At 42.4% G+C, this 54,327-nt stretch overlaps 2 protein-coding genes across 3 annotated transcripts in view; one reads left to right on the top strand and one right to left on the bottom strand.

Annotated features, from left to right (window-relative positions):
• Positions 1 to 2,264: 2,264 nt before the first annotated feature.
• mmaa (metabolism of cobalamin associated A) lies at positions 2,265 to 13,059 on the top strand. Of its 2 annotated transcripts, none has more exons than XM_030736024.1 (7): positions 2,265 to 2,398; positions 2,602 to 3,022; positions 4,051 to 4,173; positions 4,849 to 5,019; positions 5,520 to 5,605; positions 7,924 to 8,073; positions 12,074 to 13,059. In XM_030736024.1, the coding sequence occupies exons 2-7, from the start codon at positions 2,623 to 2,625 to the stop codon at positions 12,365 to 12,367; spliced, it is 1,224 nt and encodes a 407-aa protein (XP_030591884.1). In that variant the 5' UTR covers positions 2,265 to 2,398; positions 2,602 to 2,622; the 3' UTR covers positions 12,368 to 13,059. The 2 variants fall into 2 exon arrangements, with proteins under 2 accessions (XP_030591884.1, XP_030591892.1); XM_030736032.1 differs by lacking the exon at positions 2,265 to 2,398 and adding an exon at positions 2,426 to 2,477.
• A 20,716-nt stretch (positions 13,060 to 33,775) lies between these two features.
• znf827 (zinc finger protein 827) overlaps positions 33,776 to 54,327 on the bottom strand; it is a 75,045-nt gene continuing 54,493 nt past the window's right edge. Inside the window, 6 exon segments of the mRNA XM_030743280.1 lie at positions 33,776 to 36,118; positions 39,436 to 39,613; positions 40,789 to 40,998; positions 46,021 to 46,187; positions 48,354 to 48,525; positions 49,719 to 49,856. Coding sequence (XP_030599140.1) covers positions 35,101 to 36,118; positions 39,436 to 39,613; positions 40,789 to 40,998; positions 46,021 to 46,187; positions 48,354 to 48,525; positions 49,719 to 49,856 — 1,883 coding nt within the window. The 3' untranslated portion in view covers positions 33,776 to 35,100.

The following is a 54,327-nucleotide window of genomic DNA, read 5'->3' as shown; positions in this document are numbered from 1 at the left end:
TCTTTATTATACAATATATTTTTATATAGGAGGTTATTTTCTCTTTAATTCTTGTTTTATTGTTTTAATTCTCACTGGTACTCAATCTCCAGTCCAACTGTGTCCAAGTACTTAACAAATTTTAGTTGTAAACCTTTTGGACCAGCCTCTTCAGTCCTCTGTTTTAAGATTTAAGATTATTTTAGATTATTACCAGTGAAATGGTAATGAATTGATGTTTGCAATCATGAAATCACGCTGTAATGAATTGACTATTTTCACGTACGGTCCACTATTCTAGCTCCAGCAGCACAGTGCAGAATTTTAATGAGGTTCATTATGAATTCAGCTGTCCTCATAAAGCCCGAAGTTCTTTCCAGGTTACAACAATAAGCACAATCTTTGAAAAACTTTGAAAACAGTGAGAAACTGGAGTGTTTAACACTGTTAATCAAGACTTGTATGGAACAAGGCAATAAAAAGTTGAAAACAGAGGGACAAAATATGAAAATTAAGATTTTATTTAAGAGGCTCCATGGTGTAGTGGTTTACATATTTGCCTAACACATTCAAGATCCCTGGTTTGATCATGGGAGGAGACACATTCATTTAGGGTTGCATCAAGAAGGACTTTCTCTTCCTCCTTTCTGCTGTTCCCTTTAGGGGGTGCAGCAGTTGATCTGCCTCCATCTCACCCTATCTCTAGCATCCTCCTCTGTCACACCAACCTTCTGCATGTCCTCTTCACTACATCCATGAACCTTCTCTGTGGTCTTCCTCTTTCCTCCTGCCTGGCAGCTCAAACATCCTCTGTCAAATTAATCCACTATTTCTTCACTGCACATGTCCAAACCATCTCAGCCTTGCCTCCTAAATCAAACACACAGAGCTACGTGCTGTGGTGAACCCTTGTGAATAAGGAGGTAGCTATTAAGATTTTAATTTGAGACATAAATGACTGGACAATCTAAGTTAAGGCCAAGCTCCCCTGCAAACATCCACAGAGGTGGAGTCCCTTCGATCCTGAAGCAAACTGCTCCTGACCCTGGGGCCACAGTACCTAAAAGCTAGATCCATACTGGCCATACTGGCTAATTTAAAAATTGCACTTGTGAAATCTAAAAACAAGCAACAACTACACAATACTGACAAAAGTATTTGTTCGTCTGCCTTCACATGCATATGAACTTAAATGACATCCCATTCTTAATCCAAAGATGTTGGCCCACCCTTTGCAGCTATAACAGTTTCAACTCTCCTGAGAAGGTTTTCCACAAAGTTTAGGAGTGTGTCTATGGGAATTTTTGACCCTTCTTCCAGAAGTGCATTCGTGAGGTCAGACACTGATGTTGGATGAGAAGGCTTGGCTCACAGACTCTGCTCTAATTCATGCCAAAGGTGTTCTCCCAGGTTGAGGTCAGGACAGGCCAGTCAAGATCTTCCACGCCAAACTCGCTCATCCATGTCTTTAAGGACCTGCTTTGTGCACTGGTGCACAGTCATGTAGGAACAGGAAGGGGTCATCCCCAAACTTTTCGCAAAAAGTTCTGAGCATGAAATTCTTCAAAATGTCTTGGTAAGCTGAAACATTTCAGTGGAACTAAGTGTCTGAGCCCAACTCCTGAAAAACAACCCCACACCATAATCCCCCCTCCGCCAAACTTTACGCTTGGCACAGTGCAGTCAGTACCATTCTCCTGGCAACACCAAACCCAGACCTCTGCATACTAGGCACCTCAGCATCTGCCTAACCCACTCTGTCATTTTATGTGGCCTACTTCATGGCTGGGCTGCTGTTGTTCCCAATTACTTCCACTTTGTTATAATACCACTAACAGCTGACTGTGGAATATTTAGTAGGGAAGAAATGTCACGACTGGACGTGTTAAACAGGTTGGATCATATCACGGTAAAACACTGGAATTTACTGAGCTCCTGAGAGTGACCCATTCTTTCATAAATGTTTCACAAATGTAGAAGCAGTCTTCATGCCTAGGTGCTTAGTTTTATACAACTGTGATTGGAACACCTGAGTATAATGATTTGGATGGGTGAGTGACTATTTTTGGTAATGTAGTGTTATCTGGTAATCACAACATACAGATTATTTGGGGGGAATTACTCACGGAGGTGATGAGATATAAAAGTTAACGTCTGTTGCCACCTGCTGGCTAAAGCTTTTAACTGCATATTTGAAATTTAATTTAACGAATTACAGTTTTTATTCATTTTATTATTTTTGTAAAAACGACTCGCATATTTAAACTTCCTTGATACAATTTATAGGGCTTTAGAAATTTTTTATTCTGTAAATAAGCCGACGGAACTACTGTGGTGGGCGGTGTCAGACGTCAACGGAAACGGAAGTGAATGAATGAAACGACGCTGACATGTAACCTCTCCATGCAGCTGGTACGAGGTCAGTGACTCGAGCGTACACACTTGATGGATGATTTATCTAAACTGTTAACTATGTCTTTAACAATTGCATTCAAAGAGTACGTTACGTGCTGACGTTAGATAAATAAACGTTAGCCTGACCGGCTGTAACTTTAACAGTGATTTTTGTAAGCACGGCGGGATAAATTACCTTTAACGCTGAATGTTTGTGTGTCCTTTTAGACGCCTCACATTTGCCCCACAATGAGACGGTTTAGCTTCTCTGTTCTCCGCCACATCTCCTCATACGGCGTGCCCGCGCTCACCGGGACGTGCCACCTTCACAGAGGGCTCTGCTTCATTGCTTCACGCCCTGCTTACCGGAGCATCATCCCGGCTCTCAGCTGCCAGCACAGGCGGAGTGAGAGCACAGCAGCCAGCCAGCACATACAGGACCTGAGTGGGCCTGAGCAGAGACTGCTGAATAAACTTTATGATGGGCTGATCGGAGGACAGAGGGCATCTCTGGCAGAGTGCATCACTCTGGTGGAGACCCAGCATCCCAGAAAGAAGGAGCTTGCTCAGGTGCTGCTGCAGAGGGTTCTGGCTTACAGGAGGGAGCAGGAGAGCCGTAATGGAGGGAAGCCAGTGGCATTCAGAATAGGTGTGTAGGCTTAAGACTGTGTTGGTTGTCTAACCGAGAATGTTCTTGTCTTTAATCCCACACCTGAACTGGACTGTTGCAAACACCTAAACACATTCCTACACACTTGCTTTCTTTGTGTGAGTCTACACATTACTCCATCTACTTTTACTTATATGCTTTCATTTGTGGTGCAACCAGTTTGGTCTGCCAGTACTTTACTTCATTTCCTGCTCTCCACGGATGGTTTCCGCTTACCTTGTGGGAAGCTTTCAAATGTCCAAGACAAACACCTGTTTTTGTGTGTGTGTGTGTGTGTGTGTGTGTGTTGAGGTTTTTTCAGTTCCACAAAGCACATATTTTCTGTAAGTTTACACAGTATATAAGGCAGGGGTGCCAAACCCATTTTAGTTCATGGGCCGCATACAGTCCAATTTGATCACACGTGGGCTAGACCAGTAAATAATGCATCGTTTGCAAATACCATTAAAAATCATAACTCTCCCTTTCTTTTACAGTACCTTGTGGAAACATTTATAGTGAATGAACCATCAAAATTGATGTTAACAAGCCTTATGTTTAACACACCTGGAATGTAGCATGTCACCTGTGCCCAGTCCCTGCCACCACCTCCTTTCCTATGAATCCTTCATCAGACAGTTTCTGTATAGCAGTGGCCGTCGCACTGTACGTGTGGAAAGTTGTTCATTTCCCCTCTTTATTTTTTCTAGAAAAAGTAAAGAAATTCAGTCACACAAATATGCTTATGAATTTCTTTGAACTTGACTTAAAAATCCCAAAATGAAGTGTGTGTACAAAACAGAATTTTAAGCTTTGCATTATGTTTTTAAAAACAGAAATGCACCTTGTTGGTAGCAATTTATTTCCTCCCTTAAATTATCAGATTTGTATATTTGGCCTTTTACCAAAAAAACAACTATATTCGGATTGTACAGCTCATTTAAATTCACACATTAAGGTAAATTGAGTCAGAAATCAGTTGTTTGTGCCTTTTGTTGCAAACCGATGCAGCCTGTTGGATTTCTCAGGTCTGTCCGGCCCCCCTGGAGCAGGGAAGTCCTCCTTCATCGAGGTGGTGGGGAAGATGTTGACAGGACGTGGACATAAAGTTGCAGTGCTGGCTGTTGACCCGTCCTCCTGCACTACAGGAGGTAACATATGAACCACACACATCATTTGCTTTAACTGTGATACAGATGAACATTTGCTATATTGTGCTTCACAGTGAGCTTTTTATATAATGTTTAAAGGTGTTATTGAATATTGTGCTGTTTATTTCTTGATGTATTAAAAGTGGACGTATGCTCCCCTAATTGTCGCTCTTATATAAATATATGGTGAGAGTGTTGGATGCTCATATCGATTTTGGCCAAAGTTTCAAATTACAAGCTATGTGCAGGTAACCCCTGTGAGCTAAAAGCTCAGGTTTCAGACTAAACACTCTGTTTCAGACTGTTTCTTTCTACTCTTGGCTCTGTATAAAGTCATTAAGTAGGGATCTCTTTAAAATGGCCATTTCAGGCGCACACCCCCACCCACCTGCTGTTCCAACCTTCTGTTTGCAAGGGGCTGCAGAAAGTTGGCTAACACTGAGGTTGGCATTAAAGCCAGAGAAGCTAAAACTGCTTGTTTCAGACTATTTTTTTTTGATAAATAAGGATTATGTTGAATTGCGAATCAGGCCATTTTTATTTGAGAGAATAAAAATATAGAGCAGGAAACAAGCATAATAGGTCCCCTTTGAATAGGCTGAAATCATCGTGCAATTACGAGCAGCACTGTACACTAAAATCCTGCTGCCGAGTGACTCATCCCTCTTGCACCAGGGTCTCTGATGGGCGATAAGACTCGAATGACTGAGCTCTCAAGAGACATGAACGCTTTCATCAGGCCATCGCCGACCTCGGGAACACTCGGAGGTGTCACCAGAACAACCAATGAAGCCATTGTTCTCTGCGAGGGAGCAGGTTACGACATCATCCTCGTAGAGACTGTAGGTAAGGTGCTGTGATGTGAACCTCAAAGCAAATGTGTTAAAGCCATAATCTTGGTGTTACTGTTGCTGAATTTTACTGGTTTTACTGTGTCAGCAAGGATTTGTTGTTATGTTTGTACTTGGTTTTTTTGGATGCAAACGTAATTTGTTCTGATACCAGTGCTAGTCATCAGGCACCTGCTCTGCATCTCCAGGCTCAAATTTATTCACTGTGAGTGAGCTAAACTTCGTGAACACTCATGATTATTCAAAGGCATTTCTGAATAACTGAGCAAGTCCTCAGCAGGACCACTTTTCCTCTTCTTTTTTTTCCCTTTTTTTTGTTGACAAAGCAAACAGACAAATTTTTAGTGCAACTGTGAGATGCATCATTTGAAAAACATGGGCCCTTCTAAAACTATGTGGATTTAATTTTAGATAATAGGATACTCTGCCATATCGCAATTTGTCGTATTGTTGGCCAGCAGTGATCGATAAAATAGTCTTCTGTCCCCTCCCCAGGTGTCGGCCAGTCAGAGTTTGCAGTGGCAGACATGGTTGATATGTTTGTGTTGCTGATCCCACCAGCAGGGGGCGATGAACTCCAGGTCAGTGAAAACATGAGCTGCAAAAAGCCCATCTACTTCAGCTCTCATTTCATCTGTGACCAGCTAGACCAAAGTTTAGTCAGCTGGAATACAGAGTTCACAGATTATTCCTTGTTAGTTTAGTGCTTTTCGTTACAGAGTGCGTAATAATTAGTGTTTCTCTTAGTGAGAGCAATACACCACACAGATCTCTGTACAGTTTCCTCCTGCAAACTAGTCCTCTAAAAATGAAGAAAAAAAAAAAAGGTTAACATGTAAGGAGTAAAAACAGGTTTTGGTTTAACTTTTGTTATTTATATGCCACTGATTATCTGGTATTAAAAATATTTAAATAATTACAAAACTTAGAGAAACTGACCTAATGAATATATTTATGCATGCTGTTTTATAAGCAAAAACAGTTTGTAAAGACAAACATGCTGACAAGAACTATATGCTCTTCACTTTATTAATTAACAAAATTATTCACTTCATTAGCCTTACTCATTCTGATTAATATTACAGTGATTATTACAGTGATTACGGTGGGACAGCAGGTAGCTGAAGTGGCATTTGTTTTCATTATAATGACTGTTTGTAATCTGGAAACACTCAGTGATAAACACATAAGGAGACCTGCAGACTTGTGAATTCATCCCAGTAAATTATTGCATAATAATCAACTTGTTAGTCATAGTCAAGAAAAAATGTGCAGTTAGCTCATGCTGTAAACATGCTACAGTATTTATTTTTATATAGGTGTGACATTATTTGACCTAATAACAGAAAAACAACCGGTCACAGAGGTCCCTCATTTCATTATACATTGCTTCCAATGAGCCAGACTGTCACGCCATTTTTTTAAGTGGTCTCGAGCAATAGTTCTTCAGGCTTTCTGAAGTTGAGGTTTTTCTTTGCTTTTTCAGTCCAGTCCTTGTACCCAGGCATTTCCAGAGGAATGTTTATGTTAAGCCACTTAACACTGATCTATGAATCATTCAAGCATTAAAAAAAGCTCAAGGGATGAGCCAGTGTCTATACATAACAATTTTCCAACAAACCCTTATATCTTTAGGCACTTTGTTATTATCAGCCTGTTGCCCAAACACATATAATTTGTTACCATTTCTTTAGTTGAATCTATTAAAAAAATGCCAAAGATAACACAGTTTGACAGGCATAAAGTGGCATTTTTGCACCAACAAGGTGATTCCCAAAGAACCGAGAACTTGGCATGTCTCTGCGTGGTGTTATAAAAGAAGCAGCATCAGGCCTAAAAATGATCTGCAGCAGATGAACAGTATCTGAAAAACATGTCCTTATGAAACAGGAAAATGTCCAGCAAAGACCTGACACAGGACTTGAGAGATGGATGAACTGAAGGGTCAGTTCACTGTAATCTCATCAGAAATGGTCTCAGTGGAAAGGTGGCTGTCAGGAAGCCATTCTTAAGGACGGGAAACAGGGAGAAAAGGCTGAGGTATACCACATCACACAAGTCAGTGGCAATAAGTCTTATACAGCAATAAATCCAAATTTGACGTTTTTGGTTCAAATCATCATTTATATGTATGGAGGAGGTCAGGAGAGAGGTACAACAGTCATCTGTAAAACACAGTGGAGGCTCTGTCATGGTTTGGAGCTGTATTTTAGCCAGTGGTGTTGGAGAGCTTGTCAAAATTGATGGAAAAATGAACACAGAAAAGTGCCATCAGAGTTTGATCCACCATGCAATACCACCTGAAAAGCATCTAAGTGGCAGCAGTTTCATTTTTCAGCATGACAGTGATCCCACACACACTGTCAATGCAGTAAAAGCATACCTGGGTAGAAAAACACACAATATAACACTATCGGTCATGGATTGGCCTCCCCAGAGCCTGGACCTCAACATTGTTGAAGCAGTGCAGGATCATCTTTACAGAGAACAGAACAAAAGGCAGAAACATCCAAAGAAGAGCTTTGAATGTCCTTCAGGAAGCCTGGAAAACTATTCCTGAAGACTACTTAAAGAAACTAGAAGAAAGCTGCCTCAGAGAGTTCAGGCTGTGCAGGAAGAATAAAGGTGGTCTACTGCCTTTATTTCCCTTTGTGACTTTTGCATGGTACCAGATTGGCTGTTCAAATGTTGCTTGTCCTTTACTTTTAAAATAACTTTTTTTTGAGGTGACAGCCATGATGAGTGGAAAGAAAGTTTGAAGACTGTAAAGTCTCAGCCTTGAAAACTCTTGACCACAGCTCCATGCAGGACCCATCCGGAGATGTCAGAATGTCAGATTTATTTACAGTGTTCTGATCCTTTAATCACCCTCCTCTCTAATGCCAATATCTCTGTTCAGGGTATCAAGAGGGGCATCATTGAAAGGGCCGACTTGGTGGTGGTGACAAAGTCAGATGGAGACCTGATGGTGCCGGCCAGGAGGATCCAGGCTGAATACACCAGTGCACTCAAACTACTCAGGAGACAGTCCAAATCCTGGAACCCTAAGGTAGGTGTGTGTGTGCGTGTGTGTGTGTGTGTGTGTGTGTGTAGGTGCGTGCGTGTGTGTGTGCGTGCGCATTTAGGCAACGCAGTGACGTGTGGAGCCAATAAAATGATTTGGTGGTGTTTGGTGTTTGCCCTGCTGGGCAGCTGTAGCACAAGTATTACTGCTTCATGAACCCAACAAGACATCCCACTGAGAGGTCAGCTGACCCAGGAGGAGGAGGAGAAGTGTGGGGTGGGGTGGTGGTGATGGTGTCGTCATAACATCACGGGATGAGTACTGCAGTGTTTCACCTCACCCTGCATGTCCCACCTCACCCGCTTGCCTGCCTAGCCTTGTCCTTTTGTTTTCCCAGCCCAGTGCAGCATCTGCCCACTGGGCATGCTGCCAGAAAACACCCCCACCTACCACCCCTCGTCACCCTACCTCCCACTCCCACTGCTCTGGATACTCGGCTGCAGTCTCGTGCATTTCGCTGATTAGAAAACGGCTCATTCTCATAAAATCTGATATGCTTGTCTTGCAGCTCTTTTCTCTTTATGGTTCATGCTCTGCTTTATTGTGCATATTTGTGTCTGTTTTCCGGACAGCATCAATCATTGATTTTAGTCTTTTGCTCTGCTCTGCTTTGCACGGCACTGTGACATGACATAAATAATATTTTGATTTGATTATTAAATTCATGGTGACATTTGAGACCACTTTTACAGTTCAACAATTCAAAATCCCCCAAAGGTTAATTTTATACTGATGTAATTAGAAAAATGGAGCAAAATCTGAACTATTTTCCCCTCTCTGATATATTTTTTTTGTTTTACATATTTGTTGCATTTACATGTTTCAGGTCACCAGACAAATTGTAATATTAGACCAAGATAACCTGAGTAAATACAAAATGCATTTTATAACTGATGATTTCCTAGCTTTCCAAACATACCTAGGCCTGTGTGAAAAGGTAACTGTCACCTTTTGTTAAATCATGAATTAACTGTGATTTATCACATTTTTTTAAAAGTAGAGTTCAATTTCACTAGCCACACCCAGGCCTGATTACTGCCAGTCCTGCTGACTCAAGAAATCATTTCAATAGAACCTACCTGACAAAGTGAAGGCGGCTAAAAGATCTCATGATGCCACGATCTAAAGAAACAGCTGAGAAACAAAGTCAGTGACATCTATGAGCCTGATAAGGGTTACAAAGCCATTTCTAAGGCTTTGGGACTCCAGTGAACCACAGTGAGAGCCACAAATGGAGAAAACATGGAACAGTGGTGAACCTTCCCAGGAGTGGCCGGTCTACCTAACCCCACTAACTGCATGTCTTTGGACTGTGGGAGGAAACCGGAGTACCCGGAGAAAACCCACGCAGACACGGTGAGAACATGCAAACTCCACACAGAAAGGCCCTGGCCAAGGTGGAATCAAACCCAGGACCTTCTTGCTAACCACCACACCACCGTGCTGCCCTGCAACAAATATGCAAAAACAAAAAAGAAATCAGGAAGGAGGCAAATACTTTTTTCGCAGCACTGTAAGTTGATTGATGAATCTTATTCATGACAAACTGAAAGTAGCTGCCACTTATAATCAAGTTAATCTTAAGTAACCTTAAAGTTTCTCTGCTAATTTTAAAAGGGTCCCTCAATAAAATTACATCACATTGAGCATGACTTTGCTTTTGAAAACGCTGAATTTATGAAACTGATCTACATCTCCACTGGTTCTTTCTGTATTTCTAAGCTTATTTTGGTACTTTTGGATTGAAATATAATTTTAGATGATTTTTAGGTCTTTTCTTGTAACCTCACAGCACTTTCTAATATTTGGTTTTGTAAGTTTAGTGAGTTAGTTTATCCCAATTTCAGTTTGAGCTTCAAGGCTACTTTATTGTAAAACAGAAATACTCCACGGAGACAGACAGACATCTGAATGGCATTTGCAAGCCATGTAGGTTCAACACAAATCTATCTTAGATACAGTGAAAGCTGTGGGGTTGTTGAAGCTTCTTTGTTCCCCGGTGTTTTAGAAATGCAGTGCAAAATTCCACAAGTGCCTCTTTAAGACCTGATTCATCCAGAGAACAAGAAACCTATTTTCTATCTCGGCTTTAGAGGCATCTTGATGATTTCTCAAGGAGGAACAGCAACAGTGGCTTTAAAGCTCTCAATGCTGTGACCACCAGAAACAAAACCAATGTCATGTTGGAGAGAGAGATATTAGAAATATGTGTAACACTTGAAAACCTGGAGAAATACAATCGTCTGCATAACTAGATACCAGCAGAGGTAAATAAAGTACTATATGAATGTATTAAGTAGCTCTTTAAAAAGATAACTTATTTGAGAATATGCTGTAAGTACAGTAAGTTACATGATCTTTCTTCTTGTAAAATTAATGTTGTAATTGGGACAGTTAGAAGTGGCTTTTGATCATAAAGCTGGCGTGTTCACCTCGAGTTGTTAAACGATCTCGCGTTGGATTATTTGAAATGCACACTTTAGGTTTGTCTTTCCTCCTGCCACATGTTCTGGTTTTATCACTTCTTTTAACTGAAGAGAGTAAAGACGAGAGGTGCGCCTTCATTGGACTTAAATGCACATCTGAATGAAACTTTGTGTCTTCCTGTAAACCTGAAGCCCGCTTTTAAAAATTGAATGTTACTCTGAATTTCATCATGCGCTCTTGGATCTGTATTAAGCTCTGAAGAGAGACGTGCAGTTGAAGTACTAAACACATAAGTGGCATTTATCCCCAGATTGCCTGCGTGAACAAGGTGTTAAGGACAGACGAACGCTTGATATTTGCGTAGTGACTTGACAGCTTGTTGTAGGCTGGAGGTGCATTGGAAAAAATAAAAAAACACCCTTAAATGCAGCAACTTCCATATTCAGGTGCATTTAACCACATCTGAAATGCTCTTTTAATGATCTGGTGGAAATGCTTAATACAATTTTAAATCCTGTATTTGGTTAAATTGTTTTTTGGCAAAAAAATTCATTGTGCATTGTGAGAACTTCAGATTGTCTTCTCCTAACAGGTGTATTCAGCAGCATGTTGGTAGACCTCTAAGTTATTCAGGATTTAATCATCACTGGCATTTTAAAAACATCAATGTAAATGTGCCAGTGTTGGTTTACACTTGTAAAAATACATTGAAAGAAAAAACAGATAAAAGCACATAATCTGCTTATCACTTTAAAAAATTTTAAAGTATTTTCTCACCTACAGTTTGTAGTGATGCATTTTGAGTTTTCTCAGTGACAATAAACCAAACTGTGGGAAAAAAGGTCTAAGTTTACAACTAATCAACTGACTCGGCCCAGAATGAATGAACCATAGGTGTGAAAACACCCTGAATCTTACCAGTATCCAGATAGCTGAGTTGTCAGAAAATGAAAATCCCCCACTGTTCAGTTGTCATGAAGGGGGAAACTATGTGTAGAGGCCTAATTAGTGTTCATATCAGGCTCCAAATGGGCTTTTTTTTAATGCTGGTAAACATGGGATTCAGTGGGGGTTGATCCGGTTTGGGGGCCAGCCTCAAGTGGCCATTAAAGGAACTGCAGTTTTTGGCACTTGTACCTAACCTTTTGGCCCTGAGTGTTTCTGCTTGTGTACAGCATGCTCATCCTCAGTTATAACCAAACTGGGGATTGTCTTAGACATACTCTTCCAGAGATTTGCTGAAGGCTGATTGTCTAATTTTGCTGCATCTGAATTGGACAGAGCTTATCTCTGGCAGCTGCCATTGTTTTCTAAGTTCTGACATGACCTTGAAAGGAGGGTGGATGTGCTATTCTTTATGACTATGCCTTTTGTGTATTATAAAGCATAAAGGCTATTTAACATGTAAAACTTTCTAGATTGTGTAATGTATGGGAAGTATTTTGCTGTGAATTTTACATGCTCGGGTTGAACATCCTGAGTACCACCCGGCTGCTATAAAATAGGTGCCTTAAATTCACATATCCATCTTCCCACCCCACCCCTTCTCCAACCATAGGTGGTGCGTGCCTCCTCGCAAACCTTCGAGGGCATCCCAGAGGTCTGGGCCAAGATGGAAGGGTACCGGGAGGCCATGTTGGCCAGCAGTGAGCTGCAGGGCCGGCGGAGGGCCCAGCAGAAGGTTTGGATGTGGAGTCTGATCCAGGAGAGTGTCCTCTGCCATTTCCAAAATCACCCCAGTGTCAGAGAGGCTCTGCCCCACCTTGAGGAGAGGGTCACCAAAGGAGCCATCTCTCCAGGACTGGCTGCTGACCTGCTTCTCAGAGCCTTCTCTTCATCCTCTTCATCATAGTAATCACTGGAACTGCACTTTTTTTGATAAGGACAAAGGCCTCATAGCTGATCAGGGTCACTCATTGAAAAGGAACGCAGGGGAGAGTGAGAATATGACCTTGACTCTGTGGTTTGCACAAAAAGACAGAGGCTTTGCTCTTTTAACATTTGATTTTAAAATTTAAAAACGTGAGAGTCGCCCCCTCTACAGACTTGATTTTCTGATTGCTTTCATCCAAATCACAAGAGCAGGAGAGTGCTGACAGTTGTCACTTCTCATCCGCGGCTTCAAGACACACTCACATTTGGCAAAAATGAAGCATTTCATTTGAGCTGTGAGAAAAGGAATGCTGAGACTGTCTTTTTAGACACTACAGACACTCGAACAGTTTTAATGAGATTAGTGAAGGAGGATTTTAAAGGTCATGTTGTTACAGTTGAAGAATAGTTTGAGCAATGCCTTTCACTTTCATGAACAGTGTGTTACAGTAAAGCTGTGACTCGTTGAGGCCATTAAATAACGGCATTACAAATGCCGTGAGCCATTTTTGCTGGCACTTTTCCTCACGATCAATAATAACATCCTATTTGTGAACCAAAAAGTGTTAATGAAAGGATCGGGCTTGGGGAGATTTGATTTGTTAGGGCCACTTGTTTCTGTTGCTGAATTATTGAAGATGTTGCTGTAATAACAAATTTTCCTTGAAAGCAGCGTGGCTTTGAATTTATTTTCTTTTTTTTTTTTTTTTTTTAATCCACTGTTTGGTTTCTATTAAAGGACAATTTGAATCTTAAATGGACAAGTGATTTACACCAAATCTGCCAGCGCAGTTGGCCAAGCTCTTCTCCCGCCACGTTTGCTCATGATATGAAAAAGGGCCGAGTGATTAATGTTACCTCTACGAATATTAGCCCTGAGATTTGTCAAAGATTTAATGACATTTCTTTTCAGCTCTCCGGAGCCAGAAATGTCAGCGCCGGGCATCGTCTGACTGACTCAGCTGTACAGTTGCTCTGAATTCGGGCAAAACACACTTTAATATTTCCAGAATTAAGTTCATAATGCACTGCACTCCCGGACACCACCAGAGAACTGAAGACAAAGAGAAGTCACACACTCATAACGGCGGTGCAGCTACTTTATTACTTTATTATTTAAAGAGGCTGCTGCTGCTTTATTCAGGACACAGCAGCAGCAGCCTCCAGTGTCAGTGGCATACTCTCATACAGTATAATCTATACAAAGGGTATTTCCCAATCATACATTATGCATTATGCTAAGGCTCCACCTGTTATTTTTAGTGTCTATCAATCTGTCAGCTGTTTTTTTTTTTTAAATATATAAACTTACATTAACATGCACATCATAATATCCAGACTCTAAGCTGGCATCTGAAGACTGCTTCTTTATCTCTGGCAAGTCCAGTAACCCAAAAACAGGAAAGCCTCACTGTGACCACCAGTTTTAGTCCAGGAGTCAAGTGTTCTTCAAACCAGAACAATGGCCACAAAATCTGTGAGATTATATGAACCACACAAAGCGCAATTTTGTTTTAATTCTTGTCTCAGCTTGCCCTGTCTCCCTACACACACTCTTTTTCTCCTTCTCTTTCCCCTCAACCCCACCAAATCGGTCATGGCAGATTTCTGCCCCTCCCTGAGCCTGGCTCTGCTGGAGGTTTCTGCCCCTCCCTGAGCCTGGCTCTGCTGGAGGTTTCTTCCTGTTAAAAGGGAGTTTTTCCTTCCCACCATTGCCAAGTGCTTGCTAATAAGCAGTTGCTTGATTGTTGAGGTTTTTCTCTAATAGTAGTCTTTACCTTTCAGTGTAACACACCTTGAGGCGACTGCTGTTGTGAATTGGCGCTATATACTGTAAATGAATCTGAATTGAATATAAAAACTACCGGAAATGACAGTTGAGATTGCTGCTGGGATAGGCTCCAGCCCCCCTGCAGCCCTGGATCGGATAAGCGGAAGAAAATGGATTGAGGGATGGATGTATATAAAAACAAAGTAGATCATAAATATAACAAGACGTGTTGGCCTATAGAGCTCCACTGTCAAATGTTTTACTTGTACAGTATATGATATTGGAATCAGTGTTACTTTTGACAGCAAATTTTGATTTAGTTTTAGTCAGTCTTTTGATGAAAATGTAATTTAATTTTAGTCATAATTTAGTCATCTGAATAGTTTTAGTCTAGTTTTAGTCGACTAATTAGCGGAAGAATACAGTCGACTAAATCTACAGTTGATTCAATTGACTAAAATATAAAGAGTGTAAAATGTAAATGCTTTTTCTTCAGTTCCCTTGAATTAGTCATTATACACACTTACACGAAATTAAACATTTATTAAAAGTTATGGAATATTATTAATGCTTGAAAGACCAATACACACACAAACATATTGAACAAACAACATCTTTAGCAGCAGGACACGCTCTGAAAGGTACAGGACAGTGTGCCTTCAGGACTAAGATTAGGAAAGGCTGATCCACTGGGAACAACACTTTACCCATCATGACATTGAAATGCTTACCTTTGCATGGAGATCTGGGTGACTGGCTTGCAGATGTCGTTTAAGATTTGTCGTGTTTTTACCCGAGATAGTCGCCCCACATGTTTACACATCGTTTTGTTTTTCACGACGTCAAAGGAGAAATGTGTCCATACATCGGCTCTTCTCTGCCTCCCTGCTGACATTGTTTACATAATTTAGTTCTATCAGAAGTAAAGACAATTCACAGGCTAGTTTGGCCTTCCTGGGTTTAGATCAAATTTGTGCAACTGTGCGTTTGATTGGATGTTTTCCTAACTTGTCCCGCCCTGTCACAAAATTAAATCAGTTCTGATTGGATGTCGTGCCGGCAAAGCATTTTCGTCTAGTTTTCATTCGTTGACCAAAGTGTCAATTTCATCATCGTTTTTATCCTTTTAGGTAGTTTTTATTTAGTTATCGTCTAGTTTTTGTCATGAAAAAAAGGGTCGTTGATGAAAACTATGACGAAAATAGTTTGTCAACAAAATTAACACTGATTGGAATGAATTTGAGAAGAGGGAAGAGGCCCCGTGGTAGACCCAGGACACGCTGGAGAGATTATGTATCTCGGCTGGCCTGGGAACGCCTTGGGGTCCCTCCGGATGAGCTGGAGGAGGTGGCTGGGGAGAGGGAAGCTTGGGCTTCTCTGCTTAGGCTTCTGCCCCCGCGACCCGGCCCCGGATAAGCGGAAGAAAATGGATGGATGGATGGATGGATGGATGGATGGATGGATGGAATGAATTTGGCTGCAGGTCAATCATCATTGAGCTAATAGTTTTCTATTGTTTACAAATTTCAAAAATTTGTAAAAAATAAAGGCAAAACCCAGAAATTCATCTGCAGCATTTTGTATAGATTTGCCGGATGGATACTTGTAGCAAGTCTCAAAAGATTCAGCCAGTAAATAAGGGAGAAGTAGTGATTGAAGTTAAACATGAAGGTACTGTTTATCTTCAAAATTTCAAACATTTGTTTACAATTTTTTTAAACTGAAAATAATAAATTCAGCAAATGCTAAAATGTTTTTTATAAAAAAGTAATAAAGCAGTAAATCCATAAGATGTAAATTAAAACGTAAGAGGTCAGCAGCCGTGTTTAAAAGACTGTTTGGTTTCTTTTTCCAGCAGCGAAGACTGTAAACAACTGTTGACACAATGGTGTCGAAGAACTGTTGGCAGAAGGGGGGGGGGGTGTTTTGTTTTTCCTGTTGGTCTAATGATGAGGTTGTGTGTATGTATATATTAAAGTTTTGGAGATATAAACTTGTTGGTCTTACAGTAAAGTCACTTTAAAAAAAAATGGTATTTAGAACTCAAGGGGGAGAAATTTTATTCTGAGACTTTTAGCAGTGGTTAGCACTGTTGCAAGAAGGTCCTGGGTTCAAATCCACCAGCCAGTTGAAGCCTTTCTGTGTGTGGAGTTTGCATGTTCCCCCTGTGCCTGCAGGAGTTCTTTTCAGGTACCCCCCGCCCCAAAACATGCATATGAAAGCTTGCTTCTGCCACTGGGAAAAAAAAAAAAGTAGTGCCATCCAGCCATCCATAAGTCAAAGTTTTGGCTTACCTCTGCCTGCCAAATTTAGAATTTTTTCTATTAATTAACCGACCGGTGGAAACAAGCTTCCATACTTGCATGTTTATGTTAACAGGTGATTCTAAATTGGCCATAGTTTAGTATGCGAGTGTGGTTGTCTGTCTCTCTCTTTGTTAGACATGAGATGGACTAGCCACCCTGTGGGTGTACCCCACCTCACTCCCTGTGACATCTCTGGTAGGCTCCAGCCTCCACGCAACCTTGAATTTGATAAGCAGTTAAGAAATTGGATGGATTACATTTTGGTTTGTTTTCTAATTTTAAACTTCAAGTTATGTCTTACTTACAGGAGCAACAGTGAGAGGAGAAAAGCTACAGGTGAATATGGTTAAAAATAAATAAATAGCGTCACCATGAAAATTCCATTTCTACTTGTATTAGGACAGCTATTTTTTTGTATTGCAAGTTTTATGAAAATGTATTTTTAAATATGTAAATGATGCATTATCTATCTAAATATGCACTGATTTGCATGCTTTTCCACAAGAGAAATCAAATTGGCCAGAAATTGGACATTTGTGTCTTTACAAATCTGTTTTTATCACTTTATAAGTCAAAAAAAAGCTTTCAGCAACCAGAAATTAAAAAAAAAAAAAAAAGAAAAAATTCCATAAATCAGACTGATTAGTACATAAACAAACCCATCTGTTAAAAAAAAAAACAAAAAGAAAAATAACAGCTTTAAAAATATGGACAAAGTTTGGTGTAAGAGCTACTGAGTTTGGCGCTTTCATGCTCGGAATAAATAAAATTACACAATGTTTCTTTAAAATTGTGTTGTAATATCACATGATTGAAAAACTATTTATGGTTTTCAAAAAACTTGGCACCATGGATATCGTATGCAGATGTAATGCCATTAAATATGCCCACATTTGCATAAATGCCCTATAACACACAATAAGCACCTAAATTTGATTTTTTTTTTTTTAAGACATTTTCTTCCTGCTAGTGCGAAAGAAGAGCTGTTATGTAACCAAAATGACACAAAATCTGACTTACTGATCCTTCTAATATCTCACCCTTAAAAGCCAGCAGCTGTGGTCTGAGGCAGTCACATGATCAGATAAGGGGCAATTCATTTTCTCCAGGTCAGTAAAGATTGGATTTGCTGTTATAAAGTAGGTAAATAATCTTTATCATGTACTCCCTCAAACCTCTGTAGTTGTAAGTTTGTACTTTTTTTTCCAACCACTAGAGGTCTCCCAAATCCCACTCAGCTCTGGGTTCATTATCCTAACGACTGAATCCTCAGTGCCAACCATCCTCTCTTTCTTAGCGCCCCCGCCTCCTGCCCTCCATCCATTCTTCATTGAGGTTGCCTAGGGTGCCGGGTCACTCAGAGGTGAGGACATCAACAGCTGCCACTCTCCTCGAGGTCGGGCTCGAGGTACTGTAGTCCCAGCTCTCTGTACACAACCCTCCTCGGCTTTTCTCAGTGCTCACTGAAAAGCAGAAAGGAGCCAAGCTTGGTACAGTACAGAGCAGGAGGACTGAGTGTGTGACTGTACAGCTTCCTCAACCTTTTCAAGGAAGGAAAAAAAAGGAGTGAATTCAGTCCTAATCTGTGCTTGTACTTTCTAGTCTGCTTTGGAAATACTGCGAGACCCCCAACTGCTGGACGGGCTCCCAGGTCGCTGCTCGTTTGCTCCTGCCTGCGTGTGAGAGGAAGAATGCCCCTTGAATGCAGATGGATTCATTAGGTCTGAGTAACACCCATCTCCTCCATCATGCTGACACAAACACATACACACTGTAACTGCTCTGGCTTTACAAAAGGGAACAGTGAGTTCTGCAGCTCTGGACTCTCTCCACACACACACACACACACACATGCATATACACACAGTTGTCTCCAGTGTAAACAACACCATGCGGTTTCACTAAGGAAGATTAACTCAAATGCTGCCGGATCGTGTTCAGCCATCTTAGCCCAAACAAAGGGCCCATCCACATGTGTTTAGCATTTTGCTGGATCTCTTGAATGTAAGCAGAGGACAGAGACAGGCTCTTTGATGAGTTTTTTTTTTTTTTTTTCATGTTTAAGGAGGGGGGGGCTTCACAATCTTTCATTGTGTCAGCAGTCTGAAGTCAAAATGCCTTCCTGGTTAAAGAAAACTAAATACTGTTGTAATTGTTGCCTAAAAACTCAGCTTACCCCGGCACACAAAACCTCAAAGCCCGAATTCTGAAAAATGAGGCTACAACATGTGTCTGTAAACAAAGCGGGCGTACTGTAGCACAGAGGCACATATGGTTCTCCTCTTGCAGGATGCATCAGCATAGCAGTTTGTTTTCTGGTCAGATCAGAGCGTGAGGGAAGCCTGACAGAGGGAAATGTCAGCCCTGCTACCAGCCACATTTTAGGAGCTCTGTGTGTGTATGTGTGCGTTTCTGTGTAGTGTGACAACCGGTCATGGGCTGCTGATCCACAAAGCCTCAGCCATCTCTCTGTGTTTGCTCTCCTCCTTACACACAAGCACATAACATCACCCCCCCCCCTCTTTTTTTTTTTTTTTTTATAAAAACACACACATGAACACCCATCCAGCTCACTGCTTACACATCTTGTATATATACATACGAGCCATCCATCCATCCCCTGTCGCGCACACACTCGCTCTGACTCGCCTGGCTGCACTGCTGTCCCTCTGTAGTGACAGATGAGTGTGTGTATGTTAGAGAGAGAAGCATTTTCCTCCCGGCTTGGGACTCACTTTCGAGACAGTCACAAAAACAATGCGAGGAGCCTAATGGGGGGGGGGGGGGGGGGGGGGGGGGGGGGGGGGGCTGTGGGGCTGCAGCAAAGCCCCGAGTGCCCGCTTGCAGATGTAGCACCCCACTCATTATTGCTGCTCCGGTGGGTGCAGCCTCCTTTATAAGAAGACCCTTATGGCGACATGTCTTATTATATCAACCGCTGAGATGGATGTTAATACCAGTCCGCGCTGTGCGTGCTCTCCAGCCTGTGCAGTGATGAGACGTGGTTGGTATTCAAAGTGCATCTCATTGCATGGGCTAATTCTATTTAACCTGGTGAAGTCTGCTGGCTGGCACGGTCAGAATGCCCCAAGGGAGACCACTGTGTACCTCTGCTTTATTACGCACCTGAGGAGGCTCGCTCTCCCACACACGCGCACTCCACTGTTTGCTATGTGTAATTTACTGGGCAGCCTGTGGGCTAAGGCCTTCATCTGCAGGAAGGCGCGAATAGAGCCTTGGCGCCAGTAATTGGACTTTAGAACTGATTGGGGAACTTGATTGACCCCCGGTAATGGATTTGAGTGAATAATTATTTGTAGTTATGGTTGGAAGATGATATCTGGGAGAGAGAGACCAATCCCACCAGTGTGACTCACCCCTGCCGCCAGAGCAGAACGCTGCCAGCACTCAATTAATGAAATCCAGCTGCTCAGACTCCCCATGTGTAGTGGCTGATCAAAAAACCACACAGGGGTCTGGTCAGAAAAAAAGGGTTATCTTCATCCAACCTTTCCCTTTTGCACAACTGGCAGCCTGTGGCCCATCACAATAGTGATTATAAAATCTTCTCCACTCCAGGTACAAGACATTAAGGTTGATAATGTCTCCATTATTTTTTAACTGCCTGTGGCAGTGCTCAGCACAGCCTACGGCAGCCATGTTAATGAGACCTCTCAAGATGGCAGGCAGCGCCTCCTCAGGACACAAAATGCAATCACTCTTAATCCAGCACTTTAATTGCTGGCCAAGCCTGCCTAAGTGAATTCAGCTGTTCCATCTCTGCAGGCAAGTGGCTGCACCTCGAGAATATCATACTCGAGAAGATAAACTGGCTTCCAAAACAAATGAGAAGCGATGCGAAGTGGACTGTCTTGTTATAAGCGAGGCTTATTTTTCTTGTTTGGGGGGGCTGTCAATCCTCACCGCCTGCGTGCCTGATTTTTTTTTTTTTTATTCTCTACAGAGGAAATATGGAGGGAGAACAGTAGCCGCTTCCCTCACCTTCCTCTCTTTTGTCTTCTTACTCTATTTGATTGACCCGCATCATTATCCTCACCAATCTCCTCACTGTAGTCATTTTTTCTTTACTCCATTCTCCTCTCTCACTCTCCTGGCTTCATGCTTCTGCAAGTCCTCCTGTCATATGTCCCTGTCCTCCCCCCCTCACTCCTCCGCCTCCTCCCTCTCTGTGTGACCCCTCATTGCCCTCTTGCCAGTCTCTATTATTTCTGGCTGCCCAGTGGCCTGGTCAGGCTGGTGTTCCGGGGCTTGAGGCAGCCCATGTTATGACAGGTAACACTAGGCCACACACTCTCTCTGGTAACACGTGGAGGTCAGCCTGTCATACCTGTCCACAGCTTCACCACGCACACACGTGCACACGTGCGCACACACCAACGCCATGATTCACTGTGTATGGATAACTGCCAGACAGACCTGGCTTGTAACCTTAGATTCAGCAGAAGTGAGCGATGAGGCACAGCGCCGTAGAAATACACCTTTTCCTGCTCTGTTCCTTTGTGCTTTCCAAACAATGTCTTTTTTTTCTCTCTCTCTCTCTCTCTGAAGGTCTTACATGATGCGCTGCTTTTACAGCCTTGGCAGCCTGTAGGAAGGCTGTAGTTGTTCATGTTTAGCACGGAGAAAGAGGATTTAACTGGATAGTGGTTGTTAACTACTTCTAGCCTCCCCTCTCTCCTGGCATGGCCTGCTCCCCGTGTTAATGACCACTCACAGTTGCTGCCCTGAGGGGGCTGCAGGACAGAGTCAGCCAACATCAGACCCTCACAGCACCTCCAAGACCATCTGCTCAAACAGCAGAGAGCATGTTCTTTGTTATTTGTCTTCATCCTTTGTTTTTGGCTTGTAAAAAATAGACGCCAAATTATAAATGGTTTTATACGTAAAAGTTTTTAAAGAAATGGGATTGTTGTAGCAAAGGCCCCATATGTTCCCTGCTTTGGGTCTCCTTTCTCTCCTGCTGCCCGCTTTCAGCCGGTAAAACGCCAAGTTTTGTAAGGTTCAAGGCCTGTAATGAGAACAGCCATCCTCTACCTGACTGAACAAGCTCGATCCACGCTGGACAAGATGGTAGCGCCCCGGCAGTCGATCAGCAGTTGTTGTTACCTTGGCATGTTTCTGGCTCCCTGCTTGATCCAGGGCAGCGCCCCCCCATACTACCAGGCCTATGAGGGCCAACGGGGCGGCATGGGTTTGTCACGCCAGGTTGACATTTCAGGGAGCTTTGCCAGGACACCACGGCACATTTCGTCCTCCTGGACAAGTGGTGTGGGAGCGAACGTGTCAGCTCGGGCAGATGGGCAGGCATCAGTGCCAGCAGCACTGGACTGTACCGGACCACTGGCCTGGCAACTGTCAGCCAGCTAGCCACACAGAGCTTTTCCTGGCACATGGTGGAGGGGGAGGTGTCTCCCTCTAGCAGCAAACTCAGGAACATGTGTGTCTGTGTTTTGAAATTGTGAGTCAGACTGTAAGATCCGATCATAAACACACACACACACACACACACACAAATGAAATCAGTTCTGTCACAGTGTTGGGGTGCCAATACTGCAATGAAATCTAGTTAAAAAAAACAAAGAAACAGCTTACTGAAAAATATCTCACCTGAATGTGTGGCAGGTGTTTCGCAGGGCAGCACGGCTCATGCTGCCGACACATTCATTCACAGCATTTTGGCCTCCATCAGGTTTACGGACAAGCAAAGTTTCTTAAAAACTTGCGGATGCAGCCAACAGCAGTCACAGTTAGAAAGTTTACAGTGCTGTGAAAAAGCATTTGCTTCCTTCCACACTAACATGTTTCAAATCATCAAACTAATTTTAATATTAGACAAAGATGAACTGAGTAAATACAGTTTTTAAATTATGATTTCATTATCAAGGAAAAAAAGGTATCCAAACCTACCCGGCCCTGTGTGAAGAAGTAATTGCCCCATAAACCTAATAACTGGTTGTGCCACGCTTGGCAGCAAGAACTGCAATCAGGTGTTTGTGAGAACTGCCAGTGAGCCACTCCAAAACCTGAAATTTGTTTTTTGAGCCATGCAGAGGTGGACTCGCTGGATCATTATCCTGCTGTATAACCTGAGTGCTCTTGAGCTTCAGGGCACAAACTGATGGCTGGAGATTCTCCTTCAGGATTTTCTGGTAGAGAGCAGAATTCATGGCTCCACCAATTACAGCAAGTCGTCCAAGTCCTGAAGCAGCAAAGCAGCCCCAGGGCATCACACTACCACCACCATGTTTGACTGCTGCTCTGGTTTACACCAGATGTAACGGGGTTCAAACCTTCCAAAAAGTGCCGCTTTTGTCTCGTCAGTCCACAGAATATTTTCCCAAAAGTCTTGAAGATCATCAAGATGTTTTTTTTTTGGCAAATGTGAGACGAGCCTTTGTGCTCTTTTTTGGTCAGCAGTGGTTTTCTCCTTTGAGCTCTCCCATGGATGCCATTTTTGTCCAGTCTCTTTCTTAATGTTGAATCATGAACTCTGACCTTAACCGAGGCAAGTGAGGCCTGCAGGTCTTTAGATGTTGTTCTGGATTCTTCTGTGACCTCCTGGATGAGTCGCTGGTGCGCTCTTGGAGTAATTTTGGTAGGCCGGCCACTCCTGGGAAAGTTCACCACTGTTCCCAGTTTGCTCCAGGTGCTCTCAGTGTAGTTCACTGGAGTCCCAAAGCCTTAGAAATGGCTCTGTAACCCTTATCAGGCTCATAGATGTCACTGACTTTGTTTCTAAGCTGTTTCTTTAATTGGACATTTTTAGGGAAGGTTGCAAATACGTTCTCACTGCACTGTATACAGAGAACTACAAAAAGCACTGAAGCAGTTTGTTGGAGGTTTCCAAATGTTATTTAAATTAGGACATGATTATATTTCAAATCTTTGATTTTCAAGACGTGGCTTCAAGTTGATTGCAAAATATCAAAATAAAAAACAGGTTTTATTTTATATATATTATATATTTATATTTTGATATCACTATGTTATGCTTTCAAAGATATCAAAGTAAAATTTTAGTTTTGTAATTTCTTTGCAATATTTATAAAACTATGAAAGGTAAATATGACTACATATGAACTAAAATAAATTAATATATTTGATTATTTAAATAATTACATTTATTTGTCAGCTCTGGAGTTTATGGTGACTGTCTGCTGATGTCATTTTTAAAGGCAACATGGGTAAAAAACAAAAAAAAACAAAACAAGACTGATTAGATCGGAGTGGTTGTGGATTTGTGAGTTTACATGCATATATGTTCAAATACACATGTATGCATGGACATGCTTCCTGTATATCTACGCTGGCATACACCTGTGCATCTGCAGCAGTGAAGCCTGTGTTGTGCCGCACATCTCAGCCAGGCCTGCTTGGCGGGAGGACCATTAATCTTAGCTAAATCAAATAAATCAAGTGCACTTTAGAAAAGAGCTGTCAGTGTAATTGTTGAGATGGCCATTCCGCTGCTAATCCAGGGGGAGCTCTATTGAAAATCGTGCCAGGGAATGCGCGCTCACCGCCATCAAAAAAAAAAAAAAAAAAATGCAAAGGCTCTGAGAAAAGATGTAACCGAGGCTGCTCTCTGAATCAAGACATCTGAAGCTTCCCGGTACCGCGATGCTGCTGAGCAGGATGACACTGAAGTTTGCGGCCGTGTTTCTGCCGCAGAGTCCATCGTGGTGGGATGTTCGCGCAAGGCCGCTGCAGTCTAGTAGGCCTGCATCTGTGTTTGATCTTCCCCAATGTTAAATGTGACCAAAACACCCCCGATGCTCTGCTCTGCAGTTGGCACTGCTGTTAAACGATTTTGCTGAAGAGCGAGCCGCCGTGACGCTAAAACATCAAACCTAATCTGCAGCACCATCCTGTGCGTCTGCGCAGAAAGAGCACGGTTTGGTATTTTCATTTAAAAAGAATGCAAAAGCCTTTCAAGGAAACCATATTGGCGGTTGCGGGGATGAGACAGAGGAGATAATGGGGATGGAAAGAGCAGCATGTGAAAAGGCTGCGCTGCCCTTGGCTTCCCTCTCAACCAATGAGGGTTAAATGACTATCTGGGCACCTTGGCAACCATTTCTGTGCTTCTTCTCCCCCTTCTTCTTCCTCTAATTCAGCTGCAGGGAGGCTGCGTTCATCAATCAAACATACCTTTAGTTTTCTGACAAAAAGTAGTAGGTATGCAATTAGGATGTCACCAAAAAAAAGAAAAAAAGGGAACATGAAGAAATTCTCTCCTCCCCACCTCCACAGCAGCTCTTTTATTTTTACAGATAAGTATTTCTTCTCCATGTTTCTCAGGGTTCCAGCAGATGGTGCCAAACAGTGTGGGCTTGTGCACAAAAATGTGTCTTTGTGCGACAAGAACGTGCCTGAGAGGTGAAGAGGGCCGCTGTCACTCACCTTCACATCAGGTATCACAAGAACCGGCAGAGCGGAGCAGGACGGAGAGGTTCTCAGATGAAAGGCGATGGTGGATTTCTTCAAGGTTTCCGCAGAACGTGTTCTCAGTTGTTCGTGAGGATGAAGAGTTGAGTTGGCAGGAGACCCATGCTGGTGCCTATTTATAGTTAGTTACTTACAGTTAAGTTAAATGCACTTAACCAACTCAAAGTGGTGGTTAGAAGTGTGGGGGTGGAGGGAGATGAAAAAGACATGGATGGATGCAAACTGTTAATTTGTTTGACCCACTCTCTCCTCAAATGAGAATGGATGGAGGGATTCCTGGTGTCCTGATTGGAAGATGGATGAGCGCGCAGCTTTGGCTTTAATTGATTGAAGACAGGAATTCAGTTAGGGGTAATTGAATCATGGAAATCATTAAAAAGCTCAAGTGCAGCAGATAATTAGGAGAGCTAACCAGGTTGTAATCAACTCTGGTCTTCAGAGGGGAAAAAAGAAAAGGAAAAAGAAGAAGCGGCTTCTTACCCTGCAAGATTTAAGTTTCCCTGACAGTCTGTGTAAGACATCCACCCCTTCTTTGAGCTCTGAAGCTGTTTTATTCTGTGTGACTGTTTATTTAAAAATGAACGCCGTGCTTTAATATTTACTTTTACTTTTGGCTAATTGGTCTCCAGGCCAGTTTGCTGCTACAGATTCCCAGGGTCGCCCAGGGGTCAGCGTTCTACTTCATTACTCCATCCAGGGAAATGAGGAGCCTGATTAGTTTGGGCTTGACCTTGGACTATTCTGCTAAGCTCTCTCTTCACTTCAGATCTCAGCAGACCACCCCACGCCCCACCCCAAATCACTGAAATCATCACGGTTAAAAAACAAAAAACACACTACCGGAGTGCGTGTGGATGTTTGAATGAGGCAGCGTTTGAGCAGGGAGGTTTTTCTTGTGAGCTGCTGAGATTCGGTGGGCGATATCTGTAGGTTCAGTGTCACGGGGTGGATGTGAAGTGCAGCGCTGACTGTTACCCATAGAAACTAAGTAACCTATGGCTGGTGGCTGTCATAGAATGCCATGGTAACAGCAGAGCCTGGCTTGTTTCCTATCTATTTCAAACACATGATCATACTTAAGTAGAGCTGCTCTCCCTCTGCCCATTACCACCCTCCTCCTCCTCCTCCTTCCTTCTATAATGTATTTGTCATCCAGTTGGAGTGGCCAAGCATTAGCTTTATATTTGAGGCAGCAGCCAGCAGGGGGTTATGATCTGTCCCCCCTGCTGATTCAGGCTGCCCTAAGTCTGGATATGCCAAGCCCAGAGACTTGTGGGTAATCCCACCCCCACCCCTGCTCCCCCGTTTTCCTCCAACCCAACGCCCGCCCCTGCAGTGCTTCCTGAATCAGATTGCTGCTGACCCCCGCCGAGTGATGTCTCACCCTGGAGAATGGGGAGCGGGCGCAGCGGGGGAGCGGGCAGCCAGTGATGCTATGCCCCCTGGGCTGGGCACCAAACTTGCATGTAAATACACGTCCCACCATGCGTGTCCAAATCAAGAGCGGTGAGTGAAGTGACACTCCAGGCGAGCCTGCAAGATCATTTGCAGCGTGCATCAGGTGCGGATTGTCCTCGTTCTTGCTTTGTCAACATGACACCCCCCCCCCCCCCTCCCGCTTTGGCTCGGACTTTGCATAAAATCGCCCGCTTCTCCAGCAGCTGGCACCAACTTGTACAACTTCTACATACGATTAAAAGCTTGAATAAACACGGAGCTTCATATTTACCACTTTATTTCTGTGCCTAATTTTTGTCAGAGATGAATAGATTTACAAATCAACAAGCAGCCTCGGCGGAGCCTCACTGCGCACTGTTTTAGCCTCGGCTTCAACCCATGCCAAATCGATTCCAGAGGTCATTTTCCCTTTCCTTTTTCTCTCTTTCCCCTCCTGCACCACTGGTCCTGCTCTGTAGCCCCCTGTACTGAAGCCTGTCTAAGGCAAGACTGTGTGTGTGTGTGTGCGTGTGTGTTTATTTTCTCCTTTGGAACAAAAAAAGAGAGAAATCTGTCTGCATTTAGCAAAGCCTCGCCTCCTTCACAAGCTCGATGGTGGAAGGATGGGGAGGGAGGAGGAGAAAAGAGGGGAGCCTCATAAGTATTGATGTGGAGTGAGGAATGCATGAAGTTTGCTGCGAGATGAAATGAATGGTGAAGGTAGACAGGAGATGAGAGTGAGAGGTAAAAAAAAAAAAGAGATGGTGCTATAAAGAAAAAAGAAAGCTGGGAGTGAGGTGGATGCATTGAGGAAAAACAGAGAGATGGAGATGGAGAGAGAGGCCAGGCAGCTGGGAGCTCCCACAGACACGCACTTCTGTCTAAGCAGCTTTCCTCTCAGGGCAGGGTCGCGGCAGGTCACGGCGGGATTACACTTTTGGCAAACAAGAGGGAGCTCCTCTCTCACAAAGCCGCGCACGACTCCCCCATGACTCTCGGCAGCTGTAATAAAGCCAAGGCAGCCCTGAACCTACAAACAAAAAAGCTAACACGCTATCGATCGACAGCGGCCAACTTTCACGAGGTGGTGTCGAGAGGTCGACATTGTGCAGACAGCTCGGGCTGGGGGTGAAGGGCTATTATTGGGATGAGGGAAAACTCTGGCGTTTGGTCTCATCGCAGAAAATTCCTCACTTAGTTTGGCAATTTCACCAAACTGTCAGCACAGGCATGGAGTTATTGTTATTCAGAAGACAAGTTTAAAAAAAAAAAAAACAACAGTCTGATATTCCAATCACCACAATCCAAATGAGGGGTTTTTTTTTCTCTATCCTTTCAATCAATAGCCATCCCCTGCAGTGCCTCCGTGTCTCTTTACTTCCTAATCAACACTTCCACTCATAGGGAGGTCAGCCGAGCAGGCGCACAGTGCCCCGAGCGCTGCTTTGAACTTAATTAAGCAGCTTTAAACACAGCCGAAAAGATTCATTAATACACAGGCAAGATGAGCAGCTAAGATGAGAACATGACCCCCCCCAGCAGAAGAGATTCGGCTCCGGATGGCTGATGAACCCACATGGGTCAACATGGAGGGGGCGCGGCTATGGAGGTCCCCCCAAGGACCTGCCAAATCCTGTAGATTTGATAAAGGTTCCACTAAAACTCTTTATTTTTTTTGCTCTTAAAACCTCACTTTACTTCTATAAACCCGGCGCGTTTGTACAGAAGTAAAATATCTGTGTGGAGCACAAAGAATGAAGGAGAAAGAGAGGTAAAGATGGAGGCGTGCATGCGCCTGCTGGAAGGCTGCAGTGTGCCACCGGGGTGCTGTGAGGCAGGGCCTGTTAAAGGAGAGCTCCAGACCAAGGTGTTCTATAGCTCGGGGGCTAACGGTGATAAATGAGTCCCTTAATGTCGGCAAACACTTTATCTCTGCTTCATCTGTTTTCATTAGGCAGGGCCAACCTTTGGCTGGGAGAGAACGTGCTGTAACTTTCATTACTACAACACAGAAAGGAGAGGCACAGAGACCTCCCATCGGTCTAATAAAAACACCAGCTAGACACCATGACAGATCCTATTCCTTATTATTATGATGGCATGCCGCTGTTATAAATTAGAGAATGCCATGTCCCTCAAAGATGATCACTGCTTCTCCTTAACTCGCTGCTCATGATTTCTGCTCCTGCGGGTCTCTAACAAACTTCTGATCTTTCTCACTTCTTATATCATCTTCTTCTTATTTCTATTTTGCGGGATTTATTAAATAGGCGCCGAGGCCTTTGCAGTCCTTATCAAGATGGCGATGGAGGACTTAGTTGCTGAGAAAAACAACCTCACTGCATTCTTCATTTAGTTGATGTTGAGGAGCTTTCCATCATAACCATGAATCAGCTTTCAGTAGCAGATGGTGCTTGCCCAGTTACAAATGTAATCTTTATTTATTTATTTTTAGTTTTTTATTTATTTAATCACATTTAGAGTCACACTCTTTGCTGATATACTCTCACTGGCCACTTCATTAGGTACACCTGTTCAACTGCTTGTTAATGGAAATATCGAACCGGCCAATCACAGGGCAGAAACCCAATGCATTTAGGGATGCAGGCATGGTCGAGATGACCTCAAACTGAGCATCAGAATTGTTAAGAAAGGTGATTTAAGTGACTTAAATGTGACACGGTTGTTGGTGCCAGGCGGGCTGGTCTGAGTATTTCAGAAACTGATGATCTACTGGGATTTTCCCACACAGCGACCTCCAGGGCTTACAGAGAATGGGCTGAAAAAGAGAAAATATCCAGTGAGCAGCAGCTCTCTGGGTGAAAATACCTTGTTGGCGCCAGAGGTCAGAGAAGACTGGCCAGACTGCTTCTAGCCAATAGAAAAGCAACAGTGACTCAAACAACCACTCCTTACAACCAAAGTATGCAGAAGAGCATCTCTGAACACAGGCGTCAAACCTTGAAGCAGATGGGCTACAGCAACGGAAGAGCATACTGGGTGAGAACAGGAAAACTGAGGCTACAGTTCACACAGGCTCACCAAAATTGGACAACAGAAGACTGGAAAAACATTACCTGGTTTAATGAGTCTCAATTCTGATGGTAGAGTCAGAATTTGGCATAAACTACATGAAAGCATGGATATATTCTGCCTTGTATCTACAGTTCAGGCTGCTGCTGCTGGTGAAATGATTTCGATTGTATTTACCTGGCACACTTTGGGCCCCTTAGTACCAACTGAGCATTATTTAAACACCACAGCCTACCCGAGTGTTGCTGCTGGCCATGTCCGTCCCATTATGGCCACAGTGTACCCATCTTCTGATGACAGCTTCCATCATCTCGAACTGGTTTCTTGGAACATGACAATGAGTTCACTGTCATCAAATGGCCCCCACCATGGGCATAGTTATCTTTATTGACAAAAATCTTTATTTTTGCATGATTAATCTTTCTTTAATTGAAAATGGTACAAAGACAACATATCAAATGTTGAAATGGAGAAAATTTTGTCTGAAAAATGTGTTCTCATTTTGAATTCAATAACATTTCAAAAAAGTTGGGACAACAAAGAAGCATCCAGAGAGGCTGAGTAATTCACAAATAAAAAAAAAAAAGGCAGTGGTTCTCCACAAAAGTACTTTGCAGCATAAAATTGAAAAGAATTTGTGGATCTCATTATCTGTGATACATGATATCATTTAATAATTCAGAAAACTGGAAGAAAACAGGACAAGAATAGAAAGCAACACTGAATAGCCAAGAACTTCAGGCCCCACCGGGGGGGGGGCAGCATTGAAAACAGAAATGATTCTGTTGCGGGCTCGAGAACACTTCAGAAAGCCATTGTTGGTGAACACAGTGTGTCGCTGCATCCACAAATGCAAATTAAAACTAACATGCAAAGGAGATCCAGATCCTCCACTTCTCTGAGCCCGAATTCTCTCTGGAAACCACGGACCAGGCGAGAGAGCGCCGAGCTCGTCACGAACACAGTCCACACGCCAGCAGCAGCGAGGGTTCGGAGATGAACTAGTGGCCAAGACATGGGTAACGTCTGGCGACATGCTGGCATCCGGATGACGTCTTTTTCAGTGAAGGCATTGCTTATTTCAGCGAGATGATGCCAAGTCACATTAAGCACATATTACAGCAGCACGGCTCCGTGGTGCATGAAACCAAAAATACAACAAAGAAGGCCCCAAACTGCTGAGCAGCTCAATCCCTGTAACAGGCAAGAATGTGATAACGGCATTATTTTTGGACCAAATGTTCCACAAAGGCCACTTGAAAGCCATTCAGAATAATTTAGCTGTAAACCACACAGTGCCTTTTGAATGGACGCAAAGGATTTTTATAAATTAAATATACCATTGCCCCACCCCCCAAAAAGGAAGACTTTTTGAAGGACGTGTTGCAGCTTTGAGCAGTTTTCTGTTGGTTTGAATTTGATCATTTTTGTTCTTTATTATAGATCAGTTGTTTTAAAACAAAAAAAAGCACTGTCTCCTCACAGCAAGGAGGTCCTGGGTTTGAATCCACCAGCCGGCCGGGACCCTCTATACTCTCCCTGTGTCCAGGTACCTCAGCTTCCTCCCACAGTCCAAACCCACGCACCTTAGGTCCAGCGACTGTAGGTATGAATCAGTTTGAATGGTCTGCGTTACCCCTGCAATGGACCTGCAACCTGTCCAGGGTGTACCCTGCGTCTTGCCCCCAAGAAGCAGGGCTGAGGGTGGGGCCCCCAGCCCCCCAGCTGGGATAGGCTCCAGCCCCCCCTGTGACCTTGAATTGAATAAGTGGAAGAAAATTGATGGTTTAAATGATTTCAAATCACTGTATTCTGATTTTATTTTATTTTTTTATAGAAAGTTTCCAGACTATTTGAAACTAGTTTGTAATAGTCTTTTTTGTCCTGTCTCTCTCCCCTCAGCCCCAAACAGTCGCGGCTGATGGCTGCCCCTCCCTGAGCCTGGTTCTGCTGGAGGTTTCTTCCTTTTAAAAGGGAGTTTTTCCTTCCCACTGTCACGAAGTGCTTGCTCATAGGGGGTCATTTTGATTGTTGAGTTTTCTCTGTAATTATTTTAGGGTCTTTACCTTACAATATAAAACGCCTTGAGGCGACTGTTTGTGATTTGGCGCTATATAAATAAAACTGAACTTTATTGGCATTGGGGTGTAGTGGTTAACACATCTGCTCTGGTATGATTCTGGGAGGACACACAAACCTGGCCTCAGGGGGGGGGGTCATAACCAAGTCTACTTATAGTGCTGGATCCCAATCCCGGATAAATGGGAGGGCTGTGTCGGGAGGAGCATGCGGATCCATCAGCTGTGGTGACCTTTTGGGGGAAATAAGGGAGTTTGGAATAAAACCTACATCTGTGAAGAAGAAATTTTGTGTGGTGAAGTAAGTGTATGAATCCAATAATGTTGAGAGAAAAGACAAAGACAACTGACATAATATCTGATGTAAGCTTTACTTTCAAATCCTGTTACATTTAGATCTGGCAAGTTGGAACATAAAATAATGCCAAACAAAGAAAACAGATACAAAACCAAAAAAAGAAAAAAGAAAAAAAAAAAAAGAAATAAAAGTACAAATGATCTATTTACCAGTTATCATCACAACCCTGTACAGCCTTAACAATAGGAGTAATAAAAAAAAGCTTTGTACAGCACATACCAATCTTTACCGAGTGCCAAAAGTTAAGATAGTTGAGCCTTTTCTAATCATAAAATACAGCCAAACATAAAGCTAACTGATTGTAGACAGTGCAGTGTGATGCTAACTAAATGCAACTGAGGGAGTTAGTTTTAAACACAATTAAGTGCTAAAGAACTAGAGAGAGGACAATGTCATGCATACGCTGAAGTGCTGAAAAGGTAGTCGAGCTTCAAAAACAAAAAAAGGTCACTGTGCTGCTTACAGTTGGGCAAAATAAAGAGAATAAGTGCTTAAGAGTACTGGGTTTCAAAAGGATAGAGCCCTGTTGCCTTTTTAAACATTACACTCAAACTAAGGGGTAGGGGCGGACGTAAAGAAGTGCAGCCATTCAAGATTACGCTGTATTAAAAGGCAGACATTTTAAAAAGGTGTCAAGAGGAGACATTCTTTTTTCCCCCTAAATCGCTTCTTTTTTTTTTTTTTTTCTATTGGACCCTGACAATTAGTTTGACTCATTCTCAGAAGTCTCAGGTGGTTTCCTTCCACCAAGTGGCACTAGAGTATAAAATATATTGTAGATAGTACAAGGAAAGTGTGTGTGTTGGAGAGATGCTCCCTTTACTCCAGAGACAGCATGCCAGACGTTGACAGAACAAAAAGGAACAAACAAGAGTAAAAAAAAAAAAAAAAGGGAGGGAGGGGGGCAAGAGACAATCGAGGCATCACTCCAGAGCAGGACGTGACGGATTCCATCCTAACATCACGTCCTGCCACGAGTTACATTTTGGTCTTGATAATTCACGTTCTCTGTCCAATCAATGTTTTTCTCTCACATAATTGTAGACAAAAAAAAGCAATAATAGTTAATTTTTTAAGAAAATGCACAAGTAAAACAGACAAAATGAAAACAATAAGGAAAATAAAAACAATCCCTTTACAAATAAGGGATTTTGGCTTGAAGACCACTTAGGAAACACAAACGCGATCGATGACGGGTAAAGCTTTTTCAAATAAAACGCGTGCTGCTCCGTCTTGCAAAACAGACCTGTTTTCGAGCATTTTACGGATAAATACATAGTCTCATAATCAAAAGTGCAGCACTGTGCAAAATTGGCGATCACAATTTAGCCTGGGACCTTTAGTTCCCAGGGGGAGCTTGACCTCTACTGTCTAATTCATGCAATTTGTATTCATTTGCTTTCTCCGATTTCACAGAGGCAAACCCTTTTGCACCACCAGAAATGTCTAAATGTGAAACTAAGGGGTGTTGATTGAGTCATTTCCAGCAACTACTGCCTACTTCACATTATGGTAACTTGGTGGATCTAAGTTTGCACTTTAAAAAAAAAAAAGTGGGGGGAAAATAAAAGGTTTAAGTGCTTTTGGCTCGAAGTGTAACTACAGTAAGTGCAATTAAAACTCAAAAGGTTGACATGAGGGAAGGAGGCGGGGGGACTAAAAGCAGTACCATGTCTGCCGGCCTAACAGAAGCCCGTGCCATTGAACACAATGGCTTTGCTTCATCATGGCACCTACAGCTTTGCCTCATCATGGGTTCTCTATGAATGTTAGTAGAAAAGATTTATTATGATGTAAAAGGCTCAGTAAAAAAAACAAAAAAAAAAGACCTTAAAAATAAAAGACCAAAAAATAAAAAATAAACGAGACACAGAAAGGCCACCAAACACTAACTTTCCCCGTCTTTACCAGCACTGAAGACGTCTCTGACTGTTTACTCTTCTGTATCGCTTTTTTTTTTTCCAGGTACATAAACAAAAATACATTCATTCAAGTCATTTTGGAACAGTTTTTTTTTTTCTTCTTTTTTTTTGTACACAAAAAAATTACAAAAAGCTCCAAAAAGCACCATTGAATCGGCCTGTGGTGACCCTCGCTGTGGGTAGCTCGCTGACCCCGAGCGGGTCACCTCCTCAGAACAGTTATCTCATATATCTCTTCTAAGTATAGGTGCGTGATACATAGATCTGCATGTGATGCTGCTCTGATGTCAACCCCGTCTCGGGAACGACAAACGGATGTTTGCAACTAGTTGCACCTTTTTTTTCCTGCAACATTTTAATATTCAGATTAATAATAGGTCAGATTTTCCATATTTACATTATCACAGCTTATATTCTTTAACACCCCCCTCCCCAAGCTTACAAAGAACTGCTGAAATCAGCCAGAAAGCCATTAAAATGACTTATTCTGAGATGGGATTGACATCAGACGGCAGCTACGCACAATACTGTTTCACCATAATACAACAAAAATAAAACAACAAAAAAAAGAAACAAAAAAAAAAACAAACGAAAAAAAAAAGATGGGAAGGGGGAGGGCTATAAAACTATGTACAAGATTGATAAATAAGTAAGTGCGTGGTTTGAGGCGTTGCTTTGAAAAGCATTCGTTTCATTGGTTCTGTCCACATTGCACCGCTAACACTTCAGGATATCTCAAATTTAGCTTCCTAATGACGTCAAAGCTAGTTTGAAACACAGAAACAGGCATGCTATTCCGATGCATAATAGCGATAGACAAAAATGCACTAAAATATAGCACTTGCAAGTTTTGTTTTTCGTCTTTTTATCTCGTCGAACGACTAAAGAAAAATTATCTATAAAAGTGAGATATGTTAGTTCTGTCAGGTAATGCAGCTGGGTCCAGGTCATTCAGATGTTTAGAAACAGGAAAAGAACAAACAAACAAACAAACAAACAAACAAACAAAAAAAAAGGTAATAGAGAGTAGTAACTGATGTTGAAGTAGTAATAATTCAATTGATAGAACTGATAAGAAAAGCAGCTTTTTTTTTTTTTAATATAAATGCATTTTAGCATGTACAGCCTTTTTCTCTTATAAATGTTATTTTTTTCCTTTTTTTTTTTTTCCTCAATATGTTTGTCTGGTCCAGCTTATTTTGCTGGTCTGATTGGAAAAAAAAGAGTTGCTCCCGCAGCAGTGGTCAAGTGTCACTCACACCACCGTCCGAGGAGTGAGGGGAAAGAGCAGGGAGAGGAAGAGGAGGAAGCGGAGGAGGAGGACGAAAGGCGGGTGAGGTCAGACAGTCTTGGCCCTCTCCATCAGTCCAAGGTAGGCCAGGAAGGAGTGTTTGTGGGAGGAGGGTGAGGGGGAGGGGGACGCCGAGTTGGAGGAGAAGAGGAGAGGAGACGTGGCCGGCCGCCATCTGGAGTGGAGGTGGGAGTGGAATGTGAAGCGGCTGTTGTGGGTGAACAGGGTGGTGAGGGGAATGAGGTGGGCCCGGTCGCAGTTCCTGTACTGCTCCAACATGTGGCGGGAGGAGGGGAGGAAGAGGGAGGGGCTGGTGCCGCTGCTCGTGCCGCCGGGGTTTCTTGCGGCATTGCCGCCGTTGGCGTTAACCAAGCTGTGCAGGGGGCTGGCGGGGTCCAGCTGCTGGGACTTGCCCAGTGTGAGTGACAGCGCGACGGACTGAAGCGCCTGAGATGCCGTGAGACTCATGAGAGGGCTGTTGCTCCCACTGCCTCCGCTGCTGCCACCTCCTCCGCCAAACAGGAAGTTCTCCTGGCTCTTCTGCAACGACGAGCCCCCCGGTGATGTTTCCTCTGCTGGCAGCTCCTCTCCTCCTGCCTCCTCATCTTCCTCCTCTTCTTCTCCTCCTCCTAAACCTCCGTCTACCCCCCCCATTCCTCCGCTCTGGTGTTTCTTGAGGTGGCGGCTGAAGACGAAGGGGTGTGTGGTAGTGAAAGGGCACTCTTGGCAGCCGAAAGTCTGGCGCGGCGCGTGCTTCAGCTTCTTGTGCAGGTTGAGGTTGTCCTTGCGCTTGCAGCTATAAGAGCAGCGGTCGCAGTGGAAGGGCCGCTCGCCCGTGTGCACACGCACGTGCTCGATGAGCTTATTGGCCGTCTTGGACAAGTAGCCACACTGCTCACACTTGTAGTGGTTGCCCAGGCGGTGCCTGCGCATGTGGGCCTCCAGTGAGGCCTGGTCGGGCCACAGTCCCTGGCAGATGCGGCAGCGGTACTCCATCTTACAGTGCGTCTTAAGGTGGCACTCCATGGCCGCTGGACGATTGGTGGAGTAGATGCAAAAAGGGCACCTGGTTAATGGAAGGAAGGACGGACAGAGGGAGAGAAGGGGCAGGGAGAGGAGGAAGGGAGGGAGGACACAACACACAAAAGCAAAAGACAGCTGAAAGGAACATGTACGTCCACAACCATGTACGTCCTTGAAATTTAATAACACAAAAATGATGAAGAGGAGAAGGACAGATAAAGGAAAATTGTGCGTAATGTACAGTTCTGTGTGCTCATGGTGGTATGTGTGGCAGTTTAATGGTGAAAGAATTGATGTGATCAGGTATGAATGTGTGGGAGAGGAAGGGAGGGAGTTTGAGGTGGGGAAGATGACAGGCGGGAGAAAAAGATTGGAGCAGTAGGATATGAAGGGAAATGAAGGAATGGAGTGGCACTTACATTTAAATAGCACCTTTCATCTGCTCTGGGCCCCAAAGCGCTTCACAAACCCTGCAGAACAGAATTACCTCAGAAAAACCTCGAAATGGTCAAGGCCCTCTCTCCCTCTCTATACACTCCTACATATACAGAAACACTTTACATTGCTCAAGTGCATACATGTGTACACACATGGGGGAAAAAAAAAGTATTGATCTGGACTCAGAGGGGGGTAAGAAAATGCAGGCAATCGAAAACCAATTTCCCCTGAAGGTTCTTTAACTTTTTCTAGTTGGCTAAATTCTGCCTGCTTTTAACAGTAAATACAAATGTGGTTTAAAGAAAGTAAGAGGCTGTGTGCACCTGGGAGAAGGTCACATATGCAGATATGAGAAGGTATAGAAACTGAGCTGGAGCAGACTGAATACACAAACATTGAAATCTTCTCTTTTTTCCTCCACTGAATTAAAAAAAAAAAAAAGTCTTAAACAGCCTCTATCCAGTTCTTTGTTATTTGAATAGTGGCTTAAAAAAAATCAATCTGGCTTCAGAAACATTTACACCAGACAAACAGTTAAATGATTCCAAAAAAAAGTTCTTTACATTTAAATTGCTACAGCTAGTGGCAACTCGTTGAGTTAATGACTAAAAAGATGCTGTGTGCAGATCTTTGAGCTATGAAGGGGCTTCTTGTGTCATTTTGCATTCATATTTTCAATTAGACAGAAGTCAGTGCAACTCTGTTAGCAGCTTCCTCTTTTCATTCAGTGAAATGCTACCATTTCCAGACATTTATAGCAATGTTGAGAACTTCACTGATGGCTGCACAGAAAAACAGGAAAAACAAAAAAAAGAAATGTAGAACACAGGTCTTTCATGACAAGATGAGGCGGTAATCATAATGATATTCGATGGTTTTGCACATGCAGACTGGAGTTATGTGAGCGACTCGAAAACAAAACAAACAAAAAAAAAAAAACATGGCTCGTGTTGCTTGAAATGAATCTTCACAAAAGTTAGTTAGTTAGTTAGTTTACTTTTTAAGACACATATAGAAGCTCGTGTCTAATCTAAGGTGCTATTAACTGGCCGAAGCTCAAAGTGTGTTAAAGTACATTGCTACATTATCAGTGTGTGGGGTGCTGAGGTCAGCAGATGGGCTTTATGTTAGCTCGACAGGCCTGAAATGTCACAAAAACGTGTCACAGTACAACAAAGGCTCCTGTGGGACTGGAGTATGGTGATGGAGGGGGTAGCGTGAGGAGACGAGAGCTACATACACAGTCAGTACTAATGGCTCAGTCACACCAGAGTAAAAATAGGATGGCAACCTCCTTGTGACTAAGGGAAGAAAAAAAACAAAACAAAAAGAAAAACAGTGGCTGCCCGGTAGATGCATTTAATTTTTTGACATTCAGCGACTGGTTGGAAGCAGTTGAGCGTGCAACACCCTCAGCCTCTTGGTAACCACTTTTGATTGCAAGGCGATTGCACAGGTTGCCTGGTGGAAGCCAACCAGTCTCCAAACAATCGTTGCCTGACTTGGACTGACTGCAACCACTCTCAGACAGATTGGAGAAGATTTACAAATAACTAGTTCCTAATTCATAAGCGCAAACACGTTGCTAACATACTGCAATATAAATAAATATAGGTTGCCAAGTGTCTAGGTCTTTTTGTAGTCAAATCGCTGTCTGGCAGCAACTACGTCACTATTTGTGGAGGAATATCTGTTTCAAATGTCTGAATGGACTCTGAACGTAAGTAGTTAATGGGAATTTCTGCGTATGTAGACGGCAACAGATTTGCGATATTCCTCGAATTATCACAGCTGCTTAATTGCTGCTTCATCACAGATTGCTAGATTGCAGATTTAACTGCCATTTTTGACCCCATTTACTTGCAAACTGATCACTCCATCTTATTGCCATTTTATCTCTGTCTTCGTGCACCAAAGTTGCTTTGAAGACGGCAACTGACTGCGAGCGGTCGCAGACGTGGTCCCCATCTTCAGAGCAACCATTTCAAAGTTTGAGTGCACAGTCGCAATAATTAGCATAATAAAGAGTAGCAGCTTTATCAGGGTACATTAAAAATAAGAGAACCATATGAGGTGTGCATGCGTGTTTATTCACACTGGTATTTTAAGGCTGTTCATTCTTTCCACAGCATGCACAGACTGAGTGATTTAGACATTTGTGATTATGGGGTGCCTGTACACGCTTGATTATCTTTTAGGGGTGTGCCAACAAATTTTATATAATCAACAGCAGAGTGCACCATGTGTCTGTTATTTTGGGGGGGATAAAGTAGTTTTGTGGAATGCAGGTTTCCTCAGATATTTTTTCCTTGGCATGCCTGTTAGCTGTGGGCAGAAGAACAACAGACCCTGAGGGGAAGCCCATTTCCATCTCCTTTCCACTCTCCCTTCTGTTCACAACAGCCACTGCAGACCCACAGACCGCTGTCTAATAAGTTGGACTTGCCAAGACAGGCTGTCGAGCAAAAACTGAAGCTAGTATCATTTCATTTGCTGGCCGCAGATAATAACCATTAAAGGGAGGTTAACCGATTAAGGACACATGGCCCAAAAAAAATCCTCGAACAGAAAACGTGTCTGTTAGAATAAGCTCCTATTTAAATGATGTGTCTATACGCTTGTGCATTTTCTGTGCAGTAATTTAGGTCAAACTACATAGAATATATTTTACACATAAACCTAAGCGGTGCATCTATAGTAGCTCATTGTTCGGTGTGTAATTATGGCTTACGTTTATATTTTGCTGCCAGCTGTGATCTTTAAGTTTCATTAACATAAAATATTCTATAATAAGCACATCCTATGAAGTACTCTACTCTCTGTGTATACAGTATGTGATTTTTGTGTGTAGTGAATTGTGAGGGGAAGGGAGGGGAAGGACGGGCGGAGTTAGGAACCTCTGTCTGTACTTGCTTTCCTTACTTGAGCCCTCCGGAGGGGACGGTGTGGCACTTCTTGTGCTCCAACAGCTGCTCGGGCGTCTTGAGGAACTTGTGGCAAACGTCGCACTCAAACATTCGTGTGATGAGGTGGATCTGGAGATGGCGTTCGTACATGCTGCGTGTCTTGCACACAAAATTACAGAAGACGCACTCAAAACCTGGAGAGAGGAGGAGAAGGGTGAGTGTCAAGACCTGGCTTGTTTTTTTGTTTTTTTTTAGACAGTTGATAAGCTCGTTAATCTGCATTTGGCTGCGGTCTGAAACAGTCCGAGACTCGGCTAGGGTGAAATCTCAGAGGTCATCCATCTGCTAACAGTCAAAGAGAGTTCAGACACAGGGAGAAGTTGGGTTTAATAATGCCCTCTTAGATGGCCGGAGCAAAATTCCTCTGTACTTCCCTTAAGCAGAGGGGCTCACGAGAGACAGATAATGAAACTGGATGGTTGAAATACATGCAGCAGGGGCTAAAATATCCTGAACGAGCCCCAAACAGGGCTTGAGCTCTAAAAACACAGGAACCTGCAATTCTCATTACAAAGTGACCACACTGCCTACATCGTCACACCCCACTCTGCAACAAAAAAACCCCCTCTCTGTTCTACATGTGTAATCTAAAAAAACCCAAGCATGGATGGACTTTAGAACACAGGATATGATTTTAAACACAGGCTGAGTAGTGCTCTCATAAAGAGTAAACTAACCATGAGTAAAATCTGCAGAGCACCTAATTAAAGGAAGAAGAAAAATAATTCACAACATCCTGGGTAAGGCTACATATGAATACAATTAAGTGAATCAAGTTAGCATGTACTCATTTGCTGTGTTTGGTTCAGAATTAATGAGTTTATTTTTGAAGGACAGAATTGGTTCAGCAGCGTTGCCTCGACTTCTTGAGTCTGTTGCCCAGTGAGCACCTTCCTGACCAAAGTATTTAGTCTTAATAGACCTTCAAAAGACAAGGATAATTATAGTGGAGATAGGCTTGATTTAATACTTACTTTCTCAATCAGCTTGCTTACTAAGAGGAATATCCCTCATCTATTCTGCCAAGTGATTTGTGCATTTATTTTTCTCTGAGCTCTTCAAACTGGTTTAAAATTAACGGGGCCAAATTCAACAACCTCATCAGTTAGGATTCAGAAATGTGTCACGTTTTGCTTGTTTGGTAAAGTAGATTAATAAAAAAAAAAAATTGAATAGAATAGAACTTAACTCCTAAAAAATAAAACCTACACCCTGATCCTTGCTTATTTAGTCATGAATAACTCAGTTTTGTGGAAATTTCAGGACCTTTAAGGTGTATTTGGGTGCAACAGTTCCTACAGTCCCTTGCCTTTGTCAGACTTGTCCTCGGTTCCTGATCCCGAGTGGCTTCCGGAGCTGGACTGGCTGCCGGCGGAAGAGGGTGGGGCTAACAGGCTCTTGAGTTCTTCATTACCGTGGGTGAGGTCTCCGCCCTCTGAGCTGTTGAGTGAATCGCTGAGGGCCGAGAGGGAGGATGAGGTGCTCTTGGTCTCGCTGAGGGGACTTCTTGAGTTCAGACCTGGATGCAGGAGGGCCGAGCGCGGAGCATGGAAAGAAAGAAACATTTGTTGTTACAATCTAAAAAGCAGGGTAGAAATTGCAGGGGCATGAAAAGATAAAAAGGAAAAAAACAAAAAGATCTACACAATTTGTGGGCTATGCATTATCGGTTTCCAGATCCCCATTGTTATGCGCACACACACACACACACACACACACACACACACACACACACACACACACACACACACACACACACACACACACACACACACAGAATAAAAACAGGCAGCCTCGATAGTTCTGAGCTCTGACTGAGGCCCTGCTGCCAGTCCAATCAAGATGCAGTGTGCTTTTATTGATCCCCGTCTGTAAGTCTGCAATTCAGTGGGAAGAGAGAGGGAATAAGAAGGGGAGGGGGCGGCAGGGAGGGAGGGGTGAGGAGCGCGGGTCATGGCCAAAAGAGCTAAGATGGCGGGAGCATCTCAGGGCACAACTCAACAAAGGGCATTCACTCAGGAGGGAGGGAAAAAAAAAAGGAGGGAGGAAAAGCCTGCACGGATCCTGAAATGGTTGACCTACCTTTTTAATAACAGCCGCACACACACACACACACACACACACACACACACACACACACACACACACACACACACACAAGTGTAAAACATACAGGAATGTACACATGCATTGCACATGTTTTTTTTCCACACAGTATTACAAGACAACGAAGCGCCTTCAATCACATCTAAATATACCAGGGTCATTCACAGCACAGTCTTAGCAGCTTTTAAATACAGTGTGCCTCTGTCTCCTTTGCTGCAGTATTTATCATCTGCTGGCCTTCTCTTATAATATCCCAAAGGCTAATGGCAAAAGATGCAAGCAAAGGGGGAAAAAAAAAAAAAAGACGCTGCCCTGAGCCAGTGAGACTCGACCTTAAAACACACTTTAACTGAGAAATATTTTATTTTCTTTTACTGAATAACTTTCTTGTGACTGTCCAGCAACATTTCTGATCCAAGAACAGAGATCTATCTAGCGCAAACCTCACCGGGGTCAGCTGGAACACCTGCTGAGCTCTGCCTCACCTGGGCGTGTCCACACAGTTGACCAGACATCCAGCCTTTGACAGGCTGCCGAGCCTCTCTCTTAGGTGCTGCTCTTACCACCTTAACAGCTGAGCTTTTGACACTTCACCAAAAAAGGGCTGGACCTTGACAAATCATTAAAGCCTCCTCACAAAGAAGGCAGGATGCACGTTTGCAAAGTTTAAGGTGATTGTATGCAACACTCCCCAATGTTTGTGCGTTTGCCATTGGTGTCCATCTTGTTTGAGACTGAAATAAATGCCAAGAGAGGCCGAGAGACTTAAAAGATGGCCAAAGTGGCATCGTAAACCCGGCTTGTCTCCAAAGGGCCCAAGGCCTATTGATTCCCCCCACCCCCTCAGGCACGATAAGGGCCAACCTTCTCAGATAAACAAGGCCGCCGTGGCCTCTGAAAGACCCCTCAGCTGTCTGGACTGGACAATCCCACCCACCCACCCATACATGAGGAGCAAACGCACACACATACACACACATAAGGAGTACTAGCAGAAGAGCAAAACGTCAGCAATAAACTGGACAAAGCTGTTTTAGACAAAAACAGCCATATCGACCACCAGAGGTTCAGACCAGCAGCTTTAAAAGTCCAAAGAAGGTCGATTAGAGGAGGCTTGTTTATGAAACCCAGCTCTGCTGCTCGTCTTTCCCTCTGTCCTCTGAACTGTGTTTTTATGAAGGGTTACATTAAGATGTTTTCACTTACAACAGCCCATGGTGATTTCCTTTTAATATTAAACAAAAGCAGTCCATAAATATTTAAACAGTGGCCGTTTACATTGTTGTGATTAGGCTTTTATTTTTTAAATTACTCTGAAATGTGATATTTTTCCTGTTTGCAAAACACACATACAGCATCTAACATTTATACTTCTTATTAAGCGCTTTATCTTTCAGTTGTTCACATACAGACAAGGTGAGCAGAGGAGGAGCCCTACAGTGGTCCTGCTCACACTATTTGTGTAACTATGACTCTTAAAACTTGGGGGGGGGGTCCACAGCCAAAATAATAGAAAATGTGTCACTGTCCAAATACTGCACTGTATTTATATTCTGAGCTGCGAACAAGAGCCACAATGTGTAAGCTACCACCCACTCTTCCATGTGAGAGTAATTTTGAAAATAACTCCATAAATCTTTGTGTTGTCCCCCCCCCCAGGAGTTGAATCAGGTACTTTTGCTGCGATCCAGCACAAGTTTGAGAACCCTCGAAGAACCAATACAAGGGTGCTAAAACGATTAGCCAATCCAAAAAGATGGGGCACAATTAAGTCCCGTCTACACCTGAGGGGACACAGTTCTCGATCGAGTTTTGGGGGGTTTTCCCCCTCATTTCTCGATTATGTGACTCGTGTCCTCCTACCTGTGACCTGGAAATCAATCTCAGTGTGCCACTTTGAAGGATCTATCAATTCCTAAAATGCATCAGGAGGAGAGAGAAATGAAGAGAGAGGGGGCTTGAACGAGGGTGCACAGATGTATCCTTTGTGGTTGATACTCTTGACATGTAACAGAGGCGTGACACACAGCTGGAGTACACACATCACTGGACAAATAAGTCTTCCTTCTTATCTAGAAGGTACATCTGTGGAAGCTTGTTTCCAATAACTTTTTTTTTTGCCACCCATAAATCAAACTTTGAGAATTTTGATATAATAACCCAAAAGTTTTGACTTACTAACTCAAACGTCTGAGAAAATAACTCAAACTTGAGTTAGTAACTTGAAATTCTGAGACAATAACTACACATTTTGACTTAAAGAAATAATTTTTATTGAGTGGCAGAAGCAAGCTTCCACATATATCAGTTATTTGAAATTATCAACTGTGATCAAACTTTCTGCTTTTAGGGTATGAGATTAAAAACAAGACCCATCATCAATGGGGATTATCCTCCCGCAATTAATGAAATATGAAATAAATGTAGAAGTCAGGATAACATTACAGCTCCATTTCATTACAGAAAGCCCTTCAGCAAACATTTTATTACCTTCTGCAAAACTATTTTGGCCTAATTTGGAGGTCTTGCCTTAAACTTATCCAAAGACTTGTAGTCACCCATAGGTTAATAATAATATAATACATAGTCCAGCAGAAATGTGTTTTCAATATTAATACTCGTTACTCAATACTCATTAAAGAAAATCAATTTTAGGCATGCTATAAGAGACTGATATTCTGAGATTATCTTTAATATTTCTACAAAGACTTTCTGGTAACCACATCCTAAAAAAATTTCCACAGTAAAAATATTAGAAAAAGTACTTACTGCAGTCTTCCACATGGGTGTATACTACATAATGTCTTTCCATTTATATAATCAGTAACAATAAGCCAGACATAATACATACTTACAAGGTACGCACATCATATTATACTCATGTGTACCGGAATATTACAATATAATGCACCCATACTATATAATCTGCTGATATCAATGCGTTCTGTATAACATCACTATAATCATAAGGCAGCAATGTTGTTTAAATTTGAGTAATATTGCTGAGCAGTAGGTATGGCTTTAATATTGCTCAATGATGAGTCATAATCTGTACTATTTATGGCCATGAGTCATCCTTGACCTACAAGATAAACAATGCTCAGCCAATCATTAGTTCGCATCACAGGCTAAACAAAAAGGCTGCAGCCTAGAACTGATGTTACTATAACCAGACTGGCTCTTTACCTAAAAATCTCACTGTCTACCTGCTATCAGCTGTTTAGGTCAGTTGCTAGATTTAGGGAATCCCCACATTCTCTATTTCAGTCAATAATGGTCAAGTAGGTATAGCCAATCATACAGCAAAATATGATTAGGCCAAGTCAGTCAGGCATGAGAAATAGGCTGCATCTCATTAGCGTATATTATCATAGCATTAGCAGCCTGAAATCCTCCATGTTGTTTACTCTCCACTTCAGATAAATATAGCCAAAGTTTAAAAGGGTACTAAACATCCAGGAATATGAATATTATGATCCATCTTTGTAGGGTAAAGAACACATATGCCAAATTTCATGGCTCAACTCCTTGTGGTTTTGGAGTCTATAGATCAGAAATGTAAAACTTCACGGACAGACGGATGGTTTGAAGACAATATCCTCCCGCTTTATATTGCACGGGACAATGAAACAAAACAAAAACTACAACATCTGTATATTCTGCTGCACTGTGAATTTCATTAACAGCACACCTAAATATAGAGATTTTACTGAACACCAGTATCCATCTATGACCACAAATTTAAAAATAAATAAATAAATAAAAATCGAGCAGTCAGCTGTAACAATGTAATAATGTAACTCAGGGCAAACGATGCATCTGTGCCACACGGCATATTTAACCAACCAATCGCTTTAAAATGAGGCTCCAAGGCAAGGATGCTGGCTGCCTCGACTCCTCAACTCCTCAACTCCTCCACACTTTCTCCCCTTACATCTCTTGCGGGAGGGACTAAGAAAGCTGCAAGTAATGTGCCAGCAGACTGATAACACATAGCTAACATTAGCCTTCTAACAGCTAATTAGGCATATAGCAGAGTGCTGAAATAATCTCCTCACATACTAAATTCTAAAATTTACAGCCTTTTCACAGGGTGGGGTTTTCATCGCATGACGGGAAAAAAACAAATATAAAAAGAATCAATTTCAGAATATTTTTTTCTGTTTTAGAAACAAAAACAAAGCAAACTGTGCTTATATGGTGCTTTTCTTTGTTTTGTTTGCTGTTTGTTTGATGGGGCGGAGTAGATCCATTCTTTTTTTTTTTCCTAATTTCCTAACATTTCATAACCCCACCCCCCAATAATCATCAGCTTACTCCAATAATATGCACAGAAATCTCACATTATACCAACACACATTAGGCAGATTATCGTATTAGTGCTGTCACTCAGAACCCCTGTGCTTCCAACAAAAATCAGGCCAGCTATCTGTACCTGCGTGCCCAGTGCTGATGTGGTTTCTCATGTCGGTCTCCTCCATGCATACGTAGTCGCAGACGCTGCAGCAGAGTGAGAACATCCACTGCTCCTTGTCCACATGGAGCGACATGTGGCTGACAAACTGGGCATTCAGCTCCGTCTGGAAACCACACACATGGCAGCTGGGCAGAGAACAGAGAGGAAGAAGGAGGAAGAGGGTGAGAATGAGAGGAGGCCGACGGCCCGCTTTAGTGTTACATTTTTCCTGCAAGAACTGCCAAATAATATGGTGCAGCTACATTCCTTTTAATGCGATAAAGATTACTGAAACTAACATACTTTTGTAATTCAGAAATAGTGCAAATGGCTTATTTTAAAAACATTAGACACATTAAAGTATGTAGCAATATGTTGGAAATTCATCTTATTAGATTTTTTTGCAGACATTTACAGAAAGAAGAGATGATTAGCTAAACCTGGCTCTGTTTATGCAAATGAAATGCTAACAAATCAAAATCTAAGCCACGCCAAACATATGTCTACGCTTGACAAAGACATAAAAAAAAAAAGTCACACCTGCACTTCGCCCCAGTCTTTATGCTAAGCTATAGCACTGTGCAAAAGTCTTGAGCCACCACTTATTTCTTTATATTTTGCTTCCAAGGAGCCAGAGTTTCTTGTCTTTTTTTAAAGTGGTCTTGAGCAATAGTTCTCCAGGCTTTCTGAAGGTCTTTCAAAGCTTTCTTCTTTGGACACTGGCTGCTTTTTCATCTTGTACATGACCATTTTCAGAGGAATGTGTTTTTGTTTGTTAAGCCACTTCGCACTGACCTATGACTCATTCAAACATAAAACGAGCACCAAACTCACGGAATGATCCAGTGCTGTCTACACACACAACAAATTAGTACAGAACCCCTTTTAAATTTTATCTTTGGGCCCTTTGCTATTAGCAGCTTGTCACAAAAACACATTATTTATTCCCATTTCTTTAGTTGAACCTATGAAAAATGCCAAAGATAGCACAGGCACAAAATAGTATTTTTGCACAAACAAGGTGATTCTCAAAGAGCTATTAGCTGAAAACTTGGCATACCTTGGTAGTCTTCAGTCTGTCATTAAAAAGAAATTTGAGGAAACTGGACAAGTGGAGGAAAAAAAAAAAGATGTAGCAGGCCTAATAAAAAAAGATGAACAATATCTGAAAGGTATGTCCTTATGAAGTAAGAAAACAATCCAGCAAAGACCTGACACAGAACCTGAGAGATGCATCTGATCCTTCAGCTGATCCATCAACTGTTCACTGAAGCCTGATAAGAAACGGTCTCAGTGGAAGGGTGGCTGTCAAGAAGCCATTCTTAAGGAAGGGAAACAGGTAGAAAAGGCTGAGGTATGCCAGATTACACAAAAAGTGGACTGAACATCAGTGGCAGCAGGTCTTATGGAGTGATGGATCCAAATTTGAAATTTTTGGTTGAAATTGTCATGGATGTGTCCAGAGGAAGTCAGGAAAAAGGTACAGCAGTGAGTGTTTACAACGAATGTGTGTCATGGTTTGGGGCTTCATTTCAGCCGGTGGTGTCGGAGATCTTGTCAAACATAAAAAAAGTACCATCAGATTTTGATTCACCATCCAATGCCATCTGGAAAGTGTCTGACTGACAGATGAATGGCTTCATTTTTCAGCTTGACAATGATCCCAAACACACTGACAATGCAGTAAAAGCATACCTGGAAAAACACATAATAGAAGACTATCCGTCATGGGTTGGCCTCCACGGAGAACAAAACAAAAAGCGCCCAAAGAAGAGCTTTGAATGTCCTTCGAGAAGCCTGGAGAATTATTCCTGAAGACTACTTAAAGAAATCTGAAGAAAGCTTTCCTAAGAGAATTCAGGCTCTTTTGAAGAATAAAAGGTGATCATACCAAATATTAACTTTTAAGCTCATTAGAACTGTACAAACTCAGTTTTTTTTTTCCATATACTGTATTCCCATCTTTTTCTCATTTTCCTAGCAAAACAGAAAGAAATGAGTGGTGACTCAAGACTTTTGCACTGCAAGTGTTCACTGCCTCTTGGTTCATGTCAAAAGGACAGACACAAGAGAAGCTCTACTGTATCATCTGATCTAAACTCTTAGTGAGAAGGCAAACGCGCATATTTACCAAACTGTTGAGAAAAATGAAAACAGACTTAAAACATGGAGCAGTGTTAGAGAATTTGCTTCACAAAATATCAGGGTTTAATTTTTGCATCGGATCATATGAAACAAATAACCCAATTCCAATCTGTGTTACTGGCTCAACAAAGTAGGTGTAGTGGTAATGTGTGGTCACTTATTACTACCTGTAGTAGTAAGGGCAGTTCTTGCGCTCGGTAGAGTCAGCTGTAACAGCGCTCACAATCTGCTCAGCATCTGTGTTGACCAGCTTGACAGAGTGGATGGTCAGGTGCTGATTGAGGTTAGCCCTGCACTTGGCTGCGTAAGGACACAGGTGACACTTGTACTTCCTCTCTTCTGCAAGGAAACACACACACACACACACACACACACACACACACACACACACACACAGACACAGACACAGACACAGACAGAAGACCCTGGGTTACTGTAAACATCACCTCAGATGATATTTCATTAAGTTGCGCTCAGCCTCTGAGCTTTTAAAGCAAGCCTAAACCTAATTACTTAACGCTTAACACTGCCTAACCTTCGCCCGCCCCCAACCGTAAACCTGATCCCAAGATTTCTGGGAAACACCTGTACAGTAGATGCCACCAGGCGCACATGAACATCATCTCCCATTATTTGTGATCCACGCAAAAACACATCTCCCTTAATCCAAAACAAATTAACATAACAGCACATCTAGCGTCCCCTCTAACACACACATGCTTACACACACACACACTCACACATACACCATTTGCCCCAAGGACATGAAGCCAGGCAACCTTTATGTCGCCGGGGAAACCAAAAAGACCATCACACTGACATATGCCCCTGCTTCTGCTCTCTGTGGTGTGGCCAAGCTGTTCACAGCCAACACTCTCAGATGGTGAGTGTGCATGTTGTGTAGTGTGCGCACGCAAAATGTGAGAGCATGTCCAATTGTGTGGGGGCATTTTGTACACAAGTCTCCATTTGTGCACTCGCTGGTTTCGCTCTGCGATCCCAAGCAGGTTGAATTCATTGCTAATCCAGAGTAGATACATTTTTTACAGACAGGATAATTATTTTATTTATTTATTTGTTTATTACTAAATAAAGACTGAGGAAAGTGGGGATTGTGGAAGACAGCGATAGGGCAGAATGAATCAATGGGGTGCAAAGCAGAGCAGAGTCTGAAAACACAGGGTAATCAGGACACAAGGGAGTGACGAAGACTCCCAGAGAGAAAGTGAAAGAGCTAACCAATCGTAGCACTATCAGAATTACTGGTGTGTGCGTGTGTGTGTGTGTGAGAGAGAGAGAGAGAGAGGGGCATCCTTCTAGCTGGGTAATTAGACGGGCAGTTTTCCCAGTGAGACTAATCATGGTAGTAATCTCTTTAAAGGAAGGGTAATCTAGTCTAGCCAACCTTATTTATTTACTGTGAGCAGCATCAACACAAACACATGTAAATACCAAACATCTGCACATTAACAGAGAGATGGAAATGCAAATGATTTTGTAAAGGATGCCATAGTGCGCTGGCGGTGACTGACCTGTGTGCAGAGAGAGATGTCTAGAAAGGGTCTGCTGTCGACCAAACACCTTGCCACAAACGGGACAGGGGAAGAGCTGTTCATTTAATCTCCACTGTGCGATCCCATTTCCCGGCTCTCCATCATCCTTTTCCGAGTCTGGAACACACACACACACACACACACACACACACACACACACACACACACACACACACATCATTTTCTGCCGACACAATCGGTCACAGAAACATCTGCAGTTTGGCCAAACACTGTGAAGTCACACTGCTGTACATCAGACAAAGTTACTCAAGCCCTGGTGATCTACTGACCAGCGTATTCTCTCGATTATTGGTAAGCTTCACTTTTATTGTCTGTTTTCAGGATTTTCCTTTTATTCAATAATCTGCTGTCAGGTGGGCTATGCAGCTCAAACCATTAACCCAGTTAGACCAGTAAAGCAGCTGTATTGAGGCACACTCATATTTTCTTTAAGAAGTATTTTAACATTTGAAGAAATCTGCTTCTTTGAGAAGTGTAATAACTATTGACTAAAGTAAAAACAGCAGCCCAGCAGGATAAACAGCAGCAGTAAAAGGACATAGTGCTGTAATTTTCGTACTTGTTTGTAAATATAAATATATTGTAAAGTGTATCTAGTTAAATTACTCTAAGCTGTCTTTGCTATTTACCCTGATGAGCCAAAACATTACTGCTCACTTCTCGATGAAGCAAATAATGTTGAGTATTTTGTAACAAAGGTCCGGGATATGTTAGATGTTTAGGGAAAGGCTGGTCCTGTGAGTCAATATACTGAATGCAGGAAAGATGATCTGGTGTAAAGAACTGAGGTGTTTGGATATTTGTAATTTAATAACTCTGCTCTGGAAGGTTTTTGATTGCAGTCTGTAGTACTGACCACGTATATCTGAGCAGGTTTTGCTTGAATCCAAGAGAAGAATTCGCATGTAGAGCAAAAGCAGAAACTCATCTGCCAAAATGCAATCTTAAAATCCTCAGTTTATAGTATGGTAATGAATGAGCTTTTCTTTTTTTTCTAATTATCTACATTCATAAACAACGACCGACACATGAAACCAAAAATCTTGGCCCCTACACTCTCTGGCTACACCATAAGCTCCCAAATATTGGTCCAGATCCCTAAAAGTCATCAGATGATAGTCAAACTTCCCCAGACTGAGACCTGCACAGCTTTAACAGTGGCCAAATTTTTATGGTTGGACAACTGGGTTAAAGAATCTCTTGACAGTTTATAGGGTAATCCCAGTCAGCAGCAGTCGAAAAAAGGGACAATTGATGACAGGCTGTTAGGGGATATGCTTGAACAAGACTCATCCAAGTCCAACCATGGCTGCTCCAACTCAGACAGCTTACATTACCTTCTATTCATGGGCTCTCTGTTCAGAATCAAATTTAAAGTCATTCTCCTCACATACAAAGTTTTGAATAATCAGGCCCCATCATATCTTAATGACCTCATAATATCATATTATCCCAACAGAGCACTTCACTCTCAGACTGCAGGCTTACTTGTGGTTCCTAAAGTTTCTGAAAGAATGGGAGACGGAGCTTTCAGGCCCCTCTTCTGTGGAATGGTAAATAGACTAGTTCTTATATAGCACCTTTCTACTCTAGCTGAGCACTCAGAGCGCTTTATACAACACATTTGCATTTACCCATTCACACGCACACATTCATACAAGCACTGTTTCCTACTTCAAAGTGCTTTCTATCTAACATTCATACTCCGACCATACTCGGAGAGCAACTTGGGGTTCAGCATCCTACCCAAGGATACTTTGGCATGCAGACTGGAGCAGCCAGAAATCGAACCACCAACCTTCCGATTAGTAGATGACCTGCTTTACCTCCTGAGCCACAGCCAACCCAACCAGCTCCCAGTTTGGATTTGGGAGACAGACACCCTCTTTACTTTTAAGATTAGACTTAAACCTTTCCTTTTTGATCAATCTTATCGTTAGGGCTGGATCAGGTGAGCCTGAACCATCACTTAGTTATGCTACAATAGGCTCAGACTGCTGCAGGATTTTATGTGATGCACTGAGCACTTCTTCTCCACTCACCTCTTTTCACTCCCCACGTGTTTACATACCACTGCAGCTTGTCATTAAATTTGTTTCTTCTCTCTTCCATAGTCTGTGTTTTGTCTTGTCATCCTATGCTCTCTTATTTTTCAACCCCACCCCCCCACCCCCAACCGTTCACAGCAGATGGCTGTCCTTCCCTGTGCCTGGTTCTGCTGGAGGTTGCTAAAAGGGAGTTTTTCCTTCCCACCATTGCAAAGTGCTTGCTCATAGGGGGGAGTCTGGTTGTTGGGGTTTTCTCCAGAATACTGCAGGATCTTTATCTTACAGTATAAAGAGGGTTGAGATGATTGTTGTTATGAACTGGGACTATATAAAGAAAGCTACACGACACTTGCATCACACAAAAGGTGTGTTAGGCAGGGGGTGGTCACAGTATTTGGCTCTTAAAGGTATATAAATATTTTCTAACCAAATTTATTCAGTTTTCACCTTCTGCCCATGTGCCCACCCACCACCCAGCCAGACCAGAAATGGGACAAATTAAATATAGAAAAAAAAAAAAAAAAGAAAATGGACAGATAAAGTCAGAAATTGAGGGGACAAAGGAAAAAATGGGAAAAAAGTATGTTTTGTTAGTGAATAATCCCCCTTTAAGAACATACTTGAAGTATGATCTGTGTTCACGTAATCAGTCATGGCAACTTAGAATCGGTCTGACAGCTAAAAGCTGGAAGGTAAAACAGAGACGTTTGAGAAAATATGCCACAAATCTGCTTCTATGAATATGAAAAAGTCTTAATTCCCCTCGTTTCAGTGAACGGCAGAACAACTGTAGGCTAATTTGCTAACCCACAAGAGTGAAACCTGTCTGCCACCATTTGACAGATGCTCCTTGTTTAGCCTGCAGGTGGGATGCAGTTTAAATGCATTCTTAATGTCAACGGCAAGCGCAAGTCCTTTGCTACGAAAGCCTGCAGCAAAAGCATACCACTGTAACTCTCCTTTGCTGTATTTCATCGCTTTCCTCCACCCTCTCCTAAATGAAAGAAATAAAAAGAAAAACAGAGCATTTTCACATGCTGTGACAGACTCTGAAAAATAGAAGCTGCAGCTTTGAATTAACCCCCACCATATGAATAAAGCAAGGTGTAATTTACAAAAGTAAAAATATGTAGTACTTTTTTTTTGCCATTGTGCTGCACAACTCCCATGATATATTTTTACAATTTACTCTGTTGTTCAGAGAACAGGTTCCACCATATTGGCCTTGGCCAAAACCTTTCTATATGCAAGACATTAATAGGCAAAAAAGGCTTCTTCAGAAATTCTTTAGCTTTTTTTTTTTAATGCTGATAAAGGAAGGGAAAAAATGCTGCTCCCTCCTCCCACTAACTCAGAGTTAGATTCTTTGCAGATGGAAATTGGTGCACTTCAGTCCACTGTTGATATTTAACAACCAACTGAACTTCCCTCTATCACTTTTTTTTTTTTTTTTAAAGCTGTCCTAAAAACACCGTCTAGCCAGCTGATGAGCTATCTGTGTGGGTTTGAATACCACAATAAGGAAAAAGCAAAGAATGCTTTGTGGCATTTGAGGGCAGGTTTTGTGGCAAGTGGTAAAGAACAGATGTTGGTGTGAAAGGACATTCCACTGCTGCTGCAGTGACTCGCACAACTTCACTCATTTAATCTCCTCTTTGGCCTCCATATGCAAACTAGTGAGTTTATGTGAGTTATGTCTTTGTTTGTTCTTTCAGCTGCATCACACCATCCCTCACAGAGTTTTAGAACTGTCAAAGAGAAGCTCACGCACAGTCAGTTTGACTTTTTCTGCAGTTAAATTAATTGTTGGCTAGGCATCTAGACAATAGTCGCATCTGGACAAGAGATACAGAATCTGTCAAAACAATTTACCCCAAAAAGATGCATCTGCTTTGTACCACGTATGAAAGAATGATTTCACAGTATTTCTAAGAAACTGAGAGCACAGACTACAGAATAAGTAATTTCTCGAGTCATGCAGATCTTTTTTAACTGGAGCTCCATAACTCAAAATCTTATCACCAACTGTTTTGACGATCATGTAAGTTGATTAATAAAAAAAAAATGTCAAAGTTGTAGATTGATAAAAACAATGGTCTGGAACTCGTGTAATTAGAAATAAAGGCAGGATGTCACATGTAGAAACTAAGAACTATTTTTAAAGAAATGTGGTCATTTTAAATTTGATTTCCTATCGTTTCTAATTCACTCCTCCACTGCAGGTTTGTAACTCAGCATCAAGGGTGAGTGAATGCATGAATATGATGGTAAATGCATGCAAGCAGGCCAAGTGTAAAGCAACACCTACTGTTAGCTATGTTAATAATGAGCAAAGGCAGTGAGTGACTTTGTGTTCCTTCACAAACATGAACGCACAAACACACAGTAAAGTCCTCCAGGTGGCTAAGGTGTCACAACAAGAAACACATTCTGGCTTCCTGCATTAGCTGGAATATATCTGCAGCACAGAGAGTTTTCTTCAAACTATTATACAAATCCTAGACTCTTATTTATGTTTT

Source organism: Archocentrus centrarchus, chromosome 1 (genome assembly GCF_007364275.1).
Source record: "Archocentrus centrarchus isolate MPI-CPG fArcCen1 chromosome 1, fArcCen1, whole genome shotgun sequence".
NCBI classification, from domain to species: Eukaryota; Metazoa; Chordata; class Actinopteri; order Cichliformes; family Cichlidae; genus Archocentrus; species Archocentrus centrarchus.
The sequence above is the reverse complement of the archived record's forward strand: the minus strand, read 5'-3'. Positions and strand labels throughout refer to the sequence as shown.

Excerpts from the sequence above, each read along its gene's own strand:
- mmaa (XM_030736024.1), top strand. The coding sequence starts at position 2,623 with ATGAGACGGTTTAGCTTCTCTGTTCTCCGCCACATCTCCTCATACGGC. Across the intron at positions 3,023-4,050 it reads GCCAGTGGCATTCAGAATAG|GTCTGTCCGGCCCCCCTGGA; the intron begins GTGTGTAGGCTT and ends TGGATTTCTCAG. Across the intron at positions 4,174-4,848 it reads GTCCTCCTGCACTACAGGAG|GGTCTCTGATGGGCGATAAG; the intron begins GTAACATATGAA and ends CTCTTGCACCAG.